Genomic DNA, 69830 nt, shown 5'->3' with positions numbered 1-69830 from the left:
CAAGGAGAGCATTGTGAGAGTGCGGGGCCATGGAACCAAGGGACCATTGTGACCTTGTGGGACCTCATGGACTCAGGGGGCCATTGCCACACTGTGGGGCCTCATGGAATGAAGGATCCATTGTGACACTGCAGAACCAAGGACACCATGGTTACACTGTGGGGCCCATGGAACCAAGGCACCATTGGGACACCCCGTGGCCTCATCCTCTTGAATTTCAACAGATCTGAGGGATGGCAGGACCTGCAGGCAGCACTGAAGGATTCAGGGGAGAACCTTTGATCCCTGCTCCAAAGGAAATCAGAGAAAGACCCCTGGTAAGATAAAGGCACCTTTTCCTTTCCCGCTGTAAACTGTTGACCTGCCTGTAAGGTGCAGCAAAAGCTTTGCAGGGTTTGGTTCAAGGTACCCAAGGCTGGAACAGGGAAGTGTTCGAGTCCCTTCTAAGAGAAGGGTTGGAGTCTTTGTGCTATGGCTGCCTGGGATCCATGGAACAAGTGTGTTCTGGCAGACTCTGGGACCTCGAGAGCAATCCCATGCAGGAGCCAGCACTGGACCTGCACCCTGGTGGGAGCAGCGTGGTACGGATGGAAAACGGGCAGCTGGGTGTGCAGTGGGAACCTCAACCCAGGTCATAGAAGCCCAGGCTTTAGCTTTGAACACATCAGCACAAAAAGCAGAATGAATGACCTTTCCTAGAAATCACTGAAGGACAAAGGGTGAACATATGGACTGATTTGAACTATGGGTTTGGAATAATAGACGCCCAGGGAGCCACATGGAAGGAAAGGGCACAGAGGTCTCCAGTGAGTACAAAAAGAAATCAGTCACCTACTGCAGAGTGTGCCAAAGCCAAAAGAAGTGGCCCTGATGCCCTTGTAAAGCCCATGGCTTTGGAGACTCCCCAGTTAATCCAGGGACTCCATTGGCTGACCAAACAGCTCAAGAGGGTGCTGAAAAAGCTCTCCTTGCACTAATACCTAGCAAAAACTTGAATGTTCTGCAACAGAAACCAGATTCCAGTGATCAGGACAGGCAGTCAGCCCCATCAGCAGCAGCTACGGAAAATCCCAGCAGGTGATTGGTAACCCCGTGTGGGCAGGTAATTGGAGCTCCACAATTAATGTATAATGGAACTAAAACATCAGGAAACACATTAGGAAATGGAGAATATGGTGGCCAGTTTACAAAGGCATCTAGTAAGCACAAAAATGGCAAAAAATGATAGATCCGTTGTTGAGAAAGATGTGATTGGTTTTGAAGGAAGAAGGCTGCCTCCAGGGCTCGTTACAGGGGAATCACCAGGTGATTTTGGCCAACTGATTTTGCAGAACTGCCCAGGCAGAAGGGGGACTGGCACATTTTGGTATTGGTGGATCCTTTTTCTGGATGGCCAGAAGCTTTCCCATGTGGCACCAACAAGACAAGGGAAGTCTCAGAAGTTTTGCTGAAATGAATATTTAATAGCACTGGGACTAACTCTTGTAAGCCTTAAAAGGTGCATGGTTCTCAACAGATCATTGGGGCTGGACTCGCCTGTACATCCTTTCCAACCAGGAGATGCGGTGTACATCAGAACCTGGAATTTTGGAACAATCCAGCCAAAGTGGAAGGGACCATCTCAAGTCCTCCTGGTAACCTACCCTGCACTCAAGGTAGAAGGAATCAAACTCAGGGTTCATCACATGTGGGTAAAACCAGCGAGCACACATTAAACACAGCAGAAACAAGACTGACTGACACTGTGGAGTTTGGGTTTTTTTCATAAATCCTATTGTTTTAGGTATTGAATATGATTTTCTAAGGGGATACTATTTATTGGATCTAGATGAAGATGACCAATTATTGTGTAACTATAATAAAAATAGAAACGATGTTCCTGACTTCTGGGAAGGGAAATGCAGTTTTCAAAGTCAGTGCAAGATGTTGGCAGATGACAGAATGTGACCCCTGTAACAGCTTGTTTGCCAACACCAACCTGTGCAGAAAATCCAGTTCCGTGGGGAGCTTCAGTCAGCAATTTGACAAAAATCTAGGAACGGGTGTGGGAAGGAAATAGCACCCAGGGCACCTGGACAGGGATGGAAGGAGAATATTCCTTACCATGGACACATCAGAACAATCCTGCTGAGAATTGTAACATTTCCAAACCGTATCTGGAAATTACCTCAGCTGACAGATTGCACTGATAGCCCCTGGAGCTGTCAAATTCCAGCAGTATGGAATCACCCTCAGACAGGACAATGGGAATGTTTCCAGCCAGTTCAGGGGTGTCTGGGCTGGGAAAGGAGCCCAGGCCTTCCAAGGGACCCCTTACAGGTGGGTATAAAATATCCTGATTTAACAAGGTCAAGGCCAAAGGATCCCAGGACAAAGGAAAAGTGGGATTGCCCTGGGACAGACACTTGAGCTGTTTGGAATGCTGAGGTCCAGCAGCTCCTGGCTGTGGCCCAGGCTCTGAGGCTGGGCTGTGTTTGTAGAAATGATTCTGCCTTTCTCAGTGACACCTGGGCTGAGCCAACAAACAGCGAGCCTTGGAGAGGCACAGAGTGTCAGCAGGATGCGGTCAGATCCTTAGGAGCCCCAGGATGGGCGGGAAGTGATGGAATTTGGAGCACACATTTGGCCCTGGGAGAATCAGGAGCACCATGGACACTGGGGGTATTAACGTTCCGTCCCTCGTGCAAGGAGTCACCACTGGGAACCCGACTGTGGGGAAAGGTTAAAGGGGATGGAACTTGGAAACATCCCAGTGCGGGAACTACAGCGGGATGGATTTTAGAATTCATCTCTGCTCCGCAAAGATCTGCCTTTAGGAACAGAGCAGCCACACACCATTGGGCTCTGCAGATGGAAACTTTAGGGAATGCAGCTCCTTTGGGGCTTGCTGAAATAAAGGAACAATTGCCAGCCACAGCTAAAATGACTTTACAGAGCAGATTGGCTTTAGCCCTATTGCTGTTACATGGACAGGGAGTATGTGGATTCTTGAACTGAAACAGCAACACTTGTTGTGTGCACATTCCAAATGTGATGCTGGATTGGATGATCGGGTAGAGAGGATAAAATCAGTTGCTGCATCCAGCAGGGAATTAAGGGGAGGGTTAGACAGTAACTGGATAAAATATTTAAAGGACTTGGATTTTCCCTGACTGATGGTTGGCCTGACTTTTGCAAAGTCTAACTGGGATCCCAGCAATACTTGTGCTTGTGACACTTGCTTTGAGCTGTGTAAAGAACATGGTTGTGAAAGCAGCTGAGGAACTCGTGGGATGTGAGTAAAGGAGCAGAGTGAGGCTTACGAAGGCTTGAAGGGAAGAGAAGCTTCCCAACCCTCCAAGGGGGGAAATTTGCCAGATGAAAAACCGTTTGCACCTGGTGGGTTCATACAATGCTTCTTCTCCAAAAGCCACTGGCCATGGAACCGCACAAGGCTGATTCTGTAGGCAGCAACCAGCCCAGGTGTGCCAACTTTCACCAGTTCACTGGGCAGTCAGGGCTGGCTTTGGGGTCACCGACCACCAGGGACCCCCAAAGAGAGCCCCAGGGCAGAAGAACGGATGTGCAAAGGGGTGGGGGAAATATGCAATGATTTTGGGGAAATGATTGTCGTGTGTGTGTTTCTTGTGGGACAATCTGGGAATGAGTCTGTGAAACACAGTCTGCAAACAGGAACATTCCTGAACTCGGCACACATGACTTTGGGAGGGGCTCTCCCCTCGTGCATCTGGCCCAATAAAGAATGCTGCTGCTTCGTGCTGCGCTGGGGCTGAGGAGGTTTTGTTTCCCTGAAGTTTTGGTAACACCTCTGTGCCTGTGTCACAGAGCCACAGAGCAGCTGTGATGTCAGAAAGGGGCTGTGTGACATCACAGGGTGGCTGTATGACATCATAGAGTCTACGGCGACATCATGGAGCAGCTCTGTGACATCAGAGAGTGGTGCAGTGACATCATAGGGTTGGCACTGACATCACAGCTTGGGCTCTGACATCACAGGGCAGAGGTCAGACATCATCCAGCAGACTATGACATCACAGAGCAATTGTGACATCACAGAGCAGGCTGTGACATCACAGGGTGCTGGTGTGACCTCACAGTGCAGAGTCGTGACATCACATATTGGGATATGACATCACAGGACGCTTGTGTGACATCACAGAGTGGTCATGTGACATCCCAAAAAAGGCTTTGACACAGGGTGGCTATGTGACATCACAGAATGGAGTGTGACATCACAGGGTGGCTCTGTGCCATGGACACGGGCACGGAGCCCTGGGCCACGGTCGGCTGTCGTGGCCACCAGCCCAAGGTCCTGTGGCCGGGGCCGGGGCCATGGAAAGGAACCTGTGGAGCCGTGGTGATGGTGGATGGCCATGGGGTGCTGCTGTGGGCTGGGGCAGAGGGAATTTCCTTGCCAGGCCTTTCTCTGGGGCTGTGTTTGGCTCTGTGCTGAGCACAGCGTTGCTCACACGGAGATGGTTTTGTTCTTGCTGAGCTTGCACAGACCCAAGGCCTTTCCTGCCCCTCATCCGGCCACGCTGGGGAGGGGCTGGGGGTGAGGGGGAGCTTGGCAGGGGTCACAGCCAGGACAGGTGACCCCAACTGACCCCAGGCATATCCCAGACCACAGGACATCATGGCCAGTGTATAAAGTGGGGGGAACAAGGAGGAAGGGGGGGACATTTGGAGGGAGGGTTTTTGTCTTCCCAGGTAACACTCAGGCAGGATGGGGCCCTGTTTTGCCGGTGGGCAGGGTCAGCACCAAAGACACAGACCCTACTGAAGGGATTGTGCAATTTATAAAATGCAAATCTGCAAAGAATTACAAAAGCATAAGCTCAGCAAAGCACATAATCATTAGCAAAGAATCACAGCAGGAGCAGCTCAGCAATGCCCCCAATCATCAGTGCCAAAGATTGCCTGCAGTGATTAACCAAGATCCAGCCCCAGTGACCCTCAGACTTTACCATCACCCAGAGCCACCCATCAGCTGGGGGAAGCTGTCCCAGCCAAGGACTGGAGAGCCACTCCCAGACACTGGGAATTCCTGCAGCTGCCTCCAGCCACAGCTGAGGCTCCAACCCCGCTGGGAGAGGGCCCAGCTTTGACAGTGCTGGAGAAACAAACTGACAGCACTTCTAGTGCGGGAACATCTGCTTTCATCCTCCTCTTGGCTTCCTCCTAAGCCTGGCCAGGGCTCAAGGAGGAGCCAAGGGAGCTGACTTTGACCATACAGCCCCAAACAAGGCTAGATGTTGGATTTCATGGCCTTGTCCGGTTTCTAAACACAGAAAGGTAAATCTGTGTTTCACCAATGCCCGGTTACATAGAACATATTGTTAATAGTACTTTGTTAATGAGTTAATGAGTGGGATACAAATATAACACTTGGTTGGAAGGTTGATCAGGAGGTCAGCTTTGGCCCAGGGCCTCTTGTTTAGGCCTGACTCAGGGCCTGGTGTTCAGGCCTTGGAATTTCAATCAGTGCTTTGACCTAGACATGAACTGCAACCTTCATAACAATTCTTCTAATAATGGAGTCTTAGATTTAGGTATTAGGCATAAAGGCATCACCTCTTGTTCTCCAATTAAGTGCTGCTCAAGGTCATCGCTCACAGCTACAATTCACATTCCTTTTAAAACATGCCTCATCAGTTGCTATTCTCTGTTATTTATCAAATCCCCCTTTTTTTCTAGAGACTGTGTCTCCTTTTAGACAAGTCTCAGTGCTCCATTTCCCAGCACAAAGTGTCACAACAGCTCTAACATGGAATCATAACACACCAAGTGCTCACACTGCAGTGATTACAGTGACTGCCACAAATGCATTTGGCAGCAGCCTCCAGTTTGGCAGCCCCAAAGCCAATCCCAGCAAGGAGAATTTGCTTCTTTCTCCCACTCTTCTACTGCTCTTTCCATCGAGGTGTTTCCTGACTGTTGGACTTCAAACCCATCACTGATAACAGTGCAGCATTCCTGTCCTAGAATAGCCCAGGCTCCTCCTTGGCCAGCAGGCAGATAATCCAAGGCTACACGGTTCTGCAGAGCCCCCATTTGTGTTTGTTGGAGCTCACAGGATGTGCTGTTGGATATTTTAACAGTATCATTTGCTGCTTCTTCTAATAATCGATTCAGCTCGTTAATGTGAACTCCACAGGACAAGGCAGCGCAATGTGGGGCACAGGGTGAACCAGAATCTTTGGCTTTCTGAAATCCAAGGCATTCTTTGGGTGGAAAATGTTCTCTTAACATGAAACTCTTCCTTGCAGTTGTTGCTGAAGCACCCTAAAGGGAGGCATCAATATTTTTGCTCAGTGTCATTTGGATTAGGAACAATAATTCCATTGTCCATGGAGCTGGCACCTTTTTAATTCCAGAATAATGCCCCCAAGGTTCTTTGCTGTTCAGCTTTACCACGGTGTCAGGGGTAACAAGGCTTGGTGGGTCCTTTCCCCTTTGGCTGGAGAGGTGCCGGGTCCCAGTCCCTGAGGGGCACCCAGGCTCCTGGCTGGAATTTGTGTGGAAGTCACTCAGAGTCACATCAGCCTTCACATGGAGCCCCGAGGATCAGAGCATTTTCCAAAGGGGCCGTTGGGGCAAACAGGGAGATTTGGTCTGGCAGGATCTGTAAAACAATATCCTGTAACATCTCCTTGTTCTCACACAGAACACTTGGCTGCCTCGTGTTGTCTTTCCCTGGAGCTGTTCCTTCAGCTGCCTCGGGAAGGCCATTGGGCCTCTGGACCCACACTCTGGCTCCATTATTAGGACTGCTGGATCCAAACTCTTTATCTCCACCAACAGTGGTCATTTGAGGTGGATCTCCTTTTTTCACAATTGTTTATAAAATTGTAATATCAATAATTGTGCTGGACTGTCATGGAGTTAAATAATCCAATCTTGTTCGTTATCGTTTAACAGAATTACTTTGATCTCTCCTTGATAATCTGCATCAGTTCCTCCTCCCATGACATGAACACTTTGCAAGGCCAAGCTCCAGCGAGCAGTTATCAAACCAAAGTGTCCCGGAGGAATCTGAATTCCTATTCCTACACTGATAACTCTCATTTGCTTCTGATTTATCCCAATTAATCCTAATGCAGGAAGGCCCAGCCCTGCAGCCTCTGGGGTGGCCCTGTCAGGGCCCATCGCACCCAGAACGATTTCCCAGGAAGTCCAAGTCTCCCTGTCCATGGGTGGATTTGCAGACTGGGTGCAGCCGGGCACACCCAGGGGTTTCCATTTCCCCAGCGGGGCCATTGTTAAGGGGATGGAGCACATCTGGGAGATGGGTTCTCCATCGGGACGGGTTCCCATCTCCTCATTTTTTCAGCTGCTCTTTTAACAACCCCTTCATCCGTTCAACCAGTCCTGCAGCTTGTGGATAGGCTGGGGTATGAAAAAGCCAGCAGTCTTCATCACTGTCTTTTTCAGAGGAACAGACAAAGCATTCCAGACCACAGTATCAGCAAACCCTATAAAAACAGCCAATTCCATCCCTTCCTCCTTTATTCGTTGTGTGCAATCTCACAAAGTTTACCAGTGACCTTTGGGTCCTGGCCAAGAATTTTCTGGAGGGTATTTAGTGTTACATCCCTGAGCAGCCATAGCTAAAGAATTTGTATTGTCAGCACTATTTCACATTATTATTTATTATCTATACAATATAAATATCATTTTATATATATATAAACTAGGATATTATTTCTAGTTCACTTGCACAAAGACATTTGAGCTCAAGATTAAAAACTTCTTCTATTGCTCCATGTGGGAGCGTTCCAACAACAATTGTTCCTTCTGTTGGTGCTGTTTCCAATATGCTGTTAACAAAATCCATCCTCCTCTTCCCAAACCCACAAGCTCTTTTCCTTTTTCCATATCCAATTTTGGGATGCATTTTAAGACATTCAGCGCTTCAGCTCCTTTTAACCGACTGCCCCACTGCTCGCACAGTGCTCCGACCTCAGCCCGCTCCAGAGCCAGTGAATTCCAGGGAAGCTCTTCCCATCCAGGATTTCGGACAGGACTGATTCCTTACAATTACATTTAAAAAGTGACATTTTGGTGTGATCCGGCCAAACTACACCAATTTTGTTGTACCGGTGGGCAGGGCCAGCACCAAAGACACAGACACCAACTGAAGGAACTGTGTCATTTGCTACAGCTCAAAGCAGCAAAGAATCACAGCAGGAACAGCTCAGCAATGCCCCCAATCATCAGTGCCAAAGATTGCCTGCAGTGATTAACCAAGATCCAGCCCCAGTGACCCTCAGACTTTACCATCACCCAGAGCCACCCATCAGCTGGGGGAAGCTGTCCCAGCCAAGGACTGGAGAGCCACTCCCGGACACTGGGAATTCCTGCAGCTGCCTCCAGCCACAGCTGAGGCTCCAACCCCGCTGGGAGAGGGCCCAGCTTTGACAGTGCTGGAGAAACAAACTGACAGCACTTCTAGTGCGGGAACATCTGCTTTCATCCTCCTCTTGGCTTCCTCCTAAGCCTGGCCAGGGCTCAAGGAGGAGCCAAGGGAGCTGACTTTGACCATACAGCCCCAAACAAGGCCAGATGTCAGATTTCATGGCCTTGTCCGGATTCTAAACACAGAAAAGTCAATACATGTTTCACTAATGAGTGGATACATCTATCACAGCGCTAATCATCATGCAAATTTCGGTAATGAGCACATGCAAAGATAACCTTTGGTTGTAAGATTCATCCAGAGGTCACCTTTGGCTCAGGGCCTCTTCTTCAGGCCTTGGCACTTCAGGGAGGGACGTGGTTTAGTGCTGGGCTTGACAGTGCTGGGCTAATGGTTGGACTCGATGAGCTCAGAGGTCTCTTCCAACAGGAAGAATTCTGTAATTCCAGGATTCTGTCTGCTGCATTCAGCCAGGTCCATGGCACCAGCATTACTTTGCCCAAAAGTCTCCTCTTGCTCAGCTCTTGTGGCCTGAGGCTTCAGCTCCTTCAGCTCCTGGTGCTGAGCTGCTCATGCTGAATGAGACAACTCAGAGAGAAGAACACAGTTCATCCAATTCCTTCTGGCACACGGAGAGGGGAGGCTGTGAAAACAGGAGCATTGTTTGCTGTGGCCTCCTCTGGGCCCTTCACACCTTTCAGCGCTTTGAAACAGCCAAGAGCTTTCTCCAAGAGTGCAATGAAGCAGCTGTTCCTGCTCCCAGCTCTCACCCTTCCCAGACTCTGCACTTGACTGCTTTTGTCCCTCTTGCTGTGCCCTCTGTGGCCCCGGGGCTCGGTGGCTGCTGCCCAGGGCTGTGGCACTGGCACAGATCCAGTGCTCGAGACCCTCCTTTCCCTGCCCTTGGAGCTGCCTGCTCACAGCAGCCTTTGCCACCTGCAAGCTCCACATGGACAGGGAGTGCCCACCTCTGCTCCTTGCACACCCTCCAGCAGCCCAGGGCTGCCATCTCCAGTCCCTGCTGGCACTGAGGGCTCCCAGGTGCCCCAGGCTGCTGTGGCACCGCTGCCAACGGGAGGGAACAGCGGCAGGGGCTGTGCTGAAAGTCAGCTCCATTTGCTGCTGCTGCTGCTGTGGGGGTCATTTGTCCAGCCCTGCCCCAGAGTCAGGGATCAGATCCAGGCCCTGCTGCTGCTCCCTCGGGATCAGCCACAGTTTGGGCGTTGCTGTCAGTGCCAGCAGGAGCGGGCGCTGGAGCAGCGGGTGCTGACAGTGCCCCAAGCCCCGGGGCCCGAGGGGTGCCTGGGCTGCGGGGCTGGCAGGGAGCTGCCCCTTGTTCTCCCTGTGCCTCACGCAAAGCTGGGCCGCTCACAAGTGGGGCAGCACAGCAAACAGGGAGCCTGCCAGTCTCTGCCAGCCCTGTCTGCTCTGAGATTGGGCCTTGGAGCTGCAGGGGGACAAAGGCAGCTGCTTCTGGTCCCTCTGCGTGTCCCCGTGATCAGCAGTGCTGCTCCATCATTTAGGACATTTTCTGTTCAAATTAATAGAAAAACAAAAAAGAAACAGAAAATATTAGGAAACATAAAACCAAAACCCAAATGTGGAGTGAAAAATCTTTTGTAACTCTGGATTAAGAGGTAACTGATCTTTTCAAAAAGACAACTCAGGTATTTGTAAATATACTGGTGGCATTGATCCATCTTACTGACCTCAGCAGTCCTTTTCTAAAGACTGGGGGCTTTGTTTCCAACATTGTTATTTTAAATTGTGGTTGAAGCAATAGGAAATTGATTGTGCCCTGCCAGCTCTGAGAAGGACTGGCAATCTAAACTCTGTCCCACCCCAACTCACTGAGAAGATGCCCTTCCTTCTCACCTTGCCAATGAGCTGTACATTCCCTTGGAAATTGTCAGGGGTTCTTAAAGACGCAAAGTCCCACTCAGGGCTTTTTGCTCTGGTTTGGCAGTGGAGAAGGGCAATTCTTCATCCATCAGCTCCAGGCTGCACTGCCTCAGGAACACGGCCCACTCGCCAGCTTGGGCCCACTCGTGGCACTTCCAGAGGAGGAAGAAAGTGCAATGGCACAATTCCAGCCCAAAAGGGAGGAAGAGTGGGACAGACAGAACACCCTGTGCAGACCCAGGCGTTCCGCTGGCACTGTGGAGTTTGGGTTCTTGCCAGTGGCATGTGTGTCCCTGACTGCAATCTCTTGGCCGGCACCAGAGTCTCACTCACCTGCAAAAGCAGAAAGCTCCGTCGCTGTGCTCGCAAGGGGCTCGTCTGATGCAAAGCTGTCAGAGCCCTGTGAGGGGAGAGCGGGCCCAGCCGTGCCCGGGGCTGAGCCCCAGCAGAGCCCTGGCAGAGCCCGGAGCAGCCTCAGCATCGGCAGAGCCGGGCTGCAAGGAGAGAAAGCAGAACCCGCCCGTCAGCTGAAGCCTCCTGTCCCCTTGTCCCAGCCGCCCGCAGTGCCCAGGCCGTGCTGGCCGTGCTCAGAGCAGGGCCCAAAGCTGCCCAGCATTGCTGCCTTTGGGAGCAGAGCAGGAGGGCAGGACATGTGCCCAGCCTGCAGCCAGCCATGGCACAGCCACCTCCTCAGCAGCTGCCCAGAGCCCAAAAGCAGTTTGGCAGCCACTGAAGAATTCCCTGCAGCCGCCCCAGCAAAGGGGGAACCTTTGGTGCCCGGCCAGGCCGTGCCATGCCCAGCTCTGGCAGCATCCCCCTGGCTCTGGACTCACCTGCACGCTGGGCATGGAGCGTGTCTTTGGAGAAGGTGCCAGAATCAAAGTCCATCATCTTCAGCTGCCGCTGGCCAGCTCGAGGTTGTCGTCCTTGAGGTTACCCTCCTATCCCACTTTTCTCTTTTTGCTTTCTTTCTTTCTTACTTTTTCATTTCGTTTTTTTCTTTCCGTCTCCTTTTCTTCTTTTTTTATTTCTATTCTCTTGTTGGTTTAATATTATTTAATCTTTCTTTCTTTTCTTTTTTTTTTGCTTTCTTTTTTTTCCTCTTTCCTTCTTTTTTCTTTCTTGTTTTATTTATTTTCTTTTTCCTTTTTTTTCTCCTTTTTTCTTTTCTTGTTGATTTGTCTTTTCATTTCCTTCCTTTATTCTTTTTCTCATTCTTTCTCTTTTATTTAATTTTCATCTTCTTTCTTTCTTTCTTTCTTTCTTTCTTTCTTTCTTTCTTTCTTTCTTTCTTTCTTTCTTTCTCTCTCTCTCTCTCTCTCTCTCTCTCTCTTTGGACCCTCACAAGCTGCATCTATCCCCATTGAAGGGGTGCAAAGCAGCAGGATCCCCTCCCAGTTGGGGTCCCCTCACCCTCCCAAAATGTGGGGGACTTCACCTCAGCCCCCCAAGTTGCAGGGGTTTACGGCACCTTCCCCAAATTCACTGCAACCTCCCAGAAGCCACTTAGAGGCCACAAAATTGTCAAAAAGCAGCAGGTGCCTCCCCAAAAGCAGCTCCTGGTTTTCCTCCCAGGAGTGCGCCACTCCAAGTGCCCAAACCACCCCATCCCTCCCAAATTTCATCCCACCCCACCCCACCCCATCCCATCCCACCCCACCCCACCCCATCCCATCCCACCCCACCACACCCCACCCCACCCCATCCCATCCCACCCCACCCCACCCCACCCCACCCCATCCCATCCCACCCCACCCCATCCCACCCCACCCCACCCCCCCCCATCCCATCCCATCCCATCCCATCCCATCCCATCCCATCCCATCCCATCCCATCCCATCCCATCCCACCCCACCCCTCCTGGACACCAATTCCCCTTCTGTGGTTCCTGACTCCCCACACACGGGGCTTCGGGCTGACGGATCGAGCCATTTGGGGCTGCCATTGACACACTGGGGCTGGGATTGAGTTTATTGGAGGCACCCGCTCAATCCCTCCATCCCAAATGGGAGCTTGGAACCTCTCCTCAGCCCTTGCTGTGCCCATGGGCTCACCTCAAGTCCCAAAATGAGAGCCAGGGCCCCACAGGCCATTCAGAACCTCTCAACATTGCCAGAAACAGCAGCATCCTTCCCAAAATGGGCTCCCCGGCTCCCTGACAATAGCTCCCCCTTCCAAGCACCAGAGCCCCCCTCTCAGAACCCCTCCCGAAGCATTGCGGGCACCCCAAAACTGCCTCAGGAACGGAACATACCCTGAAATCCCTTCAGGAATGTGGGATACCCCAGAACCCACTCAGCAACGGGGTCCCCCCGGCCTCATCATGCGCAGCCTTCAGCTGGCTCAGCCAGAGCCCATCCCGCCCTCAGCAGCCCCAGCCCAGCCCAGCCCTCCTGGGCAGGAAGCCCCAATGGCCGAGCCGGCCTGGGACACTTGCAGGGATGCGGGGGCAGCCGCAGCTTCTGGGGCCAGCCTGTGCCAGGCCCTGAGCGCCCTGCCAGGGAGCCATTGCTGCCCCACATCCCATCTCAGCCTGCCCTCGGGCAGCGGGAAGCCGTTCCCTGGGGCCCGGCCCCGCAGGCCCTTGGCAAGAGTCTCTCTGCCCCAGCAATTGCTGCTCCTCCCTGCTGCGGGGCCCGAGCTGCAAGTTGATTTTCTGCCGCTGGCCCCGGCCCAGCCCCGAGCCAGGGCCAGCACCTTGCCCTGGAGCTCTGCGGGCGCTGCGTTTGTGCGGCCGCAGCGCAGCGGCCGCAGCTCGGAGCTGCCCTTTGTGTCCCCGCCGGCAGCTGGCAGAGCTGGCGGGGCCGGGCCAGGGCCGGGCCAGCCCCGGCCTTCCCGGCTCTGCGACACAGCGGCGGCAGCCCCAGCCTTCCAGCCCTGCACACGCTCCCACACAAGCGTCCAGAGCCGCGGCCACCCAACGCAACTGACCGGCCGCTGACCCCCCAGCCTGGCCTGATGGCCATTCCTCTGCCCACACCTCGGACAAGCTCCCCTTGGCCACCTCCTGAGCCACAGTGCCACAGACAAGTGCCACATACAGCTACAGAGCTCTGCCCGGAGCTGGCAGGGAACGTTCATTCAACAGAAAAACCACCAAGACAAAGAGAACTGCCCCCAGCAGAGCTGTTCCCTCCTGCAGTAGTTACACCTGCACACCCACAGCGCCTGAGACTGCAAGCAATGAGCATTCCCTGGGCACATGTGCAGCCCAAGCAGCTCGAGGACAGCCTTGCAGCAGGACTGCTCTCAGCTGAGCCAAAAAGGCCCCTCTGGCAGCTGCAGGGCCATTGCAAAGGGCAAGGGCCAGAGCCTCAGCCCACGGGGGAGGAAAGGGCTCTGAATTCCCCTGCCCTGGCACCTCAACCCTGTTCCCAGGGTGCTTCCCTCACCTTCTCCCGCAGCGCCAGGAGGATGAACCCCAACACGGAGCCCCCAACCCCTGGCAGCATCTTGGGGGTGGGGTCTGGTGTCAGCTTTGGGGTCTGGGGCAGAGGTCACATCCACCTTAAAACCCCCTCCCAGCCCCACAGCCAATCTTGGACCTCTCAAACCACCCCACAGCTCACAGCCAGGACTCCCCCAACCACTCCCTGCAATTGAAATGGCCCCAAGAGCTGCCAAACCCCCTTCCCATCTCCCCCAACACCCACCCAAATTCTCTCCAAGCCATACAGCCCTGCCAGCACCCCAAAACTCCCTCACAGACTGTCCCAAAAGCACTCCAAAGCCCCTCCCAGCACCGCAAATGGCCCCAAGAGCCAGAAAACCCCCTCCCAGTGTCCCCAGGAGGCCCCAAACCCCCTCCCAGCCTCCATGGCACCGACCAGGACAGGTTGGTGGACAGGAACATTCACAGCCCAGAGCAGCACGGGCACTTCAGCAGGGATTTGGGCACTTTGTGGGAGGCACCCTGGATGGGCAGACCCAGGCCAGGGACTGGGACAGACAACCGGAATTCCTGGAGAACAGAGGGGCTCAGGTGGACACGTTCTGCCAGCACAACTGTGAGATTGTGGCCCCAATCTGCCTGCCTTCGCAGCCCCACAACACCCAAATCCTCCCAAATATTCCTCTGAACCCCAAATTCACCCCCAAATTCCAGGAAAACGGTGCAGCTTTAGATCTCTTTGTTTAATTTCTTTATTTTTACACCAATTTTGGTTGTTTCAGTAGGATTAACACAGAAATTAGTTAGATTGAAAACGACCTCCAAGATGATCCAAGGTTGCTTGATGCCACCAGAAGAAACAATTGGACAGAGGAGATGAAAATTTTAGGGTGTAAAGTTAAAAAATCAGCTCTTTCCAATGAATTTCCAGTGTTGATCTGAGTCCCGATGGATGTTCCTGCCCCTGCATTCACCCAGGTGACTATGGGATCCAGGAGAACGTGGAGAGCACCAGCCAGGGGTCTTCCCAACACGGATCACAGGGAATGTGGGTCACCAGGGCTTTTCCCAATGTGGGTCCTCTGATGGGGCATGAAGTTGGAGCAGAGGATGAAGCTCTTCCCACACTCGGGGCACTCGCAGGGCTTCCCTTAGCGGTGCCTCCGTTGATGTCTGGTCACGTTAGTGCTGTTGCAGAAGCTCTTCCCACACTGGGGACACTCGCAGGGCTTCTCCCCAGTGTGGATGCGCCAGTGGACGATCAGGCTGGAGCTGTCTCTGAAGCTCTTCCCACATTCCTCACACTCGTAGGGCCGTTCCCTGGTGTGGATCCCCTGGTGGCCGATTAGCTGGGAGCTCTGGCTGAAGCTTTTTCCACATTCCCCACACTTGTAGGGCTTCTCCCCATTGTGAAGCTGCTCATGGACCACCAGGTCCGACCTCTGGCTGGATCTCCGGCCGCCTTCCCAGCACAGGGTGGGTCTTTCCTCCTCAGAGCACCCTGGGCTGCATTTGCAGCACCCCCCTCTTGCAGGATCTCCGGGGCTTTTCCTCCCCATTGGATTCCTGTGCCGTGGAGCCGCTCAAAATGGCCTCTTCCACCAGGTTCTGACACGGGGATTTGTCCTCCCTGGGCTCCGTCCTCAGCTCCTTGTCTGGGGAGGAAGGACAAGGAGAGGATGGGATTTGCCTCCGTGCCACAGGGAAGGGCAAGGAGATCCCCCCAGTCTGTCCCTGGCAGGACGGCGTCGGCAGCGGGGTTGTCCTGCAGCCGGGGGCGATGCTGGGCTGGGAGATGGAGCAGGAGAGAGGGGGAAAGGGGCACTGACTTCCTCCTCACCTGCCTGGGTGTCCCGGGGCATCTTCCTCTTCCTCACAGCCTCCTCCTCCATCTGGCCAAGGGTTGGGAATGGGAAGTCCTGATTTGGGGGAAAACAAGGGATGAGCATGTTGAGTTTGAAGGTCCCTCTGCCCAAGTCCTTTTCAAGAAGCCACTGGGCACTGTGTGTCCATAAAATTTTCTCTGAGAAAGCCTCCCAGGAGTTCTCCCTTCCCAGGAGACCCTCCCAGGAGTTTCTGGTCTCTCCCCTTTGGGGTTTGGGATTCCCCCTGTCCCATCTGCCGGGGGTCATGCTTGTATTGGGGTCCCCCTCTCTACTTGGTCCCTGCTCTCCCCAGGCTGGTGGCAGTCCAGGAATCCAAAAGCTCCCCCCTTTGGTCTCCCCACTTAGGGATGCTGGGGGTTATGGGGTCCCCAGGTCCCTTCTCCCCTTATTCTCTGCTTTGGGGTTATGGGGATCCAAGGAGTCCCCCCTCCCCCTCTCCAGGCTGTTGAGGGTCCTGCGAATGGCGGCGCTCCCCCCTCTCTGGGCTCCCCCTTTTGGGGCCCTTGGGGTCACAGGGGTTCGCTCCTCCAGACTGCCGGGGCTCCCCTGGTCCCGGTACTGCCCCTCTCTGCTCATCCCACTCTGGGGGTCCCGAAGTTCCCCCTCTGGCTCTCCCAAGGGGTCCCGCAGCCCCCTGGCTCCGGGCTGGAGGTGGCCATGCCTGACCCGGGCAGACCCAACCCCCACTGTGGTGGGGACCCCACATCCCCCTGCCCACTGCCAGGGCTCTGCTGGCACCACCACCGGGACCCCCAAAAACACCTCCTGGGGACCCCCAATATCCTCACAAAGGGCATTTTTCGCTCAGCTTTGGAGTTCTTCATTCTCCAAGCATCCCCCCACCAAAAAACCCAACACAGGGACCCCCCAGGATATCTGGGCTGAGCTCCCCCTCCTCAGGCACCTGTGGGATGGGGGGCGATGATCCCATGGGTGGGGAGCTGTGAATTCAGGGAGAGCTCAACCTCATGTGGGGAGTGACTGGGTCTGAGCTGGGGGCAACTGGGTTCAACTGGAACCACACTGGAAGATAATGGGAGCAGCTGTGCCCATGCTGGGGTCATACTGGGATCCTACTGGAACTGACTGGGATCATACTGGGAGTATCTGAGAGTGACTGCAATCATAGTGGAATCAGACTGGGAGGGACTGGAACCATGCTGGATGTGACTGGGAGCAACAGAGACCACACTGGGAGCAAGTGGGATTTATTTGGAGCAACTTGGAGTGACTGGATTCATACTGGGAGCAACTGGGCCACACTGGGAGTGACAGGGAGTCACTCTGGGCATGACTGGAATAATACTGGGAGTACCTGGGAGTGACTGGGGTCATACTGGGGGTGACTGTAACCATGCTGGGGGTGACTGGGTGCTACTGGGATCATACTGGGAGTGACTGGAAGCAACTGGCATCATACTGGCATTGAGAGGGAGCAGTTGGGATCACATTTAGGGAAACTGGGACCATACTGGAAGTGACTGGAACCATACTGGAAGTGACTACCGGTCTTACTGGGATCATCCTGGGAGCCACTGGGATTACAGCAGGTGTGAATGGAACCTGACTGGGGGTTACTGGGAGCTGCTGGGCCCATGTTGGGAGGAAAATGTGGACACACTGGGAGCAACTGGGAGCAACTGGAATCAACTGGAAGGTACTGGAACCATGCTGAGGGGACTGAGACCACAACTGGGATCATACTGGGAGCAGCCATTTCCGGCCCCGGGACCCCCGAGCCCCTTTCCCGGCCATGCCGCCCCTCCAGCACCCAGACCCCCCCGCCGGGGTCCCGGCAATCCCAGGGGTCCCCCCTCTCGGGGTCCCCGCTTTGGGGCTCTGGGGCTCTCCTCTCTCTGGGGTCCTACTTAGGGAAGCCGCGGCTCTCCCGAGGGTCCCCAAAACCGGTGTCCCCCCGGCCCCGCCGGCCCCGCGCCGTCCCCACGGGGCCCCGGCAGAGCTCGGAGGGCCCGGCCCGGGAAGCCCAACCCCCACCGCGGGGGGACCCGCATCCCCCCGCCCCCGCCGGGGCTCTGCCGCCACCGCCACCGGGACCCCCAAAAACACCTCCCGGGACCCCCCGATATCCGCCCGAGGGGCATCTGCGGCTCGCCTTTGGAGTCCCGCAAGCTCCAAACATCGCGCCGCCCGCCCCGACAGAGAGGATGAAACAGCGAGCCCCAAACAGATTCCCTGGGAGCTCCAAATATCCCTCCCCCCTCCAAAAACACCGCCCGGGATGCTTGGGCCGAGCTCCCCCTCCCCGGGCACCTGCGGGATGCGGGGCGGGCGATGCTCCCGGCCCGAGCGGCTGCGGATGCAGAGAGCGCTGCCCGCACGTGGAGCCTCCTCCGCCTGCTCCGGCTCCTCCTTCTTCCCCCGGCCCTCCTCTTCCTCCTCCTCTGTCCCGCCTCCTCCTCCTCCTGCCCTTCCTCCGGGAGCTCTCGGGGCAGCGGGGCCGGGTCGGGCCACGATGGGAAAGGGCTGGGTCACCCCCAGAGCGAGCTGGGGCAGCGGAGGTTTGGGGGAACAACGGGAAAGGGGTGGGAGAGGGGGGATCCGGGGAGGTGGGACAGCGGGAATGGGATTCCAGTGGGGTCCCCCAGTTAACCCCAGCGCCCCCAAACCCCGTCCCAGCCCTCCCCATTCCCTCCCCACCCCCGACTGAGTGGGGGGCTCAGCCCAGGACCCGTCGTTGTTCGGGGCTCCCCCGAGTGCAGCAAACGGGAGAGTGCCCCCCGGGTGAATTTTTGGGGTTCCCTCTACCATCGGCGCTTTAAGAGCCCCCGGTAAAGTCGGTGCCCACCATAATTCCTGTTAAAAGGGCAACACCACTCCCGTTGACTCCGGCAGCGGAGCCTGGGGGGGTTGGAGGTCCCGGATGGGTTTGGGGGTACCGGGCGGGTTTGGTGGTCCCGGAAGGGCTTGGGGGTCCCGGGCGGGTTTGGGGGTACGTGGGTGATGCCGATGATGGCGATGAGGACGCCGTGAAGGGTATGAACATTCGCGAGGGGCTGCTGGGGGGTTTTGTGGGTCCCGGTGGTTTTTTGGGGGTTCCCGAGGGGGGTTTTCAGGGCTCCCAAAGCGGGGGTTTGGGTGATCCCGGGGGGAATATTTGGGGGTCCCAAGGCTGTTTTGGGGTCCCTGCCAGTGATGGAGATGGGGACCCTGTGCCAGGTATAAACCTTCTCAAGGGGGCCGAGGGGTGTTGGGAGGTCCCGTGGGAATTTTGGTGTCCTGAGAAGGTTTTGGGGGGTCTGTATGGGGCTTTGCAGTCCTGGGGAGTTTTTGGAGGGTCCTGGGGATATTTTCGGGGTCCCAGGAGAGGTTGGGGTTCCCCGGGGGGGTGTTGGGGATTCCCGGGAGGTTTTGGGGTACCTGGGCGATGCCGGTGACAGAGCTGGGGACCCCGTGCCAGGTATGAACCTTCTCGCTGTGCACGGGCAGCGTCAGCATGTTCAGGGAGATCCTGGGGGCCTGGGGGGTTCACCCCAAATCCCGGGGGAGCCCAGATGCTGAGGGACCCCCTGAACTCCCTTCACCGCTGGATCTGCTGCAGGCAGGGGGGCACCAGCACTCGGCCGCCACCCCCCACTCTCACGGGGGGGCTGCAGAAGAAATCTGGGGGGTACAGAAGGGTGAATGGGAACACCTGGGACCATGGTGGGATCATAGTGGGATCATACTGGGAGTGACTGGGATCATACTGACTGTAACTTAAAGTGACTGGGATCATACTGGGGGTGACTGGGAGCCCCAGGGCCCATGCTGGGAGTGACCTGGGTCCCACCCCGGGTGGAACTGGGGGAACTGGCCCAGCCAGGGCTCAGGGTTGTTCTCCCCCAGGGCTGCCCCGGGTCCTGCTGCCACCCCCAGCCCCATGGAGCCGAGGGACACGGGACAGCCGAGGGACACGGGATGGACAAGGGACACGGGACAGCCAGGGAACACGGCCTGGCCCAGGGACACTGTGCTCCAGCACTCTGGGCTGTTGTGCCCGGGGCGTTGCCCTTGGGCTCCCAGGACATGCAGAGGGGGCAGAATCCCCTCCAGGAGCTGTTGTTGGCTTTAAGATTTGGTGTTGGACATTCCCCCAGAGCCACCTGCAGTGGCCGGAGCCCGGGCGGTGCCCGGTGCCACCAAAGCCGCTCCGTCAGTGCCCTCCTGTCCCGGGCAGGGCAGAGAACACCGAAGGAAAGGCCCGAGCTCGGCTCGGAGCAGGGAGAGGGCACTCCCCTGGCGCTGCCACGGGCACCACAGACCCGGCCTGGCGAAAGGATTGGGATTTATGTCCCAGCGAATCGCAGCAGGGATTGTTTCTCATTTCACCGCTGTCATTTGATTGATCATGAATTCCAATCATTTCCCCATGGAATTCCCATGGTAATGGGCTGGGGGGGAGACCCATCCACGCAATTCTCACCTGACTGGGATGAGAGTGAGATCCGCCCATGGAAATTCCAGGGTAATTCCTGCATTCCCAAGTGGCCCATTCGTGAATCCCACATTCCCATAGCAATTCCCCTACCCCTCCCACACCCACCTTTGTGCTCCAGAGCCTCCCGACCACATCCGACTCCGACGTATTCGGGGGGCTCTTCCCCACAGGTGTGTCCCAAGCCTGGATCGAGCCCCTCCAGCTGCGCGAAGAGCGGCGACCCCGCGGGACCGCGCCGGGGCCGGGCGGCGGCGGCAGCCGGAGCCGGGGAAGCGGCTTGGAGCGGTGGAGACGAGCGGCGTGTTCCCGTCAGCTCCGCTCAGCCCTCGGGCACCGGGGGGTTCCGGGGCTTGTTCCCGTCAGCTCCGCTCAGCCCTCGGGCACCGGGGGGTTCCGGGGCTTGTTCCCGTCAGCTCCGCTCAGCCCTCGGGCACCGGCGGGTTCCGGGGCTTGTTCCCGTCAGCTCCGCTCAGCCCTCGGGCACCGGGGGGGTTCCGGGGCTTGTTCCCGTCAGCTCCGCTCAGCCCTCGGGCACCGCGCTGGGGCCCCGCGCACTTTTCCAGCCCGGCCGCCCCCACGGGCCGGGCCCCGCGGCTCCCGCTGCCGCCGCCTCGGCCCCGCCGAGCCCAGAAACCCCGGAAAATTGCGGCCATGCACTAAACAGCCTTTCCGTGCGCAGCCAGGGGCGCAGAGGGGGGATCCTTATGAAGTCCCCTCCCCTCAGTCCCTGCTGGGCACGGCCGGGCATTAGCGCAGCTCCCGGGGCTGTGTCCCGGCACCGGCTGCTGCCACAGGGCACGGGGCTGCCGCGCTTGGGCATTAAACGCGACCGATTTGGGGAGCAGGGACAGCCACAGAAAGCCTCGGGAGCCCTCGGGAGCCTGGAGCTGCACGAGGGCCACAAAGGATGCCCTGGACACAGCGATGGCCCCAGCAGCGGCTCTGCCCCCCAGCACGGGGCTGTGTCCCAGACCCCACGCTCCAGCCCGAGGTTTGGGGGCGGCAGCGGAGCTGCTGGACGGAGCTTCCAGCCCCGCCAGCCGCAGCTCCGATCCCTTGGGCCGTGACGCCGCTGACGGGTGTCCGTCGGCGCTCGGGGTCTGTCTGTCCGCTTTTGCAATCCAGAGGAATAAACTGAGTCCCAAGGGGTGTCGGTTTCCATCAATCGCTGTTTCTCCTTTCTTTTCCATGAAGGATTTCACAGCGCTTCCCTTCGCCCCAGAGATTTGGAAAACAAAATTCCCGGCTGCCCCGGCATCCCTGCAGCTCTCCACAGCTCCAGCCTCGTCCCTCCTCTCCGTTTCCTTTTCTCCAGTCTCTCCCTCGTGGCGCTGCCGGCTCGGAGGAAGGAGATTCCCCCGGCACCCGCTGCCTCCTCCTCCTGTCCCGTGGGGCGCAGTTGGTGCTTCTGGAGCCGCCTGCCCGCGCAGCCGGACCCGCCCTGCGGCCGCTCCGCGCTGCAGCCGAGGGAATGAATTGCAGGCACCGCTGGGCTGGGCTGGCCCTGGCCGGGTGCCCGGTGCCACCAAAGCCGCTCTGGCACTCTGCTCACAGCTGCAGCACACGGAACACAGAAGGAAAGGCTCGAGGGCTGGGATCGGGGCAGGGAGAGCTCACTCACTGCTCACTGCCAGGGCCACAACAGACCCAAGCTGGGGAAATTAATGGAATTTATTTCCAAACCAATCACACCAGGACAAGGAGAACTAAAACAAATCCTAAAAAACACTTTCCCCACCCCTCCCTCCTTCCCGGGCTCCCAGTCTCTGCCTGCAGTCCCTCCTCTGCCCTCCGTGCACGGCAGTCTTGTCACCAGCCATGAACTTGGCTTTTGCCTCATCCCGGGATCTCTTCCTGGACAGGAAGAACTTTCCCCAGCACAGATTCAGGCCGTGGCGGCCTTTGAGGCTCAGGGTGTTTCTCCTGCAGCTCCTTGCAGGTCCCCTATTCCCGTGCTGGCTCTCCTGCGCCACAGAACTCTGCCGGCTGCAGCTTCGCAAACGTCAGGTCCAGGTCTGGATGTTCCTGCACGATTTGCTCGAGGTCCTTGGGGGCTGCATCCGATCCATTGTAGTTGTGTTCCCCCTCGGCACGGAGCCCATGGATCTGATGGCCCCTGGCCAGGCCCTGGCACAGGAGGTGGAACCTGAGTGCTGCTGCAGCGGCACCGGGGGAGCCCCAGGACTCGCTGTGGCCGCTGTGGCAGCCGCAGCACAGCCCGTTCCCAGCCAGGAGCCGAGGGCTCCATGGGGCTCTGCAGGACCTCGGCCCTGGGGCTCGTCTGCATCAGCCCGGGCAGCTGGGCTGGACTTGGCTTCGTCTGTGTCTCGGGCTGCCCTGGCACAGCAGCCGCCCAGTGCCCAGGGGACAGCAATGGGAGCGGGGCAGGTCGGGGTGAGCTTCAGTGTCTGTGCCCGGCAGAAATGCCAAAGCCTTCCCTAAGGAGCAGGGAGTGCTGCCAGAGCACAGGATGCTGCTGCTGCTGCTGCTGCTGCTGAGCACGGGACGGGCCCAGGGCTGATGTCAGACAAAGCCGGGATGGGAGCCACAATCAACAGGAGGAGGAGGGGGGATAGAAGAGGAGGAAGAGCGAGGGGGGAGGACGGCTGGAGGAGCAGGAGTGGGAAGAAGGGGAGGGGTAAAGGGGGAGGAGCGGGAGGAAGAGGAGGGCCAGAGGAGGCAGGCAGAGGAGCCGCCACGTGCATCCATCGCTCTCTGTGTCCGCAGCACTCGGGCGCGGGTGCATCGCTCCCCCCATCCCGCAGGTGACCGGGGAGGGGCAGCTCGCCCCAAATATCTTGGGCGGTACCTGGGGTTGTTTTTGGGAGAGGGGATTTTTGGAGCTTGGAGGACTCCAGCACGATTCACCCCAAATATCTTTGTTGGTTCCTGGGGGAAGGGGGTTTGTTGGGGCGGGGGGGGAGGCGGATGTTTGGATCTTGCAGGGCTCCAAATGTGAGTCGCAAATGCCCCTTGGGGGATATTGGGGAGCCCCGGGCACGCGGGGTTTTGGGGGGTCCCGGTAGCGGCTGCCGGGAGAAATGGGATGGGGCGGGATAGGGCCCGGGAAGGGTGGGATGTGGATTGGGGTGTGGGATGAAGTCTGGCGGAGGGGGATGGGCGGGATGGGGCCCGGGAAGGGTGGGATGTGGATTGGGGTGTGGGATGAAGTGTGGCGGAGGGGGTTGGCGGGATGGGGCCTGGGATGAGGCAGCCGAAGGTTGGGGATGATGAGGCCGGGGGGACCCCGCTCCTTTGTGGCCTGCGGGGTATCCGCCAGCTCTGAGGGAATTTTGGGGCACCCCTAACCCTGAGGGGGTGGTGCTGGCAGCGGGGGACACGTGGCTCGGGCACCTCTGGCCCCAGCTGAGCCCCCCCCGCCCCCAGCGCCCCCCGGAGCGGAATTTGGGGAGGGGGAGGTGGGGGCGGCCAGGCCGGGCCCCCCCGCGCTGTCCCGGCGGGGGCCGAGTGCGGGCGGGAGCCCCGCGGGGCCCGGCCCTGCCCGGGCACGGCTGATGCCGCCCGCCCGCGCTCCGCACTGGTCCGGACTGGTGCTCCCAGTGCCGTGCGGGGCGGGGCCGCTCTGGGGACCCCCCAGGGCACAGCGCGGCTGCTTTGGGGCTGTCGGCAGCGCCCGGCGCTGGGCATGGGGCGTGTGGGGGCAGCTGGGGCCGCACTGGTGGCACTGGTGGTGCTGGGAGCCCCCCCGGGCGCGGGGTGAGCGGTGAGAAGGGGGGCGGGTCTGGGACCCCAAATTGAGCGAAATGGGGAATGGAACCCCCAAAGTGAGCAGGAGGGGCCTGGAACCCCCAAAACCAAGGCCGGGGGAGGGGGAGGGGAGGTGGGGATTATGGGGACGATGGCGAAGGTGTAGAAGGGGGGTGGAGTAAGAGGAGGCTGGGACCCCCAAACAAAGTGAGAGGGGGATGGGACACCCAAATTGAGCTGGAATGGGGCTGTGGATTGGGGGAACGCTGAGAAAGGGGAGGAGAGGGGAGGGAAAGGTGGGGTTGGGACAGAAGAAGAGCGGTTCCATGGGGGTCCAGCCCTGTCCCCCAGCACCTGAGCCCTGGAGCGATTCCCTGGGGCTCTGGGGAAGGGAGGGATCTGCACTGGGGGGGGTCCCCACCCCCCCGTCCATCCCTGGGGCTGATCGGGGCCTCCCCCCACACAGCAGCCGGTGCTGCGGCAGCCGTGGGGCAGAGGGGGTGGGAAAGGGGGGGCAGGGTGGGAGTGGAGGAGGAGCGGGAGGAAGAGGAGGGAGAGAGGAGGAGGAGGAGCTGGAGAACCACGAGGTTCCACCGCCCGCCCACTGTGTCCGCAGCACCCCCAGCCCCGGTAGCATCTTCCCTCCCCCATCCTGCAGGTGAGCGGGAAGGGAGAGCTCACCCCAAATCTATCGGGGGATCACCAGAAGGGATTTTTTTGGAGGGGTGTTTGGAGCTTGCAGATTCTGGAATTGAGCCCCAGATGTCCTTGCATGTCCCTCGGAGGGATTTTTTGGGCCAGAGGGGATATCTGGATCTTGCAGGACTCCAAAGCTGAGCTATAATTGCCCCTTGGGGGTCTTGGGGGGTCCATGTGAGGATTGCCCGGTCCTGGTGGGGTTCGACATTGGCTTTGGGGATCCCCAGGAGAGCCGGGGGCTGGAACACGGGACCCCTGGAGTGGGGAGAGCAGAGAGGGACGATACCAGAGCTGGGGGACCCCCAAGAGCCTCGAGGGGTGGAGGGGCCTGGAGATGAGGTGGGGCTGGGACCCTTGGCCCTGAAAGGGGCAGTGAGGAGAGGGGGGAGCCCCAAGTGCCTGGAGTGGAGGGAGGCTGAAGAGGGAGACCCTGGGACCTCTGGGAGCCAAAGCAGAATCAGGAAAAAAGAGACCTGTGGGACCCCCAAAACCCCCCAGCATCCCTAAGCAGGGCCCCAGAGAGGGGGGATCCCCAGGACCCATGGGACCCCCAGAACCCCAAAGTGAGGAGACTGGAAAGGGGGAACTCCTGGAGGCTTTTTTGGGACTCACTGTCAATTTTTTGTTGGTTTTTATGGACACTGGTGACTTCTAGAGATGGACTTGAGCAGGAGGAGTCCCCAACCGAAAACACTCATCCCTTGTTTCTCCCCAAACCCAGATTTCCCATTACCAACCCTTGGCTGGATGGAGGAGGAGGCTGTGAGGAAGAGGAAGATGCCCCAGGAGCCCCAGGCAGGTGAGGGGGAAGTCAGTGCCCCTTTGCCCCTCTCTCCTGCTCCATCTCCCAGCCCAGCATCGCCCCCGGCTGCAGGACAACCCCGCTGCCGACACTGTCCTGCCGGGGACAGACTGGGGGGATCTCCTTCCCCTTCCCTGTGGCACGGAGGCAAATCCCATCCTCTCCTTGTCCTTCCTCCCCAGACAAGGAGCTGAGCACACAGCCCAGGGAGGACAAATCCCCGTGTCAGAACCTGGTGGAGGAGGCCATTTTGAGCGGCTCCACGGTGCAGGAATCCAATGGGGAGGAAAAGCCCCTGAGATCCCACATGAGGAGGGACTCCAAAGCCAGCCCAGGGTGCTCTGAGGACGGAGGACCCATCCTGTGCGGGGAAGGCGGCCGGAGCTTCAGCCGGATCTCCAACCTGGTGATCCAGCAGCAGCTTCACACCAGGGAGCGGCCCTACAGGTGCCTGGAATGTGGGAAGAGCTTCAGCCACACTTCCAACCTCTTCACCCACCACTGTGTGCACACGGGGGAGAGGCCCTACAAGTGCCTGGAATGTGGGAAGAGTTTCAGATGGAGCTGCAGCCTCATCAAGCACCAGCGCCTGCACTCTGGGGAACGGCCCTACGAGTCTGGGGAATGTGGGAAGAGCTTCAGCCAGGGCTCAACAGCAGAGGACCACACCTGGGAGAGGCCCTACGAGTGTCCTGAGTGTGGGAAGAGGTTTCAGACAAGCTCCAATCTCTTCCAGCACCAGCAAACTCACTCAGAGGAGAGGCCCTTCAGCTGTCCCGACTGCGGGAAGAGCTTCAAGCGAAACTCCCACCTCATCACCCACCTGCGCATCCACAGTGGGGAGAGGCCCTACAAGTGTGAGGAGTGTGGGGTGAGCTTCAGCCAGAGCTTCAACCTGACCTCCCACCGGCTGATCCACACTGGGGAGAGGCCCTTCCACTGTCCCGACTGCGGGATGGGCTTCAAGCAAAACCCCCACCTCGTCAGGCACCGGCGCATGCACACCGGGGAGAGGCCCTACGAGTGTCCCCAGTGTGGGAAGAGCTTCTCCAGGAGCTCTAACTTGACCCGACACCAACGGAGGCACCGCTAAGGGCTTCCCTGCGAGTGCCCCGACTGTGGCAAGAGCTTTGTCCTCCGCTCCAACTCCATCCTCCATCAGAGGACCCACGTTGGGAAGAGCCCTGGTGATCCACATTCCCTATGATCCATGTTGGGAAGACACCTGCCTGATGGTCCTTTTGTTTTGGCCCTAGTATTCTTTTGATCCATCTTCATGCCTTAAAAACACCCAGAATTGGGGTAGAAATATATAAATTGATCAGAGACGTCTAAAGTCTCCCCATTTTACTGGGAGATTGAATTTTGGGTTCAGGGTGATATTTGGGAAGATTTGGGGGTTCTGTGGGGATCTGAGGGAGTTTTTTCCATCTCTTCAAAGTCTAAAAGCCAAGAGGGAGCAATCTGTCACCTCAAAATGACCCAATCCCACTGAAAAGGACTCAATTCTGTTCCAAAATGGCTCAATCCCACTCCAGAATGTCTCAATTCCCTTCTAAAATGACTCAATCCTGCCCCAAATTTACAGGATTCCACAGCCCTTCAGGGTGGGGTGTGGTTGGAAGAGGACAGGCAGAAGTGGGATGCAAATTGGGAGGGGTGGGATGGGGATATGCATGGGCGGTGTGGGTGGGATGGGGGAAATAGGGATTGGGAAGGGGGTCTTCCTGCCCAGGAGGGATGGGATGGGCTGGGGTGGGGGTGGTGAGGGTGGGACGGGGTCTGGATGAGACAGCTGAAGGCTGGGGATGGTGAGGCTGGGGGGGACTGTTGCAGGGACCCAGCCCTCTGGTGGCCCATCAAAGCCTGGCTATCCAGTGCTGGGAACGCCAGGGGGCTGAGGACAGCCCAGAGGGCGCATCTGAGGGCGGCACCGAGGTTTAAGGCCCCAGGCTCCCTCTAGAAAGTTCTCCCCAGTTCAACACCCTGTTGGTTCCCTGTTGTAGCTCCCGCCTCAGCGTTATCCCCATTGGTTATTGTTCCTATTGTTCCACCCTGTCTGCTGTATCCCGTTGGTTGTTCCCCTTCTCTCCGCCCCCTTTTTTCTGTGAGTGTAAGAACCCTGGACCCTTCCATTTTCCTTGTCTTTTGTCCCTGGTCCCTCCACCCCAATAATCGTGGTTGGAGCCCATTCAGAAGACCCCTGTCGTTCCTTTCCCTCGGGGAGACGCTCACTGGCCACCTGCAGTTTGGGCCTGCTCCATTTACAGAGCGCCGGCATCGCCGCAGCACCGACAGCAGCTGCGCTGCGTTCCTCGCGGTTTGCAGGAACGATGCTGTGCCCCTGAATTTGTGGGCAGCCCAACAGCGTCAGGGGCCCCGTTCCTGAGCGGGTTCTGGGGTATCCCACATGCCTGAAGGGCTTTTGGGGTATCTCGTGTTCCTGAGGCAGTTTTGGGGTACCCCCATTGCTTAGGGGGGCATTCTCAGGGTGGGGCCTGGTGACTCCTGTCCTTGGAACGGGGCCCTGTGGCTTTGTCGAGACGGACAGAACAGCTCACCCTTGTTGTAATCCAAAGCCGTAAAATCTCTGCTGCTGTTCTTATAGCTCTTCCCAATGGCTGTGGCCTGTTGAGATTGGCTGCTTAGCAAACAGTGACAAGGCTGTCTAGCAAGCAATGACCATTCAGGCAGTAAAACAATCATCTGTACAAGCAAAGGTATCGTTGTTCCATATTATCCACAAGTTCTTCCTTGTACGCTCTTAACGTCCCATAACAAGAACATCCTGTCCTCGTGTCCAGAACATCTTCTCTCATTAATTATCTTCTTGGCCCTCACTGTGGCTTTCACTGAAGCTGCAGAATTTCACTGTAGAATTCTCATGGGTAAACTCTGACCAATTTCAAGTCTGACTCTGTGGGGCCCCCAGACCAGCTGTCAGCCTCATCAGGTTGGCTCTGCCGGACACAGCAGAAGCTTCCAGCAGCTTCTCACAGAAGCCACCTCCGTGGCCTCCCCCACTACCAAAAACTGGGCTGAGCCCAAATCAGCACAGGGTCATTCCACCGCTGGTGGTTGAGGGCACCGCTCCCAAAACTGCACAAGAGTGAGGCTGCCGTGGGGTGAGGGTGCAGGGGGAACTGGAGTGCCTGGGAGCCCAGAGCTGGCTGCTGGGGGCTTGGAGGGTGCAGAGCTGGGTGACAGGACCGGGCAGGGACCAGGGCTGGGTGATGGGAGCTGGGCTGGGATCCAGGGCTGGGTGATGGAAGCTGGGCTGGGATCCAGGGCTGATGGGAGCTGGGGGTCCAGGCCTGGGAGTGGAGGGCTGGTGGTTCCAGAGCTGGGTGAGGGGGCTGGGGGGATCCAGGGCTGGATGCTGGGAGCTGGGGGGATCCAGGGCTGGATGATGGGAGCTGGGGGGATCCAGGGCTGAGGCTGGGTGCGAGGTGCTCCATGGATGCTGATTCTGGTTGCAGATTCTACTTCACTCTGCATGAGGAAGACTCTCGAGCTGATCGTTTCTTCTGTCACTTCCCTACCTACAAGTCCCTGGCCCCGCCTCCCAGCAGATTCAGAGGGTCTGTTTGCAGAGACACATTCATCACATTCCTTTCAACTGTTTCCCTGAAATCGCTGTATTGTTACACTGAATTCAACAAACCTTTGCTTTTGATGGATGCCTTTTTCTTGGAATGGACAAGAGACCTTCGTGTGTGCAAGCCGTGTGCCTTCCTGCTTGCTCTGCTCTGAGGGCAAAAGTCGCTTTCTCTGTTCAGCTCTGCTGCTCCTTTCCACTGTGGTGGTTCAAACAATGGACACAGGCACTTCAAACCCGAGTAAGGAGTTGGAAAATGTGAGTGAAAATAGATTATCCAGAACCACCCTCGATCTGTCCTCGCTCACTCACTGGACTTGAGGAGGTCCTTGATAAGTGCTGCCCGGGAAGCCTGTGAAAACAGGAGTCAATCTGATTTTACCACCCGTGTGCTGTAATGCAGCCTCCAAAAGGAGCGATGCTTTTGTGCCCCTGTGCACACACGTGTCTAAAGCACGTGAATCCTCCATTAGCTCCACATTCGTTCTGAGGCTTGGCACCCAACGGTTGATTTTTTCCCGGTATTGGTCATTTTATCTTCAATATTTGTAAATCAAAGCAGATCAGAAGAAATGAGAAATACAAAGTTTAAAAAAAACCCCCAAGAACACCCACTGACAGCACTGCAGAAGATTTTTTTATTCTTCTGTCAGTAGATATGTTCCTCCTAATTCCTTTATGCCTTTTGAACCACAGATATTTATCATTATTTCTTTTTAGTATTTATTATGCTTTTTAAACCCCATGTGCAACAGGCTGATGCAATCAGAAATAGTTTTCTATCCCAAATAGACTGAAAAACTCACTTCTTCATCCCAAAGAGACTAAACCCGGTGTGTTTGGTGTCCCATCTCCCACAGCCGGTCCCGGTATCTCCGCAGGGGATTTCTGCCCTGGGGCAGCCCCGTGGCCATGGTGACACCCTGACACATAGATTTAAAAGAAACAGAAAGATTTTAGTTATAGGCTGGCTGTGTTGAAATGAGTTAGAATAAGAAAGAATTTGAGCTGGACTAGAGTTAATTAAAATAGTTAAGAGAGCTAGATTTGAAATGGCTTTTAAGATGTTAGTAATTGATTACAGAATAATTGATGATCTGTCATTTGTATGCTTGTTTAGCTGTGCTTAGAACGGGGAACAGAAATATTGATCAGTTGGTGTAGGGAACAAGGACAATTCCCAATTTCCTCCCTCTGTGGGAACCTATTCAAAAGTCACACAAGAGGAAATTTGGAGGTCACTAAAGTAATTAAGATTGTTAAAGTTCAGAAAGACAAAAAAGGTCCAAGTGAGGGAGATGAGCTACTTCATCTGTCTGGGACCACCGCCCCAATTCGAGAGCAGCGACTCAATTCAGAGCACGCACTGCGCATGCTTAATGCCATTAAAGCTCATTTCCATACGAAGCGGAGAATGGGAGGGGTCATTGTTATAAATATGTATTTGTAGTTTGGATATTCATCACTTTTGTGGATAAATGAACTCGGTAACCGTTCATACCTGGGCACTGCACATTAGGAAGCTGTTCCACGTCGCCGTCCGGCGCCAATAAAACATTCACTTTCTAACTCTAAACTGTTAGAGAGCTTTTGTCTGTCTCAGCTGGATATCGATATGAGATCGATATTCACATCTTGGTAAATCAAGCCCCGAGCACGGACACGGGGGCCGGTGTGCGAAGGCGTTTGGGACTGCACGGACGTTCTTTAGCAGCAATGTTTGTCTTTACTCTCTCTGTCTTTACTCTCTCTGTCTTTATTCTCGCTCTTTACTCTTTCTCTCTCTTTACTCTCTCTCTTTACTCTCACTCTATTCTCTTTCTCCTTACCGTCTCTCTCTTTTCCCTCTCTCTTCATTCCCGCTCTCTTTACTCTCTCTATTCTCTCTTTAATCTCTCTTTCTGTCTTTATTCTCTGTCTTTATTCTCTCTCTTTCCCTCTTTATTCTCTCTTTTCTCTCTGTTTACTCTCTCTTTACTCTCTCTATTCTGTCTCTGAAGAAAATGAATACAAAAGGTAAATTTTTTAGCAATATAATATTGAACATTTATTAGTAGAACAAAGGCAAATGACAGCGCTGGGGCGCTTGGCAATATCGCCAGAGGCGCCCTCCATTCATTTGACTGTGGACTTAAGGGCTCTCTTAAACTGTTCCATATTCATTAAGCCCAGAAAGTCATTTACACTTCACTCAACTTTCCCCCCTCTCCGGTCTCTGCCCCTTCCCCCAGCACGCCGCCGCCTCGGTGCTCGGGATCGCTTCAGAACTGAAGGCAGGCACCCCCTCCGGTGCCTCCCCAGTCTCCAGCCTCATTTGCAGCTGCCAGTTCCCTTGGGCGGTGCGAGTTCTGATGAGAGAACAGTCTTCCTGGGATGCACGCGGTTTATCCTCTTTGTTTCTCTAAGATATCTCGGTTCCTGGCTCTGTAGTTTCTCAGCTCAAAAGACATTTATTACCTTGTGTTTATTAATACATTTCTGAGCGTATTACAACTATTCCGAAGTTACAATTTACCTTAATCTCGTTTCTACTTAACTACATTTTACCTTAACACTATTTCTACATAGCACATCATCACTTCTAAATGTTAAAATCAGAGATGCGAAAGACAACATTTATCATTCACTCATTTCTCACAATTGGAATCTGGATTGCAAAAGCGGACAGACAGACCCCGAGCGCCGACGGACACCCGTCAGCGGCGTCACGGCCCAAGGGATCGGAGCTGCGGCTGGCGGGACTGGAAGCTCCGTCCAGCAGCTCCGCTGCCGCCCCCAAACCTCGGGCTGGAGCGTGGGGTCTGGGACACAGCCCCGTGCTGGGGGGCAGAGCCGCTGCTGGGGCCATCGCTGTGTCCAGGGCATCCTTTGTGGCCCTCGTGCAGCTCCAGGCTCCCGAGGGCTCCCCGAGGCTTTCTGTGGCTGTCCCTGCTCCCCAAATCGGTCGCGTTTAATGCCCAAGCGCGGCAGCCCCGTGCCCTGTGGCAGCAGCCGGTGCCGGGACACAGCCCCAGGAGCTGCGCTAATGCCCGGCCGTGCCCAGCAGGGACTGAGGGGAGGGGACTTCATAAGGATCCCCCCTCTGCGCCCCTGGCTGTGCACGGAAAGGCTGTTTAGTGCATGGCCGCAATTTTCCGGGGTTTCTGGGCTCGGCGGGGCCGAGGCGGCGGCAGCGGGAGCCGCGGGGCCCGGCCCGTGGGGGCGGCCGGGCTGGAAAAGTGCGCGGGGCCCCAGCGCGGTGCCCGAGGGCTGAGCGGAGCTCACGGGAGCACCCCGCTCGTCTCCGCCGCTCCAAGCCGCTTCCCCGGCTCCTTCTGCCGCTCCTGCCCGGCACGAAGCGGCGCTGCCGCTGACGGGGCCGGAGCGCGACTGCCCCGCGCCTCAGGGCCGGGCCGGGGAGTGACCGCACGGGTGGGGAGGGACCCCCGCTGGCCAGGGCAGGGACTGACCCCATGGGAGGGACCCCGCGCCGGAGCAGGGAAGGATTCCTGTCCCCGAGGGCGAAGCAGCGGCACGAACTGAGCGCGACTCCCATCCCTTCTCCCTGCCCCGCTGGGCACAGCAGGGCGGAGCCGGGGATAAAGTGAACTCCGGCAAGGAGAAAGAGGTCGGGGGAAGGTTCTGTACCAGGGTTTATTTTACTCCTCACTCTCCTGTTCTGATTCGCTCCGTCCCAAATCCACTTCATCTCCCCACGTCGGGGCTCTTGTGGCCGCGATGGCGATCCCTGAGTGACCTCTCCCTGCCCTTACGCCGAGCCACGAGGACTCGCATCTGTTCCATTCCGTGCAATTCACGGGCATTTGGGGCAGCTGGAGCGGAGCAGCTGGAAAGCACAGCGGGCTCGAGAGGGACTCAAGCAGGGCAGGAGCCGGGGCTGCCCCGAGGGAGCTCTCCCGACACGAACCTTGCCGGGCTCTTTCGACGGGAATTGCGGGGAATGTTTCCATTCATCGCTACAAAGCAGAGTCACAAGTGGAGCTGAGCTTTCAGCTTGAAAGGAGGGGATCGAACGTGTGCGCGGGGACTGCTGGAACCTCAAGGTGCCACTTGATAGTGTCGTTTCGGAAATATTCAGCCCCTCAGCAGCGATGTCTCTCCCCAGCCCACCGGCTCCTGGCTCAGACCCGGCTCGGAGCTTGGAGAAGAGTCCCAAAGTCCCAACAGAACAAGCTCTGCTATTCTTTTCTTTTCCTCATAGATATTTTATGCTATTTTATTGTAGATAAATCCCGGGAGGGATTGTGCCACCAGAGCTGTCCCTCCATTTCTTCTGCCAGGCAGCTTTAGCACATGAAAAGTGGAGAAGCCAGAGCTGCCTCTCAGCTTTCCGCAGTCCTGCAGAGGAATCCGGTGTAGGAAGCACCCTGGAAACAGGGTTGAGGTGCCAGGGCAGGGGAATTCAGAGCCCTTTCCTCCCCCGTGGGCCCAGGCTCTGGCCCTTGCCCTTTGCAATGGCCCTGCAGCTGCCAGAGGGGCCTTTTTGGCTCAGCTGAGAGCAGTCCTGCTGCAAGGCTGTCCTCGAGCTGCTTGGGCTGCACATGTGCCCAGGGAATGCTCATTGCTTGCAGTCTCAGGTGCTGTGGGTGTGCAGGTGTAACTACTGCAGGAGGGAACAGCTCTGCTGGGGGCAGTTCTCTTTTTCTTGGTGGTTTTTATGTTGAATGAACGTTCCTTGCCAGCTCCGGGCAGAGCTCTGTAGCTGTATGTGGCACTTGTCTGTGGCACTGTGGCTCAGGAGGTGGCCAAGGGGAGCTTGTCCGAGGTGTGGGCAGAGGAATGGCCATCAGGCCAGGCTGGGGGGTCAGCGGCCGGTCAGTTGCGTTGGGTGGCCGCGGCTCTGGACGCTTGTGTGGGAGCGTGTGCAGGGCTGGAAGGCTGGGGCTGCCGCCGCTGTGTCGCAGAGCCGGGAAGGCCGGGGCTGGCCCGGCCCTGGCCCGGCCCCGCCAGCTCTGCCAGCTGCCGGCGGGGACACAAAGGGCAGCTCCGAGCTGCGGCCGCTGCGCTGCGGCCGCACAAACGCAGCGCCCGCAGAGCTCCAGGGCAAGGTGCTGGCCCTGGCTCGGGGCTGGGCCGGGGCCAGCGGCAGAAAATCAACTTGCAGCTCGGGCCCCGCAGCAGGGAGGAGCAGCAATTGCTGGGGCAGAGAGACTCTTGCCAAGGGCCTGCGGGGCCGGGCCCCAGGGAACGGCTTCCCGCTGCCCGAGGGCAGGCTGAGATGGGATGTGGGGCAGCAATGGTTCCCTGGCAGGGCGCTCAGGGCCTGGCACAGGCTGGCCCGAGAAGCTGCGGCTGCCCCCGCATCCCTGCAAGTGTCCCAGGCCGGCTCGGCCATTGGGGCTTCCTGCCCAGGAGGGCTGGGCTGGGCTGGGGCTGCTGAGGGCGGGATGGGCTCTGGCTGAGCCAGCTGAAGGCTGCGCATGATGAGGCCAGGGGGACCCCGTTGCTGAGTGGGTTCTGGGGTATCCCACATTCCTGAAGGGATTTCAGGGTATGTCCCATTCCTGAGGCATTTTTGGGGTGCCCCCCAATGCTTCGGGAGGGGTTCTGAGAGGGGGCCTCTGGTGCTTGGAAGGGGGAGCTATTGTCAGGGAGCCAGGGAGCCCATTTTGGGAAGGATGCTGCTGTTTCTGGCAATGTTGAGAGGTTCTGAATGGCCTGTGGGGCCCTGGCTCTCATTTTGGGACTTGAGGTGAGCCCATGGGCACAGCAAGGGCTGAGGAGAGGCTCCAAGCTCCCATTTGGGATGGAGGGATTGAGCGGGTGCCTCCAATAAACTCAATCCCAGCCCCAATGTGTCGATGGCAGCCCCAAATGGCTCGATCCGTCAGCCCCAAGGCCTGGCTGTGGGGAGTCAGGAACCACAGAAGGGGAATTGGTGTTCAGGAGGGGTGGGGTGGGATGGGATGGGATAGGATGGGATGGGATGGGATGGGATGGGATGGGATGGGATGGGATGGGATGGGATGGGATGGGATGGGGTGGGGTGGGATGGGGTGGGGTGGGGTGGGGTGGGGTGGGATGGGGTGGGGTGGGGTGGGGTGGGGTGGGGTGGGGTGGGGTGGGATGGGATGGGATGGGATGGGATGGGATGGGATGGGATGGGATGGGATGGGATGGGATGGGATGGGATGGGGTGGCATCGTGGGGGTGGGATGAAGTTTGGGAGGGATGGGGTTTGGGCACTTTATTGTGCCATAAATTGAATCTCTCCTGATGGGAGGGAATTTGCTGAAAGTCTTTGCAAGGAGTTTAAAAGATAAAGCGAGATGTCTTCTGTAGTTTCAATGCTTCCAGATAGTTGTTTATTAAGTCTTATCAGAGGAACATAGCCACTAGTGTGACCCAGGTACAGCATGGAAGGAGGAAAAGGAGGAGTGAGAGCGAGAAAGACTAATTATCAAGATTTACACAGCCTTTTAAAGATATTTTAACCAATAGTTGCTAACAATGTACATTATTTTCACTTTCTTACCAATTATTCAGTAACATGACTAGGAACTGTGGAATTCTCTATCCAATCATTCCAAACTACTTTTACTGCAGAATATGGAGTGGTAGAAGAAGGAGAAGAAGGTTTTGAGAACAACAACAATCCTCCATTTTGATATTTTTTACTCTTATCTATTTACTACATAGAGAAGCCTAAAACCTCTAAATTTTTCACCCTGTGACAATCTTACATAGTAGTCTATCACCTAATTCACACCACTGTATTTTCTAGTTCTTGTCTGATTGTTGGTAATTTTTTCCAAGGCTTAAAGCTATACCAGTGTTGTCCAGGGGGGTAAAAACCCTTAAAAACAGGCAGAGAAATATTTTTGGCACTCTGGGTTCCTACAGGGTGGTTTGAACACTTGGAGTGGGGCACTCTAGGGAGGAAAAGCAGGAGGTGCTTTTGGGGAGGCTCCTGCTGCTTTTGACAATTTTGGGGCCTCTAAGTGGCTTCTGGGAGGTTGCAGTGAATTTGGGGAAAGTGCCGTAAACCCCCCACAATTTGGGGGGCTGAGGTGAAATCCCCACATTTTGGGAGGGTGAGAGGACCCCAATTGGGAGGGGATCCTGCTGCTTTGCACCCCTTCAATGGGGTGAGAAGTGGCTTGTGAGGGATGGAAGGAAGGAAGGATGGAAGGAAGGAATTCGGAAGGAAGGAAGGAATTCAGAAGGAAGGAAGGAAGGAATTTGGAAGGAATTTGGAAGGAAGGAAGGAAGGAAGGAAGGAAGGAAGGAAGGAAGGAAGGAAGGAAGGAAGGAAGGAAGGAAGGAAGGAAGGAAGGAAGGAAGGAAGGAAGGAAGGAAGGAAGGAAAAGAAAGAAGACCAAAAGCAACAAGGAAAGGAGGAAAAAATGAAAAGTAGAATACAAGAAAGAAAAAAATAAAGAAAGAAAGCAACAAGAAACAATAAAGAAGAAGAAAAAAGAAAGAAAAAACATTAAAAATTGACGAAAGAAAAAAAGCAAAATATAATAAAAAATGAAAGACAGAAAGAAAAGAGGAAAGGAAGAAAATCAAAAGACAGTTATCAACAAGAAAATGAAAGTGATGAAAACAGAAAAGAAAGAAAGCAAGACTAAATAACATGAAACCAACAGGAAAATGAAAGAAAAAGAAAAAAAAGAAGGAAGAAAAAAACAATGAAGAAAGAAAAAAAAGAACAGAAAGAAAGACACAAGAAAAATAAAAGAGAAAAAGAAAGAAAGAAAGAAAGAAAGAAAGAAAGAAAGAAAGAAAGAAAGAAAGAAAGAAAGAAAGAAAGAAAGAAGAAAGAAAGCAATAAAAACAGATAAAAGGGAGCAAAAAGATTTAAAAATGAAGAAAGAAAGAAAAAAGGATTCAATAACGTGAAGCGAACAAGAAAAATGAAAAAGAAAGAAAGAAAGAAAGAGAAAGAAAGAGAGAAAAGACAAATGAACAAGAAAATGAAAAAAGTGAAGAAAAAATAAAAGAAGAAATAAACAAAGAAAAAAAGAATGCAGAAGTAAATAACATGAAATGAACAAGAAAATAAAAGAAAAAAAGAGAAAGAAACAAGGAAGAAAGAAAAAAGAACAGAAAGAAAGACACAAGAAATAAACACAAGAAGAAAAGAAAGAAAGAAAAAAGAGAAAGAAGGAAGAAGGAAAGAAAACACAAAAAAACAGGAAAAAGAAAGAAAAAAGATAAAAGAATGAAGAAAGAAAGAAAGCTAAAAAAATCAACAAGAAAATGAAAAAAGCAAAGAAAAGTAAAAGATAAAAGAAAGAAAGACTCAATAATGTGAGACCAAGAAGAAAAATGGAAAAAAGAAAGAAAGAAGAAAGCATCAAGAAACAATAAAAAAAAAACAAGAAGGAAAATGAAAATGAAAAAAATAAAGAAAGAAAAAAGCAAAATGATTATAAAAATGAAAGAAAGAAAAGAAGAAAAAAGGAAAGACTAAAAACATGAAACCAACAAGAAAATAAATTTTAAGAAAAGTCAAAAAAAGAAGAAAGAAAGAAACAAGGAAGAGAGAAAATGACAGAAAGAAAGGCACAAGAAAAAAAAAGTAAAAGAGAACCAAAGAAAGCAAAAAAAGAAAGAAAGACAAAAGACAGAAAGCAACAAAGAAAAAAGGTAAAAAAATTAAGAAGGAAAGAAAAAAGAAGGAAAGAACATGAAAAGAAATAAACAAGAAAATTTAAAAAGTGAAGAAAAAGAAAAAAGACTAAGTAATGTGAAACAAGAAAAAATTAAAAAAAAGAGGAAAGAAAGAACCAAAAAAGAAAGAAAAAAAGGAAAAAAAAGAAAGACACAAGAAAATATAAAAGAAAGAAGAAAGCAACAAGAAAACAACAAAAAAAAAATAGGAAAAAGAAAGAAAAAAGATGAAAGAAAGAAGAAAGAAAGAAGAAAGAAAGAAAGCTAAAAGATACCAAGGAAGAAATGAAACCCTTGTGCCACTACGGGACCTTGTGCAGCCAAGGAGAGCATTGTGAGAGTGCGGGGCCATGGAACCAAGGGACCATTGTGACCTTGTGGGGCCTCATGGACTCAAGGGACCATTGCCACACTGTGGGGCCTCATGGAATGAAGGATCCATTGTGACACTGCAGAACCAAGGACACCATGGTTACACTGTGGGGCCCATGGAACCAAGGCACCATTGGGACACCCCGTGGCCTCATCCTCTTGAATTTCAACAGATCTGAGGGATGGCAGGACCTGCAGGCAGCACTGAAGGATTCAGGGGAGAACCTTTGATCCCTGCTCCAAAGGAAATCAGAGAAAGACCCCTGGTAAGATAAAGGCACCTTTTCCTTTCCCGCTGTAAACTGTTGACCTGCCTGTAAGGTGCAGCAAAAGCTTTGCAGGGTTTGGTTCAAGGTACCCAAGGCTGGAACAGGGAAGTGTTCGAGTCCCTTCTAAGAGAAGGGTTGGAATCTTTGTGCTATGGCTGCCTGGGATCCATGGAACAAGTGTGTTCTGGCAGACTCTGGGACCTCGAGAGCAATCCCATGCAGGAGCCAGCACTGGACCTGCACCCTGGTGGGAGCAGCGTGGTACGGATGGAAAACGGGCAGCTGGGTGTGCAGTGGGAACCTCAACCCAGGTCATAGAAGCCCAGGCTTTAGCTTTGAACACATCAGCACAAAAAGCAGAATGAATGACCTTTCCTAGAAATCACTGAAGGAAAAAGGGTGAACATATGGACTGATTTGAACTATGGGTTTGGAATAATAGACGCCCAGGGAGCCACATGGAAGGAAAGGGCACAGAGGTCTCCAGTGAGTACAAAAAGAAATCAGTCACCTACTGCAGAGTGTGCCAAAACCAAAAGAAGTGGCCCTGATGCCCTTGTAAAGCCCATGGGTTTGGAGACTCCCCAGTTAATCCAGGGACTCCATTGGCTGACCAAACAGCTCAAGAGGGTGCTGAAAAAGCTCTCCTTGCACTAATACCTAGCAAAAACTTGAATGTTCTGCAACAGAAACCAGATTCCAGTGATCAGGACAGGCAGTCAGCCCCATCAGCAGCAGCTACGGAAAATCCCAGCAGGTGATTGGTAACCCCGTGTGGGCAGGTAATTGGAGCTCCACAATTAATGTATAATGGAACTAAAACATCAGGAAACACATTAGGAAATGGAGAATATGGTGGCCAGTTTACAAAGGCATCTAGTAAGCACAAAAATGGCAAAAAATAATAGATCAGTTGTTGAGAAAGATGTGATTGGTTTTGAAGGAAGAAGGCTGCCTCCAGGGCTCGTTACATGGGAATCACCAGGTGATTTTGGCCAACTGATTTTGCAGAACTGCCCAGGCAGAAGGGGGACTGGCACATTTTGGTATTGGTGGATCCTTTTTCTGGATGGCCAGAAGCTTTCCCATGTGGCACCAACAAGACAAGGGAAGTCTCAGAAGTTTTGCTGCAATGAATATTTAATAGCACTGGGACTAACTCTTGTAAGCCTTAAAAGGTGCATGGTTCTCAACAGATCATTGGGGCTGGACTCGCCTGTACATCCTTTCCAACCAGGAGATGCGGTGTACATCAGAACCTGGAATTTTGGAACAATCCAGCCAAAGTGGAAGGGACCATCTCAAGTCCTCCTGGTAACCTACCCTGCACTCAAGGTAGAAGGAATCAAACTCAGGGTTCATCACATGTGGGTAAAACCAGCGAGCACACATTAAACACAGCAGAAACAAGACTGTCTGACACCATGGAGTTTGGGGTTTTACATCAATCCTATTGTTTTAGGTATTGAATATGATTTTCTAAGGGGATACTATTTATTGGATCTAGATGAAGATGATCAATAATTGTGTATTTATAATAATAATAGAAATAATGTTCCTGACTTCTGGGAAGGGAAATGCAGTTTTCAAAGTCAGTGCAAGATGTTGGCAGATGACAGAATGTGACCCCTGTAACAGCTTGTTTGCCAACACCAACCTGTGCAGAAAATCCAGTTCCGTGGGGAGCTTCAGTCAGCAATTTGACAAAAATCTGGGAACACTTGTGGAAGGAAATAGCACCCAGGGCACCTGGACAGGGATGGAAGGAGAATATTCCTTACCATGGACACATAAGAACAATCCTGCTGAGAATCGTAACATTTCCAAACCGAATCTGGAAATTACCTCAGGAAATACTGATCAGCTGACAGATTGCACTGATACCCCCTGGGGCTGTCAAATTCCAGCAGTATGGAATCACCCTCAGACAGGACAATGGGAATGTTTCCAGCCAGTTCAGGGGTGTCTGGGCTGGGAAGGGAGCCCAGGCCTCCCACAGGACCCCTTACAGGTGGGTATAAAATGTCCTGATTTAACAAGGTCAAGGCCAAAGGATCCCAGGACAAAGGAAAAGTGGGATTGCCCTGGGACAGACACTTGAGCTGTTTGGAATGCTGAGGTGCAGCAGCTCCTGGCTGTGGCCCAGGCTCTGAGGCTGGGCTGTGTTTGTAGAAATGATTCTGCCTTTCTCAGTGACACCTGGGCTCAGCCAACAAACAGCAAGCCTTGGAGAGGCACAGAGTGTCAGCAGGATGCGGTCAGATCCTTAGGAGCCCCAGGATGGGTGGGAAGTGATGGAATTTGGAGCACACGTTTGGCCCTGGGAGAATCAGGAGCACCATGGACACTGGGGGTATTAACGTTCCGTCCCTCGTGCAAGGAGTCACCACTGGGAACCCGACTGTGGGGAAAGATTAAAGGGGATGGAACTTGGAAACATCCCAGTGCGGGAACTACAGCGGGATGGATTTTAGAATCCATCTCTGCTCCACAAAGATCTGCCTTTAGGAACAGAGCAGCCACACACCATTGGGCTCTGCAGATGGAAACTTGAGTGAATGCAGCTCCTTTGGGGCTTGCTGAAATAAAGGAACAATTGCCAGCCACAGCTAAAATGACTTTACAGAGCAGATTGGCTTTAGCCCTATTGCTGTTACATGGACAGGGAGTATGTGGATTCTTGAACTGAAACAGCAACACTTGTTGTGTGCACATTCCAAATGTGATGCTGGGTTGGATGATCGGGTAGAGAGGATAAAATCAGTTGCTGCATCCAGCAGGGAATTAAGGGGAGGGTTAGACAGTAACTGGAAAAAATATTTAGAGGACTTGGATTTTCCCTGACTGATGGTTGGCCTGACTTTTGCAAAGTCTAACTGGGATCCCAGCAATACTTGTGCTTGTGACACTTGCTTTGAGCTGTGTAAAGAACATGGTTGTGAAAGCAGCTGAGGAACTCGTGGGATGTGAGTAAAGGAGCAGAGTGAGGCTTACGAAGGCTTGAAGGGAAGAGAAGCTTCCCAACCCTCCAAGGGGGGAAATTTGCCAGATGAAAAACCGTTTGCACCTGGTGGGTTCATACAATGCTTCTTCTCCAAAAGCCACTGGCCATGGAACCGCACAAGGCTGATTCTGTAGGCAGCAACCAGCCCAGGTGTGCCAACTTTCACCAGTTCACTGGGCAGTCAGGGCTGGCTTTGGGGTCACCGACCAGCAGGGACCCCCAAAGAGAGCCCCAGGGCAGAAGAACGGATGTGCAAAGGGGTGGGGGAAATATGCAATGATTTTGGGGAAATGATTGTCGTGTGTGTGTTTCTTGTGGGACAATCTGGGAATGAGTCTGTGAAACACAGTCTGCAAACAGGAACATTCCTGACCTCGGCACACATGACTTTGGGAGGGGCTCTCCCCTCGTGCATCTGGCCCAATAAAGAATGCTGCTGCTTCGTGCTGCGCTGGGGCTGAGGAGGTTTTGTTTCCCTGAAGTTTTGGTAACACCTCTGTGCCTGTGTCACAGAGCCACAGAGCAGCTGTGATGTCAGAAAGGGGCTGTGTGACATCACAGGGTGACTGTATGACATCATAGAGTCTACGGCGACATCATGGAGCAGCTCTGTGACATCAGAGAGTGGTGCAGTGACATCATAGGGTTGGCACTGACATCACAGCTTGGGCTCTGACATCACAGGGCAGAGGTCAGACATCATCCAGCAGACTATGACATCACAGAGCAATTGTGACATCACAGAGCAGGCTGTGACATCACAGGGTGCTGGTGTGACCTCACAGTGCAGAGTTGTGGTATCACAGATAGGGGTGTGACGTCACAGGACACTTGTGTGACATCACAGAGCGGTCAAGTGACATCACAGAGTGGCTATGACATCACAGGGTGGTCACGTGACATCTTTGACATCACTGAGTGGGTTGTAATATCACAGGTTGGCTGTGTGACATCCCAGGGTGGCTGTGTGACATCCCAGGGGGTTGGATGCCATGGCAACCCTCATCAGTTCCAGTTCCCTTGGAAACCCCCCCAGGACCCATTGCTGCACTCAGGGTCCGTGGCCACTTGCCCGCAGACCTGTGGCTGCCCTCGGCTGCCATGGCAGCCCTCAGGACAGAGCGGTGCCGGGGCTGGTGCCAGCTACAATTGCACTGACACTCGCTGATGCCCTCAGGTGCCACGGCAGCGGCCACAGGGACCCGTTCCTCACTTTGGTGCCATGGACACCAACGCTTGGCCCCGCTGCCATGGGGATTGGCACGGTCACCTGCACTCAGGGCCCGTGGCCGGGCACTGCTGCCATGGACACGGGCACTGAGCCCTGGGCCACAGTCGGCTGCCGTGGCCACCAGCCCAAGGTCCCGTGGCCAGGGCCGGGGCCATGGAAAGGAACCCGTGGAGCCGTGGTGATGGTGGATGGCCATGGGGTGCTGCTGTGGGCTGGGGCAGAGGGAATTTCCTTGCCAGGCCTTTCTCTGGGGCTGTGTTTGGCTCTGTGCTGAGCACAGCGTTGCTCACACGGAGATGGTTTTGTTCTTGCTGAGCTTGCACAGAGCCAAGGCCTTTCCTGCCCCTCATCCGGCCACGCTGGGGAGGGGCTGGGGGTGAGGGGGAGCTTGGCAGGGGTCACAGCCAGGACAGGTGACCCCAACTGACCCCAGGCATATCCCAGACCACAGGACATCATGGCCAGTGTATAAAGTGGGGGGAACAAGGAGGAAGGGGGGGACATTTGGAGGGAGGGTTTTTGTCTTCCCAGGTAACACTCAGGCAGGATGGGGCCCTGTTTTGCCGGTGGGCAGGGTCAGCACCAAAGACACAGACCCTACTGAAGGGATTGTGCAATTTATAAAATGCAAATCTGCAAAGAATTACAAAAGCATAAACTCAGCAAAGCACATAATCATTAGCAAAGAATCACAGCAGGAGCAGCTCAGCAATGCCCCCAGTCATCAGTGCCAAAGATTGCCTGCAGTGATTAACCAAGATCCAGCCCCAGGGACCCTCAGACTTTACCATCACCCAGAGCCACCCATCAGCTGGGGGAAGCTGTCCCAGCCAAGGACTGGAGAGCCACTCCCGGACACTGGGAATTCCTGCAGCTGCCTCCAGCCACAGCTGAGGCTCCAACCCCGCTGGGAGAGGGCCCAGCTTTGACAGTGCTGGAGAAACAAACTGACAGCACTTCTAGTGCAGGAACATCTGCTTTCATCCTCCTCTTGGCTTCCTCCTAAGCCTGGCCAGGGCTCAAGGAGGAGCCAAGGGAGCTGACTTTGACCATACAGCCCCAAACAAGGCCAGATGTCAGATTTCATGGCCTTGTCCAGATTCTAAATACAGAAAAGTCAATACATGTTTCACTAATGAGTGGATACATCTATCACAGCGCTAATGATCATGCAAATTTCGGTAATGAGCACATACAAAGATAACCTTTGGTTGTAAGATTCATCCATCCAGAGGTCACCTTTGGCTCAGGGCCTCTTGTTCAGGCCTTGGCACTTCAGGGACGTGGTTTAGTGCTGGGCTAATGGTTGGACTCGATGAGCTCAGAGGTCTCTTCCAACAGGAAGAATTCTGTAATTCCAGGATTCTGTCTGCTGCATTCAGCCAGGTCCATGGCACCAGCATTACTTTGCCCAAAAGTCTCCTCTTGCTCAGCTCTTGTGGCCTGAGGCTTCAGCTCCTTCAGCTCCTGGTGCTGAGCTGCTCAAGCTGAACGAGACAACTCGGAGAGAAGAACACAGTTCATCCAATTCCTTCTGGCACACGGAGAGGGGAGGCTGTGAGAACAGGAGCATTGTTTGCTGTGGCCTCCTCTGGGCCCTTCACACCTTTCAGCGCTTTGAAACAGCCAAGAGCTTTCTCCAAGAGTGCAATGAAGCAGCTGTTCCTGCTCCCAGCTCTCGCCCTTCCCAGACTCTGCACTTGACTGCTTTTGTCCCGCTTGCTGTGCCCTCTGTGGCCCCGGGGCTCGGTGGCTGCTGCCCAGGGCTGTGGCACTGGCACAGATCCAGTGCTCGAGACCCTCCTTTCTCTGCCCTTGGAGCTGCCTGCTCACAGCAGCCTTTGCCACCTGCAAGCTCCACATGGACAGGGAGTGCCCACCTCTGCTCCTTGCACACCCTCCAGCAGCCCAGGGCTGCCATCTCCAGTCCCTGCTGGCACTGAGGGCTCCCAGGTGCCCCAGGCTGCTGTGGCACCGCTGCCAACGGGAGGGAACAGCGCCAGGGGCTGTGCTGAAAGTCAGCTCCATTTGCTGCTGCTGCTGCTGTGGGGGTCATTTGTCCAGCCCTGCCGCAGAGTCAGGGATCAGATCCAGGCCCTGCTGCTGCTCCCTCGGGATCAGCCACAGTTTGGGTGTTGCTGTCAGTGCCAGCAGGAGCGGGCGCTGGAGCAGCGGGTGCTGACAGTGCCCCAAGCCCCGGGGCCCGAGGGGTGCCTGGGCTGCGGGGCTGGCAGGGAGCTGCCCCTTGTTCTCCCTGTGCCTCACGCAAAGCTGGGCCGCTCACAAGTGGGGCAGCACAGCAAACAGGGAGCCTGCCAGTCTCTGCCAGCCCTGTCTGCTCTGAGATTGGGCCTTGGAGCTGCAGGGGGACAAAGGCAGCTGCTTCTGGTCCCTCTGCGTGTCCCTGTGTTCAGCAGTGCTGCTCCATCATTTAGGACATTTTCTGTTCAAATTAATAGAAAAACAAAAAAGAAAAAAAACCAGAAAATATTAGGAAACATAAAACCAAAACCCAAATGTGGAGTGAAAAATCTTTTGTAACTCTGGATTAAGAGGTAACTGATCTTTTCAAAAAGACAACTCAGGTATTTGTAAATATACTGGTGGCATTGATCCATCTTACTGACCTCAGCAGTCCTTTTCTAAAGACTGGGGGCTTTGTTTCCAACATTGTTATTTTAAATTGTGGTTGAAGCAATAGGAAATTGATTGTGCCCTGCCAGCTCTGAGAAGGACTGGCAATCTAAACTCTGTCCCACCCCAACTCACTGAGAAGATGCCCTTCCTTCTCACCCTGCCAATGAGCTGCACATTCCCTCAGAAATTGTCAGGGGGTTCTTAAAGACGCAAAGTCCCACTCAGGGCTTTTTGCTCTGGTTTGGCAGTGGAGAAGGGCAATTCTTCATCCATTGGCTCCAGGCTGCACTGCCTCAGGAACACGGCCCACTCGCCAGCTTGGGCCCACTCGTGGCACTTCCAGAGGAGGAAGAAAGTGCAATGGCACAATTCCAGCCCAAAAGGGAGGAAGAGTGGGACAGACAGAACACCCTGTGCAGACCCAGGCGTTCCGCTGGCACTGTGGAGAGTTTGGGTTCTTGCCAGTGGCATGTGTGTCCCTGACTGCAATCTCTTGGCCTGCACCAGAGTCTCACTCACCTGCAAAAGCAGAAAGCTCCGTCGCTGTGCTTGCAAGGGGCTCGTCTGATGCAAAGCTGTCAGAGCCCTGTGAGGGGAGAGCGGGCCCAGCCGTGCCCGGGGCTGAGCCCCAGCAGAGCCCTGGCAGAGCCCGGAGCAGCCTCAGCATCGGCAGAGCCGGGCTGCAAGGAGAGAAAGCAGAACCCGCCCGTCAGCTGAAGCCTCCTGTCCCCTTGTCCCAGCCGCCCGCAGTGCCCAGGCCGTGCTGGCCGCGCTCAGGGCGCTGCCCAAAGCTGCCCAGCATTGCTGCCTTTGGGAGCAGAGCAGGAGGGCAGGACATGTGCCCAGCCTGCAGCCAGCCATGGCACAGCCACCTCCTCAGCAGCTGCCCAGAGCCCAAAAGCAGTTTGGCAGCCACTGAAGAATTCCCTGCAGCCGCCCCAGCAAAGGGGGAACCTTTGGTGCCCGGCCAGGCCGTGCCATGCCCAGCTCTGGCAGCATCCCCCTGGCTCTGGACTCACCTGCACGCTGGGCATGGAGCGTGTCTTTGGAGAAGGTGCCAGAATCAAAGTCCATCATCTTCAGCTGCCGCTGGCCAGCTCGAGGTTGTCGTCCTTGAGGTTACCCTCCTATCCCACTTTTCTCTTTTTGCTTTCTTTCTTTCTTACTTTTTCATTTCGTTTTTTTCTTTCCGTCTCCTTTTCTTCTTTTTTTATTTCTATTCTCTTGTTGGTTTAATATTATTTAATCTTTCTTTCTTTTCTTTTTTTTTTTGCTTTCTTTTTTTTCCTCTTTCCTTCTTTTTTCTTTCTTGTTTTATTTATTTTCTTTTTCCTTTTTTTTCTCCTTTTTTCTTTTCTTGTTGATTTGTCTTTTCATTTCCTTCCTTTATTCTTTTTCTCATTCTTTCTCTTTTATTTAATTTTCATCTTCTTTCTTTCTTTCTTTCTTTCTTTCTTTCTTTCTTTCTTTTTCTTTCTTTCTTTCTTTCTTTCTTTCTTTCTTTCTTTCTTTCTTTCTTTCTTTCTTTCTTTCTTTCTTTCTTTCTTTCTTTCTTTCTTTCTTTCTTTCTTTCTCTCTCTCTCTCTCTCTCTCTCTCTCTTGGACCCTCACAAGCTGCATCTATCCCCATTGAAGGGGTGCAAAGCAGCAGGATCCCCTCCCAATTGGGGTCCCCTCACCCTCCCAAAATGTGGGGGACTTCACCTCAGCCCCCCAAGTTGCAGGGGTTTACGGCACCTTCCCCAAATTCACTGCAACCTCCCAGAAGCCACTTAGAGGCCACAAAATTGTCAAAAAGCAGCAGGTGCCTCCCCAAAAGCAGCTCCTGGTTTTCCTCCCAGGAGTGCCCCACTCCAAGTGCCCAAACCACCCCATCCCTCCCAAATTTCATCCCACCCAACCCCATCCCATCCCATCCCATCCCATCCCATCCCATCCCATCCCATCCCATCCCATCCCATCCCATCCCACCCCACCCCACCCCACCCCACCCCACCCCATCCCACCCCATCCCACCCCATCCCACCCCATCCCACCCCACCCCATCCCATCCCATCCCATCCCATCCCATCCCATCCCATCCCATCCCATCCCATCCCATCCCATCCCTCCTGGACACCAATTCCCCTTCTGTGGTTCCTGACTCCCCACAGCCAGGCCTTGGGGCTGACGGATCGAGCCATTTGGGGCTGCCATCGACACATTGGGGCTGGGATTGAGTTTATTGGAGGCACCCGCTCAATCCCTCCATCCCAAATGGGAGCTTGGAGCCTCTCCTCAGCCCTTGCTGTGCCCATGGGCTCACCTCAAGTCCCAAAATGAGAGCCAGGGCCCCACAGGCCATTCAGAACCTCTCAACATTGCCAGAAACAGCAGCATCCTTCCCAAAATGGGCTCCCCGGCTCCCTGACAGTAGGTCCCCCTTCCAAGCACCAGAGCCTCCCTCTCAGAACCCCTCCCGAAGCATTGGGGGGCACCCCAAAACTGCCTCAGGAACGGAACATACCCTGAAATCCCTTCAGGAATGTGGGATACCCCAGAACCCACTCAGCAACGGGGTCCCCCCGGCCTCATCATGCGCAGCCTTCAGCTGGCTCAGCCAGAGCCCATCCCGCCCTCAGCAGCCCCAGCCCAGCCCAGCCCAGCCCTCCTGGGCAGGAAGCCCCAATGGCCGAGCCGGCCTGGGACACTTGCAGGGATGCGGGGGCAGCCGCAGCTTCTGGGGCCAGCCTGTGCCAGGCCCTGAGCGCCCTGCCAGGGAGCCATTGCTGCCCCACATCCCATCTCAGCCTGCCCTCGGGCAGCGGGAAGCCGTTCCCTGGGGCCCGGCCCCGCAGGCCCTTGGCAAGAGTCTCTCTCCCCCAGCAATTGCTGCTCCTCCCTGCTGCGGGGCCCGAGCTGCAAGTTGATTTTCTGCCGCTGGCCCCGGCCCAGCCCCGAGCCAGGGCCAGGACCTTGCCCTGGAGCTCTGCGGGCGCTGCGTTTGTGCGGCCGCAGCGCAGCGGCCGCAGCTCGGAGCTGCCCTTTGTGTCCCCGCCGGCAGCTGGCAGAGCTGGCGGGGCCGGGCCAGGGCCGGGCCAGCCCCGGCCTTCCCGGCTCTGCGACACAGCGGCGGCAGCCCCAGCCTTCCAGCCCTGCACACGCTCCCACACAAGCGTCCAGAGCCGCGGCCACGCAACGCAACTGACCGGCCGCTGACCCCCCAGCCTGGCCTGATGGCCATTCCTCTGCCCACACCTCGGACAAGCTCCCCTTGGCCACCTCCTGAGCCACAGTGCCACAGACAAGTGGCACATACAGCTACAGAGCTCTGCCCGGAGCTGGCAGGGAACGTTCATTCAACATAAAAACCACCAAGAAAAAGAGAACTGCCCCCAGCAGAGCTGTTCCCTCCTGCAGTAGTTACACCTGCACACCCACAGCACCTGAGACTGCAAGCAATGAGCATTCCCTGGGCACATGTGCAGCCCAAGCAGCTCGAGGACAGCCTTGCAGCAGGACTGCTCTCAGCTGAGCCAAAAAGGCCCCTCTGGCAGCTGCAGGGCCATTGCAAAGGGCAAGGGCCAGAGCCTGGGCCCACGGGGGAGGAAAGGGCTCTGAATTCCCCTGCCCTGGCACCTCAACCCTGTTTCCAGGGTGCTTCCTACACCGGATTCCTCTGCAGGACTGCGGAAAGCTGAGAGGCAGCTCTGGCTTCTCCACTTTTCATGTGCTAAAGCTGCCTGGCAGAAGAAATGGAGGGACAGCTCTGGTGGCACAATCCCTCCCGGGATTTATCTACAATAAAATAGCATAAAATATCTATGAGGAAAAGAAAAGAATAGCAGAGCTTGTTCTGTTGGGACTTTGGGACTCTTCTCCAAGCTCCGAGCCGGGTCTGAGCCAGGAGCCGGTGGGCTGGGGAGAGACATCGCTGCTGAGGGGCTGAATATTTCCGAAACGACACTATCAAGTGGCACCTTGAGGTTCCAGCAGTCCCCGCGCACACGTTCGATCCCCTCCTTTCAAGCTGAAAGCTCAGCTCCACTTGTGACTCTGCTTTGTAGCGATGAATGGAAACATTCCCCGCAATTCCCGTCGAAAGAGCCCGGCAAGGTTCGTGTCGGGAGAGCTCCCTCGGGGCAGCCCCGGCTCCTGCCCTGCTTGAGTCCCTCTCGAGCCCGCTGTGCTTTCCAGCTGCTCCGCTCCAGCTGCCCCAAATGCCCGTGAATTGCACGGAATGGAACAGATGCGAGTCCTCGTGGCTCGGCGTAAGGGCAGGGAGAGGTCACTCAGGGATCGCCATCGCGGCCACAAGAGCCCCGACGTGGGGAGATGAAGTGGATTTGGGACGGAGCGAATCAGAACAGGAGAGTGAGGAGTAAAATAAACCCTGGTACAGAACCTTCCCCCGACCTCTTTCTCCTTGCCGGAGTTCACTTTATCCCCGGCTCCGCCCTGCTGTGCCCAGCGGGGCAGGGAGAAGGGATGGGAGTCGCGCTCAGTTCGTGCCGCTGCTTCGCCCTCGGGGACAGGAATCCTTCCCTGCTCCGGCGCGGGGTCCCTCCCATGGGGTCAGTCCCTGCCCTGGCCAGCGGGGGTCCCTCCCCACCCGTGCGGTCACTCCCCGGCCCGGCCCTGAGGCGCGGGGCAGTCGCGCTCCGGCCCCGTCAGCGGCAGCGCCGCTTCGTGCCGGGCAGGAGCGGCAGAAGGAGCCGGGGAAGCGGCTTGGAGCGGCGGAGACGAGCGGGGTGCTCCCGTGAGCTCCGCTCAGCCCTCGGGCACCGCGCTGGGGCCCCGCGCACTTTTCCAGCCCGGCCGCCCCCACGGGCCGGGCCCCGCGGCTCCCGCTGCCGCCGCCTCGGCCCCGCCGAGCCCAGAAACCCCGGAAAATTGCGGCCATGCACTAAACAGCCTTTCCGTGCACAGCCAGGGGCGCAGAGGGGGGATCCTTATGAAGTCCCCTCCCCTCAGTCCCTGCTGGGCACGGCCGGGCATTAGCGCAGCTCCTGGGGCTGTGTCCCGGCACCGGCTGCTGCCACAGGGCACGGGGCTGCCGCGCTTGGGCATTAAACGCGACCGATTTGGGGAGCAGGGACAGCCACAGAAAGCCTCGGGGAGCCCTCGGGAGCCTGGAGCTGCACGAGGGCCACAAAGGATGCCCTGGACACAGCGATGGCCCCAGCAGCGGCTCTGCCCCCCAGCACGGGGCTGTGTCCCAGACCCCACGCTCCAGCCCGAGGTTTGGGGGCGGCAGCGGAGCTGCTGGACGGAGCTTCCAGCCCCGCCAGCCGCAGCTCCGATCCCTTGGGCCGTGACGCCGCTGACGGGTGTCCGTCGGCGCTCGGGGTCTGTCTGTCCGCTTTTGCAATCCAGATTCCAATTGTGAGAAATGAGTGAATGATAAATGTTGTCTTTCGCATCTCTGATTTTAACATTTAGAAGTGATGATGTGCTATGTAGAAATAGTGTTAAGGTAAAATGTAGTTAAGTAGAAACGAGATTAAGGTAAATTGTAACTTCGGAATAGTTGTAATACGCTCAGAAATGTATTAATAAACACAAGGTAATAAATGTCTTTTGAGCTGAGAAACTACAGAGCCAGGAACCGAGATATCTTAGAGAAACAAAGAGGATAAACCGCGTGCATCCCAGGAAGACTGTTCTCTCATCAGAACTCGCACCGCCCAAGGGAACTGGCAGCTGCAAATGAGGCTGGAGACTGGGGAGGCACCGGAGGGGGTGCCTGCCTTCAGTTCTGAAGCGATCCCGAGCACCGAGGCGGCGGCGTGCTGGGGGAAGGGGCAGAGACCGGAGAGGGGGGAAAGTTGAGTGAAGTGTAAATGACTTTCTGGGCTTAATGAATATGGAACAGTTTAAGAGAGCCCTTAAGTCCACAGTCAAATGAATGGAGGGCGCCTCTGGCGATATTGCCAAGCGCCCCAGCGCTGTCATTTGCCTTTGTTCTACTAATAAATGTTCAATATTATATTGCTAAAAAATTTACCTTTTGTATTCATTTTCTTCAGAGACAGAATAGAGAGAGTAAAGAGAGAGTAAACAGAGAGAAAAGAGAGAATAAAGAGGGAAAGAGAGAGAATAAAGACAGAGAATAAAGACAGAAAGAGAGATTAAAGAGAGAATAGAGAGAGTAAAGAGAGCGGGAATGAAGAGAGAGGGAAAAGAGAGAGACGGTAAGGAGAAAGAGAATAGAGTGAGAGTAAAGAGAGAGAGTAAAGAGAGAGAAAGAGTAAAGAGCGAGAATAAAGACAGAGAGAGTAAAGACAGAGAGAGTAAAGACAAACATTGCTGCTAAAGAACGTCCGTGCAGTCCCAAACGCCTTCGCACACCGGCCCCCGTGTCCGTGCTCGGGGCTTGATTTACCAAGATGTGAATATCGATCTCATATCGATATCCAGCTGAGACAGACAAAAGCTCTCTAACAGTTTAGAGTTAGAAAGTGAATGTTTTATTGGCGCCGGACGGCGACGTGGAACAGCTTCCTAATGCGCAGTGCCCAGGTATGAACGGTTACCGAGTTCATTTATCCACAAAAGTGATGAATATCCAAACTACAAATACATATTTATAACAATGACCCCTCCCATTCTCCGCTTCGTATGGAAATGAGCTTTAATGGCATTAAGCATGCGCAGTGCGTGCTCTGAATTGAGTCGCTGCTCTCGAATTGGGGCGGTGGTCCCAGACAGATGAAGTAGCTCATCTCCCTCACTTGGACCTTTTTTGTCTTTCTGAACTTTAACAATCTTAATTACTTTAGTGACCTCCAAATTTCCTCTTGTGTGACTTTTGAATAGGTTCCCACAGAGGGAGGAAATTGGGAATTGTCCTTGTTCCCTACACCAACTGATCAATATTTCTGTTCCCCGTTCTAAGCACAGCTAAACAAGCATACAAATGACAGATCATCAATTATTCTGTAATCAATTACTAACATCTTAAAAGCCATTTCAAATCTAGCTCTCTTAACTATTTTAATTAACTCTAGTCCAGCTCAAATTCTTTCTTATTCTAACTCATTTCAACACAGCCAGCCTATAACTAAAATCTTTCTGTTTCTTTTAAATCTATGTGTCAGGGTGTCACCATGGCCACGGGGCTGCCCCAGGGCAGAAATCCCCTGCGGAGATACCGGGACCGGCTGTGGGAGATGGGACACCAAACACACCGGGTTTAGTCTCTTTGGGATGAAGAAGTGAGTTTTTCAGTCTATTTGGGATAGAAAACTATTTCTGATTGCCTCAGCCTGTTGCACATGGGGTTTAAAAAGCATAATAAATACTAAAAAGAAATAATGATAAATATCTGTGGTTCAAAAGGCATAAAGGAATTAGGAGGAACATATCTACTGACAGAAGAATAAAAACTATACTATAAAAAAATCTTCTGCAGTGCTGTCAGTGGGTGTTCTTGGGGGTTTTTTTTAAACTTTGTATTTCTCATTTCTTCTGATCTGCTTTGATTTACAAATATTGAAGATAAAATGACCAATACCGGGAAAAAATCAACCGTTGGGTGCCAAGCCTCAGAACGAATGTGGAGCTAATGGAGGATTCACGTGCTTTAGACACGTGTGTGCACAGGGGCACAAAAGCATCGCTCCTTTTGGAGGCTGCATTACAGCACACGGGTGGTAAAATCAGATTGACTCCTGTTTTCACAGGCTTCCCGGGCAGCACTTATCAAGGACCTCCTCAAGTCCAGTGAGTGAGCGAGGACAGATCGAGGGTGGTTCTGGATAATCTATTTTCACTCACATTTTCCAACTCCTTACTCGGGTTTGAAGTGCCTGTGTCCATTGTTTGAACCACCACAGTGGAAAGGAGCAGCAGAGCTGAACAGAGAAAGCGACTTTTGCCCTCAGAGCAGAGCAAGCAGGAAGGCACACGGCTTGCACACACGAAGGTCTCTTGTCCATTCCAAGAAAAAGGCATCCATCAAAAGCAAAGGTTTGTTGAATTCAGTGTAACAATACAGCGATTTCAGGGAAACAGTTGAAAGGAATGTGATGAATGTGTCTCTGCAAACAGACCCTCTGAATCTGCTGGGAGGCGGGGCCAGGGACTTGTAGGTAGGGAAGTGACAGAAGAAACGATCAGCTCGAGAGTCTTCCTCATGCAGAGTGAAGTAGAATCTGCAACCAGAATCAGCATCCATGGAGCACCTCGCACCCAGCCTCAGCCCTGGATCCCCCCAGCTCCCATCATCCAGCCCTGGATCCCCCCAGCTCCCAGCATCCAGCCCTGGATCCCCCCAGCCCCCTCACCCAGCTCTGGAACCACCAGCCCTCCACTCCCAGGCCTGGACCCCCAGCTCCCATCAGCCCTGGATCCCAGCCCAGCTTCCATCACCCAGCCCTGGATCCCAGCCCAGCTCCCATCACCCAGCCCTGGTCCCTGCCCGGTCCTGTCACCCAGCTCTGCACCCTCCAAGCCCCCAGCAGCCAGCTCTGGGCTCCCAGGCACTCCAGTTCCCCCTGCACCCTCACCCCACGGCAGCCTCACTCTTGTGCAGTTTTGGGAGCGGTGCCCTCAACCACCAGCGGTGGAATGACCCTGTGCTGATTTGGGCTCAGCCCAGTTTTTGGTAGTGGGGGAGGCCACGGAGGTGGCTTCTGTGAGAAGCTGCTGGAAGCTTCTGCTGTGTCCGGCAGAGCCAACCTGATGAGGCTGACAGCTGGTCTGGGGGCCCCACAGAGTCAGACTTGAAATTGGTCAGAGTTTACCCATGAGAATTCTACAGTGAAATTCTGCAGCTTCAGTGAAAGCCACAGCGAGGGCCAAGAAGATAATTAATGAGAGAAGATGTTCTGGACACGAGGACAGGATGTTCTTGTTATGGGACGTTAAGAGCGTACAAGGAAGAACTTGTGGATAATATGGAACAACGATACCTTTGCTTGTACAGATGATTGTTTTACTGCCTGAATGGTCATTGCTTGCTAGACAGCCTTGTCACTGTTTGCTAAGCAGCCAATCTCAACAGGCCACAGCCATTGGGAAGAGCTATAAGAACAGCAGCAGAGATTTTACGGCTTTGGATTACAACAAGGGTGAGCTGTTCTGTCCGTCTCGACAAAGCCACAGGGCCCCGTTCCAAGGACAGGAGTCACCAGGCCCCACCCTGAGAATGCCCCCCTAAGCAATGGGGGTACCCCAAAACTGCCTCAGGAACACGAGATACCCCAAAATCCCTTCAGGCATGTGGGATACCCCAGAACCCGCTCAGGAACGGGGCCCCTGACGCTGTTGGGCTGCCCACAAATTCAGGGGCACAGCATCGTTCCTGCAAACCGCGAGGAACGCAGCGCAGCTGCTGTCGGTGCTGCGGCGATGCCGGCGCTCTGTAAATGGAGCAGGCCCAAACTGCAGGTGGCCAGTGAGCGTCTCCCCGAGGGAAAGGAACGACAGGGGTCTTCTGAATGGGCTCCAACCACGATTATTGGGGTGGAGGGACCAGGGACAAAAGACAAGGAAAATGGAAGGGTCCAGGGTTCTTACACTCACAGAAAAAAGGGGGCGGAGAGAAGGGGAACAACCAACGGGATACAGCAGACAGGGTGGAACAATAGGAACAATAACCAATGGGGATAACGCTGAGGCGGGAGCTACAACAGGGAACCAACAGGGTGTTGAACTGGGGAGAACTTTCTAGAGGGAGCCTGGGGCCTTAAACCTCGGTGCCGCCCTCAGATGCGCCCTCTGGGCTGTCCTCAGCCCCCTGGCGTTCCCAGCACTGGATAGCCAGGCTTTGATGGGCCACCAGAGGGCTGGGTCCCTGCAACAGTCCCCCCCAGCCTCACCATCCCCAGCCTTCAGCTGTCTCATCCAGACCCCGTCCCACCCTCACCACCCCCACCCCAGCCCATCCCATCCCTCCTGGGCAGGAAGACCCCCCTCCCAATCCCTATTTCCCCCATCCCACCCACACCGCCCATGCATATCCCCATCCCACCCCTCCCAATTTGCATCCCACTTCTGCCTGTCCTCTTCCAACCACACCCCACCCTGAAGGGCTGTGGAATCCTGTAAATTTGGGGCAGGATTGAGTCATTTTAGAAGGGAATTGAGACATTCTGGAGTGGGATTGAGCCATTTTGGAACAGAATTGAGTCCTTTTCAGTGGGATTGGGTCATTTTGAGGTGACAGATTGCTCCCTCTTGGCTTTTAGACTTTGAAGTGATGGAAAAAACTCCCTCAGATCCCCACAGAACCCCCAAATCTTCCCAAATATCACCCTGAACCCAAAATTCAATCTCCCAGTAAAATGGGGAGACTTTAGATGTCTCTGATCAATTTATATATTTCTACCCCAATTCTGGGTGTTTTTAAGGGATGAAGATGGATCAAAAGAATACTAGGGCCAAAACAAAAGGACCATCAGGCAGGTGTCTTCCCAACATGGATCATAGGGAATGTGGATCACCAGGGCTCTTCCCAACGTGGGTCCTCTGATGGAGGATGGAGTTGGAGCGGAGGACAAAGCTCTTGCCACAGTCGGGGCACTCGCAGGGAAGCCCTTAGCGGTGCCTCCGTTGGTGTCGGGTCACGTTAGAGCTCCTGGAGAAGCTCTTCCCACACTGGGGACACTTGTAGGGCCTCTCCCCGGTGTGGGTGCGCCGGTGGGAGGTCAGGTTGGAGCTCTGGCTGAAGCTCACCCCACACTCCTCACACTTGTAGGGCCTCTCCCCGGTGTGGATGCGCTGGTGGGCGATGAGGAGGGAGTTTCGCTTGAAGCCCTTCCCGCAGTCGGGACAGCTGAAGGGCCTCTCCTCCGTGTGTGTTCGCTTGTGCAGGAGGAGATTGGAGCTGCTTGGAAACCTTTTCCCACACTCAGGACACTCGTAGGGCCTCTCCCCAGTGTGGATCCTCTGGTGGTCGCCGAGTGCTGAGCTCTGGCTGAAGCTCTTCCCACATTGCCCACACTCGTAGGGCCGTTCCCCGGAGTGCAGGCGCTGGTGCTTGATGAGGCCGGAGCTCCATCTGAAACTCTTCCCACATTCCAGGCACTTGTAGGGCCTCTCCCCCGTGTGCACACAGTGGTGGGTGAAGAGGTTGGAAGTGTGGCTGAAGCTCTTCCCACATTCCAGGCACCTGTAGGGCCGCTCCCTGGTGTGAAGCTGCTGCTGGATCACCAGGTTGGAGATCCGGCTGAAGCTCCGGCCGCCTTCCCCGCACAGGGTGCGTCTTCCCTCCTCAGAACACCCTGGGCTGGCTTTGGTGTCCCTCCTCATGCAGGATCTCTGGGACTTTTCCTCCCCATTGGATTCCTGCGCCGTGGAGCCGCTCAAAATGGCCTCTTCCACCAGGTTCTGCCGCAGGGATTTGTCCTCCCTGGGCTCCGTGCTCAGCTCCTTGTCTGGGGAGGAAGGACAAGGAGAGGATGGGATTTGCCTCCGTGCCACAGGGAAGGGCAAGGAGATCCCCCCAGTCCGTCCCCGGCAGGACGGTGTCGGCAGCGGGGTTGTCCTGCAGCCGGGGGCGATGCTGGGCTGGGAGATGGAGCAGGAGAGAGGGGGAAAGGGGCACTGACTTCCTCCTCACCTGCCTGGGGCTCCTGGGGCATCTTCCTCTTCCTCACAGCCTCCTCCTCCATCTGGCCAAGGGTTGGGAATGGGAAATCTGGGTTTGGGGAGAAACAAGGGATGAGTGTGTTGGGCTGGGGCTTCGTCCTGCCCAAGTCCATCTCTAGAAGTCACCGGTGTCCATAAAAACCAACAAAAAATTGACAGTGAGTCCAAAAAAAGCCTCCAGGAGTTCCCCTTTCCAGTCTCCTCCTTTTGGGGTTCTGGGGGTCCTCCTTGTCAGGGCTACTGGGGTCCCGTGGGTCCTGGGGATCCCCCCTCTCTGGGGCCCTGCTTAGGGATGCTGGGGGGTTTTGGGGGTCCCACAGGTCTCTTTTTTCCTGATTCTGCTTTGGCTCCCAGAGGTCCCAGGGTCTCCCTCTTCAGCCTCCCTCCACTCCAGGCACTTGGAGCTCCTCTCTCTCCTCACCGCCCCTTTTAGGGCCAAGGGTTCCAACCCCACCTCATCTCCAGGCCCCCCCACCCCTCCAGGCTTTTGGGGGTCCCCCAGCTCTGGTATCGTCCCTCTCTGCTCTCCCCACTCCAGGGGTCCCGTGGTCCCGCCCCCGGCTCTCCTGGGGATCCCCAAAGCCAATGTCGAACCCCACCAGTACCGGGTGATCCTCACATGGAGCCCCCCAAGATCCCCAAGGGGCAATTATGGCTCAGCTTTGGAGTCCTGCAAGATCCAGATATCCCCTCTGGCCCAAAAAATCCCTCCGAGGGACATGCAAGGACATCTGGGGCTCAATTCCAGAATCTGCAAGCTCCAAACACCCCTCCAAAAAAATCCCTTCTGGTGACCCCCGATAGATTTGGGGTGAGCTCTCCCTTCCCACTCACCTGCAGCATGGGGGGGAAGATGCTACCGGGGCTGGGGGTGCTGCGGACACAGTGGGCGGGCAGTGGAACCTTGTGGTTCTCCAGCTCCTCCTCCTCCTCTCTCCCTCCTCTTCCTCCCGCTCCTCCTCCACTCCCACCCTGTCCCCCCTTTCCCACCCCCTCTGCCCCACGGCTGCCACAGCACCGGCTGCTGTGTGGGGGGAGCTCCCTAATCAGCCCCAGGGATGGACGGGGGGGTGGGGACCCCCCCCAGTGCAGATCCCTCCCTTCCCCAGAGCCCCAGGGAATTGCTCCAGGGCTCAGGTGCTGGGGGACAGGGCTGCACCCCCATGGAACCGCTCTTCTTCTGTCCCAACCCCACCTTTCCCTCCCCTCTCCTCCCCTTTCTCAGCGTTCCCCCAATCCACAACCCCATTCCAGCTGAATTTGGGTGTCCCATCCCCCTCTCGCTTTATTTGGGGGTCCCAGCCTCCTCTTCCCCCACCCCCCTTCTACGCCCTCGCCGTCGTCTCCCCAATCCCCACCTCCCCTCCCCCGGCCTTGGTTTTGGGGGTTCCAGGCCCCTCCTGCTCACTTTGGGGGTTCCATTCCCCATTTCGCTCATTTTGGGGTCCCAGACCCGCCCCCCTTCTCACCGCTCACCCCGCGCCCGGGGGGGCTCCCAGCACCACCAGTGCCACCAGTGCGGCCCCAGCTGCCCCCACACGCCCCATGCCCAGCGCCGGGCGCTGCCGACAGCCCCAAAGCAGCCGCGCTGTGCCCTGGGGGGTCCCCAGAGCGGCCCCGCCCCGCACGGCACTGGGAGCACCAGTCCGGACCAGTGCGGAGCGCGGGCGGGCGGCATCAGCCGTGCCCGGGCAGGGCCGGGCCCCGCGGGGCTCCCGCCCGCACTCGGCCCCCGCCGGGACAGCGCGGGGGGGCCCGGCCTGGCCGCCCCCACCTCCCCCTCCCCAAATTCCGCTCCGGGGGGCGCTGGGGGCGGGGGGGGCTCAGCTGGGGCCAGAGGTGCCGGAGCCACGTGTCCCCCGCTGCCAGCACCACCCCCTCAGGGTTAGGGGTGCCCCAAAATTCCCTCAGAGCTGGCGGATACCCCGCAGGCCACAAAGGAGCGGGGTCCCCCCGGCCTCATCATCCCCAACCTTCGCCTGCCTCATCCCAGGCCCCATCCCGCCCATCCCCCTCCGCCACACTTCATCCCACACCCCAATCCACATCCCACCCTTCCCGGGCCCCATCCCATTTCTCCCGGCAGCGGCCACCGGGACTCCCCAAAACCCCGCGTGCCCGGGGCTCCCCGATATCCCCCAAGGGGCATTTGCGATTCCCATTTGGAGCCCTGCAAGATCCAAACATCCGCCTCCCCCCCCGCCCCAACAAACCCCCCTTCCTCCAGGAACCAACAAAGATATTTGGGGCTCGGTGCTGGAGTCCTCCAAGCTCCAAAAATCCCCTCTCCCAAAAACAACCCCAGGTACCGCCCAAGATATTTGGGGCGAGCTGCCCCTCCCCGGTCACCTGCGGGATGGGGGGAGCGATGCACCCGCGCCCGAGTGCTGCGGACACAGAGAGCGATGGATGCACGTGGCGGCTCCTCTGCCTGCCTCCTCTGGCCCTCCTCTTCCTCCCGCTCCTCCCCCTTTATCCCTCCCCTTCCTCCCGCTCCTGCTCCTCCAGCCGTCCTCCCCCCTCGCTCTTCCTCCTCTTCTATCCCCCCTCCTCCTCCTGTTGATTGTGGCTCCCATCCCGGCTTTGTCTGACATCAGCCCTGGGCCCGTCCCGTGCTCAGCAGCAGCAGCAGCAGCAGCAGCAGCAGCAGCATCCTGTGCTCTGGCAGCACTCCCTGCTCCTTAGGGAAGGCTTTGGCATTTCTGCCGGGCACAGACACTGAAGCTCACCCCGACCTGCCCCGCTCCCATTGCTGTCCCCTGGGCACTGGGCGGCTGCTGTGCCAGGGCAGCCCGAGACACAGACGAAGCCAAGTCCAGCCCAGCTGCCCGGGCTGATGCAGACGAGCCCCAGGGCCGAGGTCCTGCAGAGCCCCACGGAGCCCTCGGCTCCTGGCTGGGAACGGGCTGTGCTGCGGCTGCCACAGCGGCCACAGCGAGTCCTGGGGCTCCCCCGGCGCCGCTGCAGCAGCACTCAGGTTCCACCTCCTGTGCCAGGGCCTGGCCAGGGGCCATCAGATCCATGGGCTCCGTGCCGAGGAGGAACACAGCAACAATGGATCAGATGCAGCCCCCAAGGACCTCGAGCAAATCGTGCAGGAACATCCAGACCTGGACCTGACGTTTGCGAAGCTGCAGCCGGCAGAGTTCTGTGGCGCAGGAGAGCCGGCACGGGAATAGGGGACCTGCAAGGAGCTGCAGGAGAAACACCCTGAGCCTCAAAGGCCGCCACGGCCTGAATCTGTGCTGGGGAAAGTTCTTCCTGTCCGGGAAGAGATCCCGGGATGAGGCAAAAGCCAAGTTCATGGCTGGTGACAAGACTGCCGTGCAGGGAGGGCAGAGGAGGGACTGCAGGCAGAGACTAGGAGTCCGGGAAGGAGGGTCGGGTGGGGAAAGTGTTTTTTAGGATTTGTTTTAGTTCTCCTTGTCCTGGTGTGATTGGTATGGAAATAAATTCCATTAATTTCCCCAGCTTGGGTCTGTTGTGGCGCTGGCAGTGAGCAGTGAGTGAGCTCTCCCTGCCCCGATCCCAGCCCACAAGCCTTTCCTTCTGTGTTCCGTGTGCTGCAGCTGTGAGCAGAGTGCCAGAGCGGCTTTGGTGGCACCGGGCACCCGGCCAGGGCCAGCCCAGCCCAGCGGTGCCTGCAATTCATTCCCTCGGCTGCAGCGCGGAGCGGCCGCAGGACGGGTCCGGCTGCGCGGGCAGGCGGCTCCAGAAGCACCAACTGCGCCCCACGGGACAGGAGGAGGAGGCAGCGGGTGCCGGGGGAATCTCCTTCCTCCGAGCCGGCAGCGCCACGAGGGAGAGACTGGAGAAAAGGAAACGGAGAGGAGGGACGAGGCTGGAGCTGTGGAGAGCTGCAGGGATGCCGGGGCAGCCGGGAATTTTGTTTTCCAGATCTCTGGGGCGAAAGGAAGCGCTGTGAAATCCTTCATGGAAAAGAAAGGAGAAACAGCGATTGATGGAAAACCGACACCCCTTGGGACTCAGTTTATCCCTCTGGATTGCAAAAGCTGACAGACAGACCCCGAGCGCCGACGGACACCCGTCAGCGGCGTCACTGCCCAAGGGATCGGAGCTGCGGCTGGCGGGGCTGGAATTCCTATGGGAATGTGGGATTCGCGAATGGGCCACTTGGGAATGCAGGAATTACCCTGGAATCTCCATGGGCGGATCTCACTCTCATCCCAGTCAGGTGAGAATTGCGTGGATGGGTCTCCCCCCCAGCCCATTACCATGGGAATTCCATGGGGAAATGATTGGAATTCATGATCAATCAAATGACAGCGGTGAAATGAGAAACAATCCCTGCTGCGATTCGCTGGGACATAAATCCCAATCCTTTCGCCAGGCCGGGTCTGTGGTGCCCGTGGCAGCGCCAGGGGAGTGCCCTCTCCCTGCTCCGAGCCGAGCTCGGGCCTTTCCTTCGGTGTTCTCTGCCCTGCCCGGGACAGGAGGGCACTGACGGAGCGGCTTTGGTGGCACCGGGCACCGCCCGGGCTCCGGCCACTGCAGGTGGCTCCGGGGGAATGTCCAACACCAAATCTTAAAGCCAACAACAGCTCCTGGAGGGGATTCTGCCCCCTCTGCCTGTCCTGGGAGCCCAAGGGCAACGCCCCGGGCACAACAGCCCAGAGTGCTGGAGCACAGTGTCCCTGGGCCAGGCCGTGTTCCCTGGCTGTCCCGTGTCCCTTGTCCGTCCTGTGTCCCTCGGCTGTCCCGTGTCCCTCGGCTCCCTGGGGCCGGGGGTGGCAGCAGGACCCGGGGCAGCCCTGGGGGAGAACAACCCTGAGCCCTGGCTGGGCCAGTTCCCCCAGTTCCACCCGGGGTGGGACCCAGGTCACTCCCAGCATGGGCCCTGGGGCTCCCAGTCACCCCCAGTATGATCCCAGTCACTTTAAGTTACAGTCAGTATGATCCCAGTCACTCCCAGTATGATCCCACTATGATCCCACCATGGTCCCAGGTGTTCCCATTCACCCTTCTGTACCCCCCAGATTTCTTCTGCAGCCCCCCCGTGAGAGTGGGGGGTGGCGGCCGAGTGCTGGTGCCCCCCTGCCTGCAGCAGATCCAGCGGTGAAGGGAGTTCAGGGGGTCCCTCAGTATCTGGGCTCCCCCGGGATTTGGGGTGAACCCCCCAGGCCCCCAGGATCTCCCTGAACATGCTGACGCTGCCCGTGCGCAGCGAGAAGGTTCATACCTGGCACGGGGTCCCCAGCTCTGTCACCGGCATCGCCCAGGTACCCCAAAACCTCCCGGGAATCCCCAACACCCCCCCGGGGAACCCCAACCTCTCCTGGGACCCCGAAAATATCCCCAGGACCCTCCAAAAACTCCCCAGGACTGCAAAGCCCCATACAGACCCCCCAAAACCTTCTCAGGACACCAAAATTCCCACGGGACCTCCCAACACCCCTCGGCCCCCTTGAGAAGCTTTATACCTGGCACAGGGTCCCCATCTCCATCACTGGCAGGGACCCCAAAACAGCCTTGGGACCCCCAAATATTCCCCCCGGGATCACCCAAACCCCCGCTTTGGGAGCCCTGAAAACCCCCCTCGGGAACCCCCAAAAAACCACCGGGACCCACAAAACCCCCCAGCAGCCCCTCGTGAATGTTCATACCCTTCACGGCGTCCTCATCGCCATCATCGGCATCACCCACCTACCCCCAAACCCGCCCGGTATCCCCAAGCCCTGCCGGGACCCCCAAGCCGTTCCGGGACCACCAAACCCGCCCGGTACCCCCAAACCCATCCGGGACCCCCAACCCCCCCAGGCTCCGCTGCCGGAGTCAACGGGAGTGGTGTTGCCCTTTTAACAGGAGTTATAGTGGGCACCGACTTTACCGGGGGCTCTTAAAGCGCCGATGGTAGAGGGAACCCCAAAAATTCACCCGGGGGGGCACTCTCCCGTTTGCTGCACTCGGGGGAGCCCCGAACAACGACGGGTCCTGGGCTGAGCCCCCCACTCAGTCGGGGGTGGGGAGGGAATGGGGAGGGCTGGGACGGGGTTTGGGGGCGCTGGGGTTAACTGGGGGACCCCACTGGAATCCCATTCCCGCTGTCCCACCTCCCCGGATCCCCCCTCTCCCACCCCTTTCCCGTTGTTCCCCCAAACCTCCGCTGCCCCAGCTCGCTCTGGGGGTGACCCAGCCCTTTCCCATCGTGGCCCGACCCGGCCCCGCTGCCCCGAGAGCTCCCGGAGGAAGGGCAGGAGGAGGAGGAGGCGGGACAGAGGAGGAGGAAGAGGAGGGCCGGGGGAAGAAGGAGGAGCCGGAGCAGGCGGAGGAGGCTCCACGTGCGGGCAGCGCTCTCTGCATCTGCAGCCGCTCGGGCCGGGAGCATCGCCCGCCCCGCATCCCGCAGGTGCCCGGGGAGGGGGAGCTCGGCCCAAACATCCCGGGCGGTGCTTTTGGAGGAGGGAGGGATATTTGGAGCTCCCAGGGAATCTGTTTGGGGCTCGCTGTTTCATCCTCTCTGTCGGGGCGGGCGGCGCGATGTTTGGAGCTTGCGGGACTCCAAAGGCGAGCCGCAGATGCCCCTCGGGCGGATATCGGGGGGTCCCGGGAGGTGTTTTTGGGGGTCCCGGTGGCGGTGGCGGCAGAGCCCCGGCGGGGGCGGGGGGATGCGGGTCCCCCCGCGGTGGGGGTTGGGCTTCCCGGGCCGGGCCCTCCGAGCTCTGCCGGGGCCCCGTGGGGACGGCGCGGGGCCGGCGGGGGCGGGGGGACACCGGTTTTGGGGACCCTCGGGAGAGCCGCGGCTTCCCTAAGTGGGACCCCAGAGAGAGGAGAGCCCCAGAGCCCCAAAGCGGGGACCCCGAGAGGGGGGACCCCTGGGATTGCCGGGACCCCGGCGGGGGGGTCTGGGGGTTGGAGGGGCGGCATGGCCGGGAAAGGGGCTCGGGGGTCCCGGGGCCGGAAATGGCTGCTCCCAGTAGGAGCCCAGTTTCCCCCCCCGAGTGGTTCCAGTTTCCTCATCAGTCCCAGTATGAGCCCAGTATGATCCTGATCACTTCCCCTCACTCGCTGTTGCTCCCAGTATGAACCCAGTCACTCCCAGTTATTCCCCATTATGACACAATTTGCCCCCAGCACAGTCCCAGTTGCTCCCAGTTCCTCCCACTTTTGTCCAGTGTGTTCCCAGTTCTCCCAGTTGCCCCAGCATAGTCCCAGTCACTCCCAGTATGATGCCAGCCTCTCCCAGCAGGGCCCCAGTCACTCACGTTTGCCCCCAGTAGCCCCCAGCATGGTCCCAGTAGCCCCCAGTGTGGTCCCAGTTCCCCCCAGCATATTCCCAGTCACTCCCAGTATATCCCAGTTTCCCTGAACATTCATGCCCAGGCACCCTCAGTATCATGCCAGTGGCCCCCAGTTGCTCCCTGTCAATGCCAGCATGAGCCCAGTAGCCTCCAGTATGATCCCCGTGACTCCCAGTCTCTCCCAGTATATCCCAGTCACCCCCAGCATGCTCCTAGTCCTTCCCACTTCTTCCCAGTTGCTTTCAGCACTATTCCAGTTGCTCACAGCCACTTCCAGTCAATCCCAGTATGATTTCCAGTCACCCTCAGTATGATCCCAGTGTCACCCAGCATGGACCCACTGTGATTCCAGTATGATCCCGGTTGCCCCCAGCATAGTTCCAGTTCCTGGTTCCTCCCAGTATAATCCCAGTTGCCCCTAGAATAGTCCCAGTCATGCCCAGTTTCCCCCGGCATAGATCCAGTTGCTCCCAGCTGCCCCCAGCATGGTCTCATTTCCCCCCAGCGTGATCCCAGCTGTTCCCAGTGTGGTTCCAGCCACTCCCAGGATGGTTACAGACACTCACAGTATATCCCAGTTGCCCTCAGCATTCTTGTAGTCATTCCCAGGCACTCTCAGTTGCCCCAGTAAGGTTCCAGTTACTGCAGAATGATCCCAGTCTTTCCCAGTTACTTCCAGGGTCTTCCATCATGATCCCAGTTTCTGGCAGTTGCCCAAATTGTGGTCCCAGTTGCTCCCAGTATGATCCCAGTTGTGGTCTCAGTCCCCTCAGCATGGTTCCAGTACCTTCCAGTTGATCCCAGTTGCTCCCAATGTGTCCACATTTTCCTCCCAACATGGGCCCAGCAGCTCCCAGTAACCCCCAGTCAGGTTCCATTCATACCCGCTGTAATCCCAGTGGCTCCCAGGATGATCCCAGTAGGACCGGTAGTCGCTTCCAGTATGGTTCCAGTCACTTCCAGTATGGTCCCAGTTGCCCCAAATGTGATCCCAACTGCTCCCTCTCAATGCCAGTATGATGCCAGTTGCTTCCAGTCACTCCCAGTATGATCCCAGTAGCACCCAGTCACCCCCAGCATGGTTACAGTCACCCCCAGTATGACCCCAGTCACTCCCAGGTACTCCCAGTATTATTCCAGTCATGCCCAGAGTGACTCCCTGTCACTCCCAGTGTGGCCCAGTTGCTCCCAGTATGAATCCAGTCACTCCAAGTTGCTCCAAATAAATCCCACTTGCTCCCAGTCACATCCAGCATGGTTCCAGTCCCTCCCAGTCTGATTCCACTATGATTGCAGTCACTCTCAGATACTCCCAGTATGATCCCAGTCAGTTCCAGTAGGATCCCAGTATGACCCCAGCATGGGCACAGCTGCTCCCATTATCTTCCAGTGTGGTTCCAGTTGAACCCAGTTGCCCCCAGCTCAGACCCAGTCACTCCCCACATGAGGTTGAGCTCTCCCTGAATTCACAGCTCCCCACCCATGGGATCATCGCCCCCCATCCCACAGGTGCCTGAGGAGGGGGAGCTCAGCCCAGATATCCTGGGGGGTCCCTGTGTTGGGTTTTTTGGTGGGGGGATGCTTGGAGAATGAAGAACTCCAAAGCTGAGCGAAAAATGCCCTTTGTGAGGATATTGGGGGTCCCCAGGAGGTGTTTTTGGGGGTCCCGGTGGTGGTGCCAGCAGAGCCCTGGCAGTGGGCAGGGGGATGTGGGGTCCCCACCACAGTGGGGGTTGGGTCTGCCCGGGTCAGGCATGGCCACCTCCAGCCCGGAGCCAGGGGGCTGCGGGACCCCTTGGGAGAGCCAGAGGGGGAACCTCGGGACCCCCAGAGTGGGATGAGCAGAGAGGGGCAGTACCGGGACCAGGGGAGCCCCGGCAGTCTGGAGGAGCGAACCCCTGTGACCCCAAGGGCCCCAAAAGGGGGAGCCCAGAGAGGGGGGAGCGCCGCCATTCGCAGGACCCTCAACAGCCTGGAGAGGGGGAGGGGGGACTCCTTGGATCCCCATAACCCCAAAGCAGAGAATAAGGGGAGAAGGGACCTGGGGACCCCATAACCCCCAGCATCCCTAAGTGGGGAGACCAAAGGGGGGAGCTTTTGGATTCCTGGACTGCCACCAGCCTGGGGAGAGCAGGGACCAAGTAGAGAGGGGGACCCCAATACAAGCATGACCCCCGGCAGATGGGACAGGGGGAATCCCAAACCCCAAAGGGGAGAGACCAGAAACTCCTGGGAGGGTCTCCTGGGAAGGGAGAACTCCTGGGAGGCTTTCTCAGAGAAAATTTTATGGACACACAGTGCCCAGTGGCTTCTTGAAAAGGACTTGGGCAGAGGGACCTTCAAACTCAACATGCTCATCCCTTGTTTTCCCCCAAATCAGGACTTCCCATTCCCAACCCTTGGCCAGATGGAGGAGGAGGCTGTGAGGAAGAGGAAGATGCCCCGGGACACCCAGGCAGGTGAGGAGGAAGTCAGTGCCCCTTTCCCCCTCTCTCCTGCTCCATCTCCCAGCCCAGCATCGCCCCCGGCTGCAGGACAACCCCGCTGCCGACGCCGTCCTGCCAGGGACAGACTGGGGGGATCTCCTTGCCCTTCCCTGTGGCACGGAGGCAAATCCCATCCTCTCCTTGTCCTTCCTCCCCAGACAAGGAGCTGAGGACGGAGCCCAGGGAGGACAAATCCCCGTGTCAGAACCTGGTGGAAGAGGCCATTTTGAGCGGCTCCACGGCACAGGAATCCAATGGGGAGGAAAAGCCCCGGAGATCCTGCAAGAGGGGGGTGCTGCAAATGCAGCCCAGGGTGCTCTGAGGAGGAAAGACCCACCCTGTGCTGGGAAGGCGGCCGGAGATCCAGCCAGAGGTCGGACCTGGTGGTCCATGAGCAGCTTCACAATGGGGAGAAGCCCTACAAGTGTGGGGAATGTGGAAAAAGCTTCAGCCAGAGCTCCCAGCTAATCGGCCACCAGGGGATCCACACCAGGGAACGGCCCTACGAGTGTGAGGAATGTGGGAAGAGCTTCAGAGACAGCTCCAGCCTGATCGTCCACTGGCGCATCCACACTGGGGAGAAGCCCTGCGAGTGTCCCCAGTGTGGGAAGAGCTTCTGCAACAGCACTAACGTGACCAGACACCAACGGAGGCACCGCTAAGGGAAGCCCTGCGAGTGCCCCGAGTGTGGGAAGAGCTTCATCCTCTGCTCCAACTTCATGCCCCATCAGAGGACCCACATTGGGAAAAGCCCTGGTGACCCACATTCCCTGTGATCCGTGTTGGGAAGACCCCTGGCTGGTGCTCTCCACGTTCTCCTGGATCCCATAGTCACCTGGGTGAATGCAGGGGCAGGAACATCCATCGGGACTCAGATCAACACTGGAAATTCATTGGAAAGAGCTGATTTTTTAACTTTACACCCTAAAATTTTCATCTTCTCTGTCCAATTGTTGCATCAAGCAACCCTGGATGATCTTGGAGGTCTTTTGCAGCCTAAGTAATTCCTATGTTAATCCCACTGAAACAACCAAAATTGGGGTAAAAATAAAGAAATTAAACAAAGAGATCTAAAGCTGCACCATTTTCCTGGAATTTGGGGGTGAATTTGGGGTTCAGAGGAATATTTGGGAGGATTTGGGTGTTGTGGGGCTGCGAAGGCAGGCAGATTGGGGCCACAATCTCACAGTTGTGCTGGCAGAACGTGTCCACCTGAGCCCATTTGTTCTCCAGGAATTCCGGTTGTCTGTCCCAGTCCCTGGCCTGGGTCTGCCCATACAGGGTGTCTCCCACAAAGTGCCCAAATCGCTGCTGAAGTGCCCGAGCTGCTCTGGCTGTGGATATTCCTGTCCACCAACCTGTCCTGGTCGGTGCCATGGAGGCTGGGAGGGGGTTTGGGGCCTCCTGGGGGGACTGGGAGGTGGTTTTGTGGCTCTTGGGGCCATTTGCGGTGCTGGGAGGGGCTTTGGGGGATTTTGGGGCAGTCTGTGAGGGACTTTTGGGGTGTTGGCAGGTCTGGGTGGCTTGGAGAGAATTTGGGTGGGTGTTGGGGGAGATGGGAAGGGGGTTTGGCAGCTCTTGGGGCCATTTCAATTGCAGGGAGTGGTTGGGGGAGTCCTGGCTGTGAGCTGTGGGGTGGTTTGAGAGGTCCAAGATTCGCTGTGGGGCTGGGAGGGGGTTTTAAGGTGGATGTGACCTCTGCCCCAGACCCCAAAGCTGACACCAGACCCCAACCCCAAGATGCTGTGGGGGGTCGAGGGCTCCATGTTGGGGTTCATCCTCCTGGCGCTGCGGGAGAAGGTGAGGGAAGCACGGGAATCCCCGGGAGGGATTGTGCCACCAGAGCTGTCCCTCCATTTCTTCGGCCAGGCAGCTCTAGGACATGGAAAGTGGAGAAGCCAGAGCTGCTTCTCAGCTTTTCACAGTCCTCCAGAGGAATCCTGTGTGGGAAGCAGCCTGGGAACAGGGTTGAGGTGCCAGGGCAGGGGAATTCAGAGCCCTTTCCTCCCCCGTGGGCCCAGGCTCTGGCCCTTGCCCTTTGCAATGGCCCTGCAGCTGCCAGAGGGGCCTTTTTGGCTCAGCTGAGAGCAGTCCTGCTGCAAGGCTGTCCTCGAGCTGCTTGGGCTGCACATGTGCCCAGGGAATGCTCATTGCTTGCAGTCTCAGGCGCTGTGGGTGTGCAGGTGTAACTACTGCAGGAGGGAACAGCTCTGCTGGGGGCAGTTCTCTTTTTCTTGGTGGTTTTTCTGTTGAATGAACGTTCCCTGCCAGCTCTTCCCTGCAGAGCTCTGTAGCTGTATGTGGCACTTGTCTGTGGCACTGTGGCTCAGGAGGTGGCCAAGGGGAGCTTGTCCGAGGTGTGGGCAGAGGAATGGCCATCAGGCCAGGCTGGGGGGTCAGCGGCCGGTCAGTTGCGTTGGGTGGCCGCGGCTCTGGACGCTTGTGTGGGAGCGTGTGCAGGGCTGGAAGGCTGGGGCTGCCGCCGCTGTGTCGCAGAGCCGGGAAGGCCGGGGCTGGCCCGGCCCTGGCCCGGCCCCGCCAGCTCTGCCAGCTGCCGGCGGGGACACAAAGGGCAGCTCCGAGCTGCGGCCGCTGCGCTGCGGCCGCACAAACGCAGCGCCCGCAGAGCTCCAGGGCAAGGTGCTGGCCCTGGCTCGGGGCTGGGCCGGGGCCAGCGGCAGAAAATCAACTTGCAGCTCGGGCCCCGCAGCAGGGAGGAGCAGCAATTGCTGGGGGAGAGAGACTCTTGCCAAGGGCCTGCGGGGCCGGGCCCCAGGGAACGGCTTCCCGCTGCCCGAGGGCAGGCTGAGATGGGATGTGGGGCAGCAATGGCTCCCTGGCAGGGCGCTCAGGGATTGATTCCAGGAACGATTCCTGGAAGGAAGGATTTCAGGAGGGAAGGAATCTAGGAAGGAAGGAAGGATTCCAGGACGGAAGGAAGGAAGGAAATAATCCTAAATAATGTGTAACCAATGAGAAAATTGAAAATAATAAAAGAAGGAAATAAAGGATGAAAGAAGAAAAGAAGATTGAAAACAAAAAGAAACGAAAAAAACAAAGATTTGGAGCAGAAAAGTTGAAATGAAAAACAAAGAAAGAAAGAAAGAAAGAAACAAGAAACAGAAAAAAAAAGGAAGAAAGCAAAAAGACATAAAAATTAAAGAGCAGAAGAAAGAAAGAGAAAAAGAAAGAGGGAATGAAAGCAAGCAAGCAAGAAAAAGCAAGCAAGCAGCAAGTAACGGAAATAGAACAGAAAAAAGGAAACGAAAAGGAAAAGCAAAAGAAAAGAAAAGAAAAGAAAAGAAAAGAAAAGAAAAGAAAAGAAAAGAAAAGAAAAGAAAAGAAAAGAAAAGAAAAGAAAAGAAAAGAAAAGAAAAGAAAAGAAAAGAAAAGAAAAGAAAAGAAAAGGAAAAGAAAAGAAAAGAAAAGAAAAGAAAAGAAAAGAAAAGGAAAAGAAAAGAAAAGAAAAGAAAAGAAAAAAATCAAAAAGATAGAAATATGAAAGAAAGTAACAGGGAGAAAGTGAGAAAGGAAGA

The 69830-nt window shown here is 56.0% G+C and overlaps 1 protein-coding gene across 1 annotated transcript; it reads right to left on the bottom strand.

Moving 5' to 3' along the window:
* Positions 1–14506: 14506 nt before the first annotated feature.
* On the bottom strand, positions 14507–56210 carry LOC138098772 (zinc finger protein ZFP2-like). The gene is made up of 2 exons (XM_068995568.1): positions 55527–56210; positions 14507–15154 (listed from the first exon to the last, which is right to left on the bottom strand). Exons 1-2 carry the CDS (start codon positions 56208–56210, stop codon positions 14864–14866), a joined length of 975 nt encoding a protein of 324 aa, XP_068851669.1. The 3' UTR covers positions 14507–14863.
* Between the last annotated feature and the right edge of the window lie 13620 nt (positions 56211–69830).

Source organism: Aphelocoma coerulescens, chromosome 26 (assembly GCF_041296385.1).
Source record: "Aphelocoma coerulescens isolate FSJ_1873_10779 chromosome 26, UR_Acoe_1.0, whole genome shotgun sequence".
Classification (NCBI taxonomy): Eukaryota; Metazoa; Chordata; class Aves; order Passeriformes; family Corvidae; genus Aphelocoma; species Aphelocoma coerulescens.
Note: the sequence above shows the minus strand (reverse complement) of the source record. Positions and strands in the feature narration are given on the sequence as shown.

Bases quoted from the DNA above. Each gene is read 5' to 3' on its own strand.
- LOC138098772 (XM_068995568.1), bottom strand. From the start codon at position 56,210: ATGAGGAGGGACACCAAAGCCAGCCCAGGGTGTTCTGAGGAGGGAAGA. The intron at 15,155-55,526 runs GTGACCCGACAC...AGATCCAGCCAG, and splicing joins GCTTCTCCAGGAGCTCTAAC to AGGTCGGACCTGGTGGTCCA.